The 70,049-nt window shown below is 56.5% G+C and overlaps 2 protein-coding genes across 2 annotated transcripts; both read left to right on the forward strand.

Annotated features, from left to right (window-relative positions):
* The first annotated feature begins 39,746 nt into the window (after positions 1-39,746).
* Positions 39,747-42,285, forward strand: LOC126950654 (uncharacterized). Its single transcript, XM_050784512.1, has 2 exons — positions 39,747-40,373; positions 41,603-42,285. Exons 1-2 carry the CDS (start codon positions 40,157-40,159, stop codon positions 41,989-41,991), a joined length of 606 nt encoding a protein of 201 aa, XP_050640469.1. The 5' UTR covers positions 39,747-40,156; the 3' UTR covers positions 41,992-42,285.
* An 886-nt stretch (positions 42,286-43,171) lies between these two features.
* On the forward strand, positions 43,172-45,080 carry LOC126950639 (putative uncharacterized protein encoded by LINC00322). Its single transcript, XM_050784472.1, is given in 4 exon segments — positions 43,172-43,977; positions 43,979-44,106; positions 44,109-44,146; positions 44,148-45,080. Coding segments are annotated over 4 exon segments (903 nt in total). The 5' UTR covers positions 43,172-43,693; the 3' UTR covers positions 44,601-45,080.
* Positions 45,081-70,049: the final 24,969 nt, after the last annotated feature.

Genomic DNA, 70,049 nt, shown 5'->3' on the forward strand with positions numbered 1-70,049 from the left:
TCTCTATGTGGGGGGCTGAAGGCTCGTGACCTAGAGAGGCATGGCTCTGGGGTTCCAGCTGCCTCTGGCTCCTCTCCCTCTGACCTGGACAGGGCCTAATCCCTCTGACCTCGGCGCCTCTGTGGGAGGTGGTGATGCCTGTGCCGGGAGCTATGAGGGCCGTGTGGGCACAGTGTGCAGGTTTGCCAGGCTGGTCCCCGAAGCACAGGACTGTGCTAGTCCCTGAAGACACTCAGGGCAGCCTCCATTCCTCACCTCAGCTGGGCATCGGGGCTGGGAGGCTGCCGCCTACACAGGACTCGTTTTTGTTGTTGTTGTTGTTGTTGTTGTTGAGACAGAGTCTCGCTTTGTCGCCCAGGCTGGAGTGCAGTGGCCGGATCTCAGCTCACTGCAAGCTCCGCCTCCCGGGTTTACGCCATTCTCCTGCCTCAGCCTCCCGAGTAGCTGGGACTACAGGCGTCCACCACCTTGCCCGGCTAGTTTTTGTATTTTTTAGTAGAGACGGGGTTTCACCGTGTTAGCCAGGATGGTCTCGATCTCCTGACCTTGTGATCCACCCGTCTCGGCCTCCCAAAGTGCTGGGATTACAGGCTTGAGCCACCGAGCCCGGCCTACACAGGACTCTTTACTAGATGCAAGCGCAGTCTCCAGGCCACTGGCACGGCTGAACCCAGTACGAATCAATGCTGAGGATTGTGCATGGGGCTGAGGCAGGCCCTAAGGTGGACGGTCGGTGGGTGGCCCTCCCCAGGGGTCCCCGGCCTGCCTAAAAGGGTGACCCTAAAGACAGAGGGTGCGTGGGGCCTGGGCTCTTGGGGTCTCACCTCTTGGCAGGTGTCCTCTCCCCTTTTGAGCTTCTCCACCGCGGTGTGACACAGCTCAGAAGCCCTCAGCAGAAGCCAGAGCCACACCCTTGAACTTAGCCTGCAGCCCTGTGGGCGCAATAAACCTCTTTTCTTTATTACTTGCCCAGTCTCAGGTATTTCTTTATAGCCACATGAACCAGACTAAGACGCAACCCAATGCACGTCACGTGCCCTGCATGGGGCTTAGGACGCTGGGCCCAGTCAGAAGCGCAGGACAGCCCACAATGGCTGCAGCATTCCCCAAACTCAGCTGCACCGCCCCCGAGCAGGCTGGATTCTCTGTGACAGAGACCACAAAGGGTGCCTCGGGGGCAGTGGGAACACTCACCAGGAGTCAGTGGACACTCAGATGACGTCCCTGTGTGGTGGCTTTATAACCTGATCTCCAGGTGGTCAGTCCTGGCTTCTGGGCCGGCCTCGGCTCCAATTCACTCCTCCCATTCACATGTTATTGCGAGAATCATGAGCTCTAGGCTCAGGGATGGAGCGGGAGGCCCAGCACCCCTGAACATGTGGATGGCCAGGCTGTGTGCTGAGGCCAGGGGTCAGATGCATGACTGTGGAGGTGCCACCATAGACTGTGGAGGGGCCCTTGCTGCATGGGAGGGTCACTGTGAGCCACCGCTCCTCACCAGCCACCATGGGCACATGACCTGGCTGAAACCCTGGCCACCTCTAGCCACCTCTGCCCCAGGCATCCGGAAGGTGCCTGTGTGTCCCATGAGGGAACAGACGGACAGAGCAGAAAGAAGGGAGCTGGCTGTGCACTCCCAGCAAAACCCAAATGCCCAGGTCCATCTCTGCTTCTCTCCCACAGACAGTCAGTGGGTCCTGAGCCTGGGTGGGGCAGGGGCAGGGGTCTCGCTAGTGGGGTGTGCTGGACCAGGGGCTCTAAGGTCTGGTGCAGAGCCCTGTGGGCGCAGGCCTGAGAACAAAGCCCCAGGGTCCTGGCATCTCACGGACATCGGTCCTTGGATATCTCACAGGAACTCCAGATTCTCGATGAAACCCCCTCCTCCCCCAACCACTCCCGTCCCCAGCAAACACGACCATTTGTCAAGGCTCTTAAACCAAATTGGAGCGAGTCTGGAGCTTGTCCCAGGCTGATGAGTGTCCGGGCCAAGGCTTCAACTCTCGACCACATGGGAGAGTTGACGTGAAACCCAGGTTTCCAGTTCTGTTTGGAAAAGTTGGAAATCCAGAAACATTGACTTTCACATTACTCTTATGCGGCCCCATTTAATTTTTTTTTGGGCTGAAGACGGTGAGTGAGGAGGAGGAGGGGGCCCAGCGCAGAGCAGAGCCGCCTCCTGCACGGCCTCCATTCCTGTGGTTCACGTTGCTGGTGCGCAGGTGACCTGGGCGCTGGCCCGAGAGCCTGCCAGGTTTCTCAGTAAAGCGAGAGGCAAATTCCAGTCCTGATCCTGACCCAAACGTGCGTCATGGCTAAAGACGTGCGCAAGCCCTGGCAGCTCTGCGGCTCCGGGCAGCACCACACCCGGCCGGCGACTGGACCTGCCATTGGCTCATCCCACGGTGCGGCTCTGGGGCTGCTCTTCCGAGCCGTCAGGGGTCCCTTCTTTTTGACTTCACCTGGCTCTGAGGTTTGGCTTCCACCTTTCAGAGGATGAAATTCAGCAGAGGTATTGCCACCTTCCTACCCAGGCTCAGGTGGACAAGGTGAAACGGGGAAGCAGGAGCCGAAGCCCCCCAGGGAGGCCCATACACACTCATTCACCAGAGGCTGCCGCACCCTGGGGGTGAGCCCCACTGTCCTTCACCAGAGGCTGCCGCACCCTGGGGGTGAGCCCCACTGTCCTTCACCAGAGGCTGCCACACCCTGGGGGTGAGCCCCACTGTCCTTCACCAGAGGCTGCCACACCCTGGGGGTGAGCCCCACTGCTGTCCTCTGAGGGGTCCCTGCCAGACTCACCCCCAGGGCTCACCATGCTTCTCTGTCCTGGTTCCCTCCCTCAACCCCGGTCCCCAGAATGCTCTCTTCCTCCCCCTGTGCCCTGAATGGTCCCCCAACCTCTCTCCCCATCTCCCACCCTGGCTAGGCCTGGGTCTCTCTCATCTCCCGAGGTCTGACCAGGGGTCAGAGAGACGGGCCGTGGAGCTGCTGGCCCTGGTGTGGTTCCCTGGTGGGCCACACTGACCTCATTGCCTGGTGGTGGGGACAGGCAGAGGTGCAAGAACAGCTCCCCAAGCCCGGAGACCCGGACGTCCAGCCGGTGCCATCGATACTCAGGTGCAGGGGCAGAGTGAGTACACAGAAACCTCTTCCCCTGCTTCCACACCCAGGAGAGTTCCCTTATTTTCCAATTCACAGACGCCAGCTATCTTCGCAGTTCCTGAATCACTAAGTGGATTGTAATGGCCTTTGTGTTTTATTCATTATGGTTCTTACGTGTAGTGAGCCTCACACGCCCCCTCTCAAGAAGCTGTTTGAGGAACGCTGATGTTTTAATGGTTTGGGGGGTTATTCATACACTTGGCACCTCTGTTGCCATCCCAAGCAGGGCGGGCCACAGCCTCCTTAGGAGACGAGGGTTGAATGCACATTCCCTTGTGTGTTCTGTGGCTATCTGGGGGACACCCACTGTGCTCCAGGCACCTCCTGAAGTTTTGGTGATCCCATGTGAGCAAGCCACATGCAGGAGTGGTCCATGCAGCACTCACTGACCAGCTGGGTGACAGCTACATCAAGCAAAGATGCAAGCTGGCGTCCAGTCATTGTGGGAGTGTTCAGAAGGACCCCCATCCCATATCTGTGCAGGCATCCCTGGTACCAGTGTGCATCCATTCCCAGAGGGTTGGCCGGGGCTGCCGTCACCCACTCAGATCATCCCCCAGTGGAGTGTTTTCCTGGATCACCAGTTCCCGGTTTGGAGGCGTAACCCAAAGAATATCTGAAACAGGTATCAATCAATGTAGAGGTTTATTTTGCTAAGGTTAAGGACCATGGCCTGTGACAGTCTCAGGAGGTCCTGAGAACTTGTGCCCAAGGTGGCTGGGTTGCAGCTTCCTTTCATACATTTTAGGGATACAGAAGTTGCAGGCAAAGATATGAATCAATACATGTAAGGTATACATTGGTGTGATTCAGAAAGTGAGGGGCTTCCAGGTCATAGGTGGATTCAAAGATTTCCTGATTGGCAACTGGTTGAAAGAGCTGAGCTTTGCCTAAAATGTTTGAGGTCAGCAGAAAGAAATGCTTGAGTTAAGACAAGGGGATCATGGAAGCCAAGGTTTCTGTTACGTAGATGAAGCCTCCAGGTAGCACGTTTCAGAGAGACTAGATGGTGAATGTCTCTTATGGGAAGTTAAAATGTGTCAGATGCTCTGTAAAAGACCTATTAAGGGCAGGGAATTCTCTACAGAATGCAAATTTCCCCCCTAAGAGACAGCTTTGCAGGGCCATTTCAAAATATGTCAGAGAAATATATTTTGGGGGTAAATACTTTTCTTTCTTTCCAGGCCTGCTATCCGTCATGTGATGCTCACTAGATGGGGCATTCCAAACGGAGGTTGGAATTTGGTGTCTTACTGCTACAGATAGTTTTTCTGCCAGTCTTATGATCTCTGTTTTCATGTGAATGCTGGTCAGCTGTGCCTAAACTCCAGAGGGAGGAGAGTATTATGAGGCATGGCCAACCCTACCTCTTCCCATCCTGGCCTGAACTAATTTATCAGGTTCCTTTGGGATCCCCTTGGCCAAGAGTAGGGGAGCCATTCAGGCAGTCGGCGGGCTTAGAATTCTATTTTTGGTTTACAGGGAGTACTGTACTAATCTCAAAGGTGATTTCTGGAAGGATAGCTTCTGTGTGCAAATGAATCTGGGGGTTCACCGTGCACATGTGCGTATTAAAGGTTCTGAGAAGTCCTGCAGTGAAACACACACACCTCTGCTCACCTTCGTGTAACCTGGCATTTCTCAAACTTACTTAACCACAGACTTGTTGTTTAATGTTGTGTTTATTGGCACCTACAGGGTAAGTGTGTATGTAGTTGCACCCAGGACGCCCTTTCTGGAGAGGCAGAAACCCCCAGGCCATGTGGCCGAGGAGTGGCTGCCTGTATGAGGACAGATTGCTGCTGAGGCCCCAGGGGAGGGACCACTGAGTGAGGTTCTCAGATCTGACATGCCGTCCCTGCAGATGGCCCCTCAGCGACATGGTGGCCTTCTCATCACTGCTCCGCCAACGGAGGGGAACGGCCTGATGAATCATGCATGATTCATTAATCTTAATTAAAATGCAAATGTATTGCCAACCTCCTCTGATAATTAAAGCCCATTGTGGGAATATGCTTAAAGCTTCTAGGCTGACGTTTCTTTTGCTGAAGCGAATTGGATGGCTCGTTTAGCTCCGAAACGAGGTGCTGAAAGGGGTGCTGCTGGGGGATGTGCAGTGTGGACAGACAGGTGAGATCCGCAGAGAACAGGCTCCCTGCCTCTCAGTCTCCTCTCTCTTTCTCATGCACGTGCACACGCGTGTGCCCTGGGCTCACTCTTCAGCCATACACTGAGCTGTATTTTCCTCAGTGCTACCAGACCCGCAGGCTCCCAATTTGGCAAGGGAGGAAAAACTAATTATGGCTTCAGGTCCTGCAGGAAAGAGCCTGCAGGGGCTCTTCAGAAACCTGCGGGTGGGTCAGAAGCACGGCCAGGCCGCCTGCAAATGTCTTGCTGGAAAAATCTCTCTCTGAGCAACTGAGCCGGGTCCTGTGCACTGGAGGGGACACTGAGAGGCCACGCAGTGGGCAGTGGGCGGGCAGTGATGCTGGTGACCACCGGCACAGCGCCAGCCTCCCATGCCGGGGGAATCCCAGGGTTTTGGAAGAAGTCAAGTCGCGGTTTCATGCACGATCCCCACGCAGCTGTGCCAAGGCTGTACTGAGACCATCGGTGTCTGCCCTGTCAGAGGGGCTCGTGCTCTCAGAGATGGAGCCGAAAGTAAACTTTGCCCACCAAGGAAACCTGGTATTCCAACTGTCGTGGAGCTGCTGTGACACCGACTGCTGGCTGCCCCGTGAGATCCCATCCCCGCAGGTTTCATCCAAGACCCCCATTCCAGCCAACACAGAGCATTTTAAAAGAAAACCCCGTGTTTTCCTGTGTCTTGGCCAACAGGGCTGCATTCAAGAAAGTACGACAGCCTTTCCTGACAGCCTCCTCCCTGCCCAGATCCTGCAGCCCCTGCCTCTCCCCTGCGCTCCCGCCGTCCTCCCGCCGCCCTCCCGCCCAGGTCTGTGTTTTCTGCCAGGGTGTCCGGCTCTTCCCTTCTGCTCTCAGCTCTCATCTGCCCCTCATCTTGCCTCACAGGGCTCCAGCTCTGGGCTGACAGTGATGGGAACAGGGATGTGTGCCGATGACTCATCTCGTCCCTCGCATGTGTGTGTGGCCAGCGCTTGCCTCGCCGTGCTGCCTCCATCCACATCAAGTGGCACAAATGGAAACGGGTCACCACTGTCCTCGGGATGAGCCTGGTGTCATGGCTGAGTGGTTCTGTCACTGTCTTTTCGTGATTTGCCATAGAAGTGAGTCTTTCCAGAATCATTCTCTTTATGGACTTGATTGAAATGGGTCAGATTAGCCATGCTCCTGAAATTCTGCCATCAGCCCACACACATGCACACACACATGCACACACGCATGCACACACACACATGCACAAACGCACAAATGCACACGTCTGCACACACATATGCAGACACACACACACATGCATGCACATGCACACACATGCACACACATGCATGCATACATGCACACACACGCGCACACACACATGCACACACATGCACAGACACACCACACGCATGCAAACACATGCATGCACACACACGCACAGAGACACATGCAGCACACACTCGCATACACATACATGGTCACACCACTGACCATACTGGTCTGATTAACATTTTATTTTGAAACAATTGCATATTCACCCGAGGTTGCAAAAAAACAAACAATCCAGAGATTCCATGTACCTTTCACTCAGTTTCCCAGGGAACATCTGTGTGACTGCAGCTCAGAATCAAGGCCATGCTGTTTCCTAAACGCCCTGGTGACTGCTGGGCTCACGTGGTGGAGGGGTACCCCGGCCCGCTCATGTAGCTTGCACGCTGTGTGTGTCTCTGAAGCTGGGGTTCCCTGGGCCATGGGGATGCCCCCACTCTGGGGCTGTAACTGTGGGACACTCTCAACAGTTCCTTCTTCATCGGGTTCAAATGCAATCCTTGCATCCCAGTGTCTCATCTCTGCTTCTCTTGTTCCCGTCGTCACTGCCAGCATGCACCTCCTTACGAGGCCTGGGCGGGACCCCATCTCCCTGATAAATGCAGCCACCATGCCTGTCGTTGCCTTTGTAAATGTGCTCCTCTTTCTGGGCACACTGGAAGTGCTCAAGCACCAGTGATGCTGAGCGTTTCTGAGCAGCCACTGAGGTGCTCCTGGCCAACCTCCCCCCAGTCATCCCCGGGCACTCCTCTCCTCGGCCCTCCTCCTGGTCACCACCTAGACACTCCCCTCCCTGTCCCTCCTCCCCATCATCCTCCAGCACTCCTCCCCCCGCCCTCCTCCCAGTCATCCCCTAGAAACTCCTCTCTGTGTCCCTAAGGGATTGCTGGGGGGTCACCCAGTTTGGGGTGGGATGCAGGGTGGTGGTGTGAGGGGCAGGAGAGGCTGGGGATGAGAGTGGGTTCCCTGCAGGGTGGTGAGAGGATCCCCACCTGGGGCCAGGTCCCTGTAGCCTTGCAGCTCCAGGGGCAGCTGGCAGGGGGCAGCTGGCAGGGGCCACCTTGAAGGGATGAGGCCCTGATCCTGTTCCCGTCCTCAGCCTGGAAGACCTTGACCCTCCTGCTCCAGTGCCAGGTGGAGACGTCCCTTCCTGTGGCTCCCCTGGGCTCCGAGGCCCCAGCCTCCGGGGCTGGCTCAGCACTCAGACACAGCCCTGGAGGGCAGCAAGGAACCCCCTCAGGGTGTTCTGCACAGTTTGTGACAGGGGACAGTGGCCGAGGGAGCCGGGGAGAGCCGTGCCCAGCTGTGCTTCCGGCCCTGAAATTGGTGCCAGTTCCCCACGGCTGCTGCAACAGATGGCCACAAACGGGGTCATTTACAACAGCAGGAACGTGTCCCGGCTCCGGCTGGAGGCCAGATGTCTGCAATCACGGTGCAGCGTGTCGAGCCGTGCTCCCTGGACACCTGCAGGGAGGAATCTGTTCCTTGCCTCTTCTGGCTTCTCTGTTGCCTGCAGCCCTTAGCACCCCTGGCATGCAGAGGCATCACTCCAGCCTCCGCCTCCACCTTCTCAGGCCTTCTTTCCTGGGCCTTCACCGCAGCTTCCCTCTGTGCATCTCCACGTCTTTCCTCCGCTTACCAGGCACCAGTCGCACCGAATCAGGGCCCACCTCTCTCTGGGGTGACCTCATCCTAACTCACATCTTAATACACCCGCAGTGACTCCGCTTCCAGAGAAGGTCACATTCACGGATGTGGGGTGAGGCCTTCGACAGATCATTTTGGGGACACAATTCAACCCACTCCATTTGCCCTTTGTGTCCTCTGATGGGCTGAGAAATGTGCCCAGCTGGTGCCAGGCCCAGGGCCTGGAATCCCCAGGAGGCAACCCCGGGCCGCACCCTGGTTCTGCCTGTTGTGGGATCGTTCCTTCAGGGACCTGGGGATCTGTGCCTGGTTTCTGCGTGGGGTGCCTGGCTGGGTCCTGGCTCTCACAGTCACGGAAAGTCAGCACAGGCACCTTCGTGGCCCTGCTGTGCCCATTTCCCAGCGAGGACACTCAAGGCATGCAGGTGGAGACAAGGCTTCGGCCCTTGGCAGGATGGTGGCATGGCTTCGAGGGGCTGCAGAGGCGCAAGTCCAGCCTCCATGTTGTGCTCAGCGGGCAGAAAGCCAGGCTGACCCCAGACCCCACTCCTCTGACCTGACGCGTGCCCGCCACTGGCGAGCCGACCACAGAAATGTGGCTTCTAGATACAGTTTGGGAAAATGTTCTTGCGAACAAATCATGCAATCACTGATATTTGTGAAGATTTAGAAATTAGAATAAATTTGTGTTATTTTATTAATGAACATAAATTTGAATATTTGGGGAAAGATGCATTTTCAAGGACTTTTCAGGCTTATGCTTTTTAAAAATAGACTTTTTTTTTTTTTTTTTTTTTTTTTTTTTGAGACGGAGTCTCGCTGTGTCGCCCAGGCTGGAGTGCAGTGGCGCGATCTCGGCTCACTGCAAGCTCCGCCTCCAGGGTTCACGCCATTCTCCTGCCTCAGCCTCCCGAGTAGCTGGGACTACAGGCGCCCGCCGCCATGCCCGGCTAATTTTTTTTTTGCATTTTTAGTAGAGACGGGGTTTCACCGTGTTAGCCAGGATGGTCTCGATCTCCTGACCTCGTGATCCACCTGCCTCGGCCTCCCAAAGTGCTGGGATTACAGGCGTGAGACACTGCGCCCGGCCAAAAATAGACTTTTTTTTAGAGCAGTTTATGTTTGCAGCCAAATTGAGCGGAAGGTACAGAGATTTCCCATACACTTCCTGCCCCGCAAATACACAGCCTCCCCCACTATCCACGCCCCCACCACACTGGTACAGACTTTACAGCGGATGATCCCTCGTTGACATAAGGCTTCAGAGTCAGTGTTGGGCGTTCTAGGGGTTTGGAGAGAAGTATGACGACCTGGACCCTCTGTGATGGCGTCACGCAGAGCGGCGCTGCCCTGAAACCCTCCGTGCTCTGCCCGTTCCTCCTCCCCCAGCCCTTGGCAAACACCGATCTGTCCTCTGTCTCCACAGTTTAGGCGGATGTTTTTTTAACGAAGCGGTTGATCTGAAAGCAAATGAAAAAAGCTGAGAATAGAAAAAACAAAAAACAAAGGCAAGGGTCTGTGGGATGGCCCTGGGGGAGTGGGCCGGGGTCTGTGAGGACATCTTCTCCGTGGGGTCTCTCCAGGCTGTGCAACCCTGGGCCACCCCTCCTGACCCAAAGAGCCCTAGGGATGGTGTCTGTCTGTGGCCCCACAAACCCCAGGGCAGCATCTTACTCAGGGGAAACGGGACTGGTCTTCCTTGAGCTTCCCAATGCTGGAGCCCAGCTGGCCTCCGTGCTGGCAACCGTGGATGCTGACGAGCTGCGGCCATGGAGGCCCGGAGGGGCCGTGGTCTCAGCATTCCTCTCTCTGCATCAGTTACCTCTCGGCTAATTGCCTAGGAGCCCCCCGACCCCCACAGTGCAGCAGTCTGTCCACCCCAAGGACAGGTCAGACCCGGGGCCAGCCTGACCCTCAGTGTCTTCCTCTGGGCACGTTACCCTCTACCCTCTTCCACTCTTCTTCCTCCTTCTCCTGGGACCTCACACCTGGTCTCTGCTTGGTCTTCAGGTCCGGAGGTTGGGCTGGCGGGGAAGCCAGGCCTGGGAAGTCCTAGGTGCTTGGGAATGATTCAGGAACAGGAAAGGCCTTTATGGGGTTCCTGTGGTCCCACTCCGGTGACTTTTCAGGGGGCTTCCTCAGACTGTAAGAGCTGAGGGTGGTGTTGGCACCAGCCTGAACCCAGCCACCTGATGTCCTTGAAAGTCCACTTGCTGTCCCACGGGTGACTCTGTCCCTGATTTGCTGAATAGAGGACACGAGCGTTTCCTCTCGATCAGGTGGGGCCCAGCTGGGCTCTCCTGGCCAGCAGCCAGGAGCAGGAGACTTTGCTGCTGGTCAGGAGTTCTGGGTGCCAGAGCCGCAGGCTGATGCCGCCTGGTGGTCAGTGAACTCTGGGCTCCTGAGGCCAATGTGAGGGGCTCTGCCCCAGCGCAGCCATCCTTGGCCTGAGGCTCTGCAGCGTGGCCCTGCCTCTCCAGGCTTCATCGGCACTGGGCACCTTCTCGAGCCACACTAATAGGAAACTCACCGCAGGACCCACACGTTGGCCCTGAGAACAATGGCTTGTGCCACCGTAAAAGGTTGTCATGGACAAAAAATAAGAAGAATGTGTGACAAAGGCTGCGGGAGGCCCTCAAAGCCCAAAGTAAGTAGGAAATGAGACGCCAGGCCCTTTACGGAAACAGGAGTGGCCGGGCAGCCCGCAGCTCTCCCTGCCTGCCTGGCTTCGTTCTGCCGTGGGCTTATCTCAGCAGTGGCCCGATGCACAGAGCTCCAGGCACCTCTGTCCCAGCAGAGGGTGCTGCCCACTCCCAAGGTTCTGGAAAGGTCCTGAGGCCCCACCACAGCCTGACCTGGGCCAGAGGGTCAGGGCCCCTGATGGATGCTGTCTCTGTACCTCTGAGTATCAGGGACCAGGTTGCACGCCCTAGAGCCCACCAGCACTGGGGGGCGTGGGACTGCCAAAAGAAGGTTGGGGTGCTGTGCCCATACGAGGGGGAATGGAAGCTTGGAGAACTGAGGTCAGCTGTCCTCCAGGGTAGCATAACCCCCCAGGCCGGTATGGGGCTCGAACACGGCCATGGAGCCGTCCACGCCTAGACGGGGCAGGTGCACGTGTGCTTCATCTCTTTCTGCTGTAAAAGTGCCCCTTTGAGTCAGTTTCTAGCTGGTTACACGGTAGTATCAGACACAGGACCTCGCGTCCCACCTCCCCCAGGGTTTCCTGCTCCAGCGGCATGTTGGCTGTGCCTCTTCCTTCTGGAACCAGGGAGGAGGTGCAGCCCCTGCCTGTGAGGCAAGGTCCTCGTGGCTGTTGGAGCAGACCTGGCGGAGCCCAGCGGTGGCTCTGAGGCTTCCGCGGGGGCAGGGCTATGCCACTGTGCCCCATTTCATCTGCCAAAGCCTCCATGCGGTCCCCACTGACCATCAGCAGGGCTGGAAAGTCCATCCTCTTACTGGGGGGAGACCAAGAGCCCTGGCCACCGCAGCCAGATTGCGCACAATCCCGTTTTCCCTTAAGAGCAATCAGCCTGTTGAAACTAGAGATGGAATTAGCACCTTAGAGCTAAGGGGTGACACAGAAGTGGGGAAGGGTGAACCTTGAGAGTGTGTTCTCAGCGATGGGTTTGTCTCTCCCAGGCAGGGAGCTCTGCCTGCAGCTCAGCCTGGCTGAACGGGTGCTGGGCCTGTCCCTTCCCAGGGCCCAGCAGCTGAGCTGGAGGATGAAGCCCGGGTGGACGCTCCACACCATGGACTCCAGGGAGCGTTCCTGACCTGGGGGAGGCAGGTGGGCTTCCCTTTAACCAGGATGCAGATGACCCCCTTGGGCCACCTACACGTCGCACCCTCGGGAGCAGGGCCGTTCCTCCCCTGCCTTCCTCTCCCGCAGGTTGCCGGGGGGGGCCTGGTGGAGGGAGCCAGGCTCCCTGTGCCTCTCTCTGCCCCAGCTGCAGGAGGGGTGCCCGGTCGCACCTTCGGAGGATCGTCTGTAACCAGCACCAGGCCCACCCTGCCCTCCGGACAGGACACACGGCCAGGTTGGCGAATCTGGAGGGGCTTTCTCAGGCACAGGCACTGTGAGAGCCGAGGTCCCCCACGGCCTGCAGAGGACTTTTCCCTGAGGCCATGTGTACTCGCAGCAGTCCAGCTGCCGGGCCGGAGAGCCTGACCCCAAGTGCACATGGTCGACACTGTTGCATCCACTGGAAATTTCAAAGTAAAATCAGGACACATAGGGGCAGGGAAGTGGGCTTGAGGGCTTCGCAGGGAGACCCCGCGCCACCTCCCATTTGCTATGCTAGTTTCTTGAATGAGTGGCCCTCATTCATCAGAGACACCGATCTGCCCACAAACTTCTGGCCAGGGTCTGAGAACTGAGAGAAACCAGCCCCAAAACCACAGGCCAAGAAGCCTGGAACCCAGAGAGTGATTCCAGGAAATCATGGCAGGCACACGCCGAGGTCACTTAGGCTGACCACGGTGAAGGTCGACGGCGTCCATCACAAATCGGTTTGCCCAGGACAGGCCCAGTGATGGCTGTGGTCCCGGCGTGTGTATTAACAACCTTCCCGTTTCTTCTCAAGGGGCTCAGATGGGTGGATAAATTATAGGGTCACCCTTGTCATGTTGGATTATGAACAGAATCTCAAGAGCTGCCTCCCTTCAAAAAACCCACCGTGCAAAAACCCATCTTCTTAGTCAAGCAAATTAGGAAGAGATTATTCATTTTCCAAAAGACTTTTCTTTTGGCCAGGAAAGAACACCCTTAGTTTGCCAGAAAATCCTGCCAGCCGCCTCCCTGAGCGCATGGACCGTGAGATTCCGTTTTGTAAAGTCGAGACGGCGGCTCAGGAGCACATGCAGTACGTGGAGTGCAGAAGGCCTGGGTGCTCCGGAAGCTTCCAGAGACAGCATGGGGCGGCTGACGCGCGGGGAGACACAGACGTGGAGGACGCCGCGGCCGCCTCGCCCCCGGGGCTCCTGGAGCTCGGCTGGCTGAGGAGCCGAGCAGATGGTGGTGGTGCAGCTGAGCGTTTCCTGCCGGGGCGGGAGGAGGTGGGGTGGCCGCCGGCACGGCCTGTGACTGTGAGTGTGGCTCACGGAGCAGCTGATGTGGGGGGTGGGGGGCGCGGATTATGCTATGTGTGACGGCAGAGCGGGGATAACATGTCGAGAGCTGTGACCTGGGATGTAAGGAAAGGTCGTGAGAAAATACGCAGGAAGAGATTCCCCGTGGACATGTTTCCCTTGGAAAGTGGATGGAACCTTCCGAGCCATGATTCCGCCTGAATTAAGCAGTGGTGGGCACTGGTATGGCAGGTGGCTTCTGCTGCCTTGGATTTGCACCTCTAAGGGGTCACAGGGGCCACTCCCCCAGCAAGACAAGGTGTGATCATGAACAGGCCCTTGAGGGGCCAGAAGAAGGAATGGCTCCAGTGATGAAGGCTGAATGTCAGCTCTCTCCCCATCGTTCTCCCGGCCCAGGAGAGGGCTACTCCGCAGGGCTGGGTTTAAAAACCTTCCGTGCAACTGGCAAAGGCATCCACAGTGGCTTCTGCTGCTGTGGTACATTCCACCCTCCCCTCGTCCCCACCCCATCCTATTCTCGGCTACAAGTTATTTATATGTACAGTGTCATCTGAACGTGCATGGGCCGATCCCAGGACATCACACACGAAGAGGCTGAGGTGAACCCAAGCCGCCCGGCCGGCCTGTGGCTCAGTGTCTGTTCCAGAAGTCCCGGCCCCAGGCAGCTCTCCAGAACAGGGCCACTGGAACTCAGGAGGGTCAGGACCACAAACACAGTTGTTGTCACCCCAACAACTGTGACCGAAAACACCCTACAGGGCTTGAGAACTAAAACATAAGGAGGGATCTGGGCAGCCGAGCTGCCTCCTAAAGAAGCCACATTGTAGAGAAAACTGCTTGCTCCATCTGTGTGAGACGGAGGCAGCCAGTGTGTCCTGCCAGCAGACACGGGTCTGTCCATCACCGGCCGCCACGCTGCCTCTGTCCTTCACTCCCATTTAAGGGAAAACGATATCGCTTCATGTTTCTGCCCTGGACACTGGAAATCAGTGGTGAGAACAGTACTCTTGCTATAAAATGCTCAGGTTCTAGAGTGCTCCCATCTTTCCTTCCACTCCATGTGGAGTTTATCCAAAGGACAAAGGCCTGTCATTGGCACTGACATCCATGATGCCCGCTCACCAAGGAGTGGGAAACAGAAGCCTGTCCTCAGAGGACCGTGACTGGGAGCCCGCAGCTGCTGGTGGGTGGGGCCGGCCCGCAGCTCCTCCTGGAGGCCTCCAGCTTCTCGCGGTTGCGTTTCTTTGACATGTGGAGGGAGGATCGTTTGGACACCTGCCTGGGAAGTTTCAAAGGAGATGGCCTCTGGGCAGGGGTTTTAAACCAAAGGGCACCACACAGATCCAGATGTGAACTGTGGCTGTTGTTTGCAATTGACGCAGAGATGCAGAGGATGGAACACGAGTGCGAGCCACGCTGCGCTATGGCCTTGGCCCAGCCAAGACCCCCAGTCCATGGGGGTACGGGACCCCCACTACACAGGGCCCTGGGAACCACCTTTGCCGCGGTCCACCGTTGGGCCCACCATGCACCGTCCACACCTGGCTGTACGTGGATACTGAGAGCAGGGGATGACGGTGGGCCTGGCGTGCTCGAGTCCTACAGTGGGAAGGGTCGGAGGGAGGTGGGAGTCACCCAGGGGTCCCCACATGGACTTGTACAGGCCTGGCTCAATCTGCACGGCAACTGGGCAGGCAGAGCGAGCCCCCACTTTATGGGTGAGCAAACCAAGGCACGGAGAGGTGAACGCCTGTGGCATCAATGCCGCTAAGACAGAAGCGAGGCGGGAAAGCCTGTATTCGAGGGGGTGGCCCTGTCCCCGGCTCCCAGGTGCCTTCCACTCATCTGCCTGAGACTCCTGGGGATGTGGGCCTTGGGTTTCAGGAGGGGCCTGCTCCTCCTGTGGGAGCCACGGACACGTGTCCTGCTTCTCCTGTGGGAGCCACGGACACGTGTGTGCCCACGTGCCCCGAGCTCACACACACACCATGGCGCGTGGGCAGGGAAGCAGCACTCCCGGCTATCCGGTGAGCATCTTTTCTTTCCTTCTGCTCTAAGTAGGCACCCAAGGAATACACGCGTTCACTCAGAGCCTGATTCACGTGACTGGGATAAACCCGCAGGGAAAGGTTCTCACACAGTGGCCGCCATGAGGATCCATTACAGGGGCCCAGGGTGGTCTCTGCTCAGAATGGGGTTGGGGTGAATGGACCCCTGGCAGCAGCCGGTGACAGGGATGGGGGGGGTGGGGGTTTAGCCGGGCAGGTGACTCCCTTTTCGGGAGCCTGGGGCTCGGGACGTGTGGACAGCACATGGTGAAGGCAGAGGCCGTGTGCCGTGTGCCTCGGAGCCGGTACCTGTTCCAGGTTAGGAACTAGAAAATTCTCTGCAGGGGCTTCCGCCCGCTCCCTCTTGGAAATCCTGTTTTCATTTCCCCCGTGACACCAGCCTCCCCAAGCTCTGCGGAAGGCTGGCTGTCCTCGCACAGCCTCCCCCGCCGCTCTGGGTGCTGGCTGAGCTTTTCTGCAGACCCCAGGTTCTGCTCTCTGGTCTGTGCCCAGCGTGATGGCCACCACCCGCTCAGAACTCCATTTTGTCGAAAAAGTGCCAAGGCCCGTCTCTTGCTTTAAAATATCATGCTGTTGTCTCTGAATCTGCTGTGATTCTGGAGGCTGCCTGATTTTTAAAAAATATAAAAAATAAAAACCATGCTGCAATGTAAAGGCCAGGACACGCCTCTTGTGCCGAATTCAGGTCTTGAAAGCTAGCAAGTTTTGAGTTACAGTACTTGCACCCCAAAATGGTTGCTTATCGTGTGTGTGTGTGTGTGTGTGGTGTGTTTACACGGTGAACAACCTGATACCTTTGGCTGAAATGGGCTTCGTGTGAGCGTCCGGCCAGGAGGCTGCTGGGCTCCAATGTCTCCCAGCCCTGACTCCTGGGTGTTGACCTGCCTCAAATTTGCATATTCATTGACTGAAATCTATTTTATTTCCTCAGGAAGAGTCTATCCTTTTTGCAAATGCCAGCCACAGAGGTTTATTTTTCTCCCTGAGAGAAGGAAGAGTGAAGGCTGAGACTGAGACGGAAGGACAGAAGGAGGAGATTTAGAAGCCAGTGAGCCCGGAGCCACGAGACGTGCTCCGAGGACTTGGCACCTCGGGAAAGTCAGGCACGGGTAGGGGTAGGTCTTGGCTTCGCCGTAACATTGCCATAAGATCGGGTGCCGTCTCCACTCGCAGGCTGGCCTGTCCTCTGCAGCCAAGAGCTTGGGCACCATCTCCATTCACAGGCCGGCCTGTCCTCTGCAGCCTGAGGTCCCCATGGCGCCAACATCCAGATGCTGAGATAATTCTGCCAGGGTGTTGGCTGATCGGTGATTGGTGGTTGGCTATTCCATGAGTTCCGCATTGATCTTGCTGGCTGAGCGTCCAATGCGGAGGGGCAGGTGCTGTTAGGGTCTCCACTCCCATCCCTCTCCCCAGGACTCATCACCCACCGCAACCGTAAGCTGCTAGGGGCTCACAGCTGTGAGTCTGGGAGGGGTGCCACCGGGCATGCAACTCAGGGTCCCAGCCCCAGGACCCGGCCGCCACTCCCCTCCCGCCCACATCTCGGCTTAGCTGTCTTCCCTGGATGCCAGCCCCTTCCCCTGGTCTTAGCTGGCTTGGGCCACTCAACTGAAACAGCACACCCTGAGGCCTTCAACAGCAGACCCGATTTCTCACCATCTGGAGGCTGGAGGTCCAGGATCCAGGCCCCCAGGGCTGCTTTCTCCCCGACTCCCCCACCCTCCCTCCATGACGTGCAGACTCCACCCTCTTGCTGCCCTGTCTCAGGACTGTCCCTCTGGGCAAGCAGGCCCCTGGCATCCCCATGTGCCCTCTCCTCCTGTTCTTATAAGGACACCAGTCATACTGGATCCGGGCCCACCCTAATGACCTCATTTACCTTAATCACCTTGAAAGACCTTGTCTCAACAGCAGCCACATTCTGGGTCCTGAGGGTTAGGCCTTTAACATGGGAATTTGAGGGATGCAATTCACCCCACAAAACCTGGACCATTCCCCCAGTAAATCACTCTCACAAGAGCTCTCCCCTCAGCCTTTGCTTCTGGGGGACCACCCCTGACATGGATCCATCCAGCTTCCTGCTTCTCAAAGAACAGAGGGGAGAGCCCCAGTGAGAAGTGAACAGGTGGCCTTGGGGACCTGCGGATAAGTTGCTGGCACTGCCAGGGAACAGGCTGGGCCGAAAGCCAGGAGGAGGGCGGTGAGGCCCGGGGCTGGACCTCATTTTTCTGAGTATTATAAAATCTGACTTTGCTCAGAAACTGCCCCATGTGTCTTTTTGTTAATTGAAGTGCAAAATTTTCTCCAAGTAATAATTGGAGTCGTTTAACAACACAAATAATGTGCACCTTAATTTGGTCGATAGGCACAATTGCTAATTCCTGGAGACTCAGAGGAGCAAAGTGATCACAAATTCCAAGAGTGGAAACAAATCCTTTCTGCAAATTTTACTCTGGCTTCTTCCTTGCTGGCCTGGAAGCTGCCCCGAGGGTCCTGGAACCTTCAGCTGCTTGCGGGGTCAGCCAGTGTCGTGGGGAGCCAGGTCTTGCGGTGGCTTCCAGCCCCAAAGCTGACTCCGCGTGGGACAACAAACGGTTTAATTAACCTCTCAGCTTTTTCCATCTGTGAAGCAGAGTTTGGGATGCTTGCCACCAGACCGGGAGGCCACGAAGATGGATGCATCTGTTTTTAGAAACCTCTCTGCCAGCGATGAAAGACAGCAAAGCTATAATACCCTGTTAGGCAAGCAAGGAGAGAACTCATACATTCAGGAGATGATCTCCTTGTGCAGAGAGGCCGTCGGAATCAATGTATGGTGGAGCCCTGAGGACCCCAAAGCTGTGTAGAGCCTGCAGCCCCCGCCCCACGTCCCAAAGCCATGTGGCCTGGGGAGCTCTTGTCCTGCCCTTTTTGGACACCCCCCTTCTTTGAGGGCATTTTTCTTCTCAAAGGTGTTGGGGTGGGAGTAGGTGGGGGTCTAGCGTTGCTAATTTCCTTGTAAGTGCATTTTATTATTACTATTATTATTATTCTTTTGAGACAGAATCTTGCTCTGATGAGCGAGAATCAAAATTGTTATTTTGAGACAAGGTTTCACCATGTTGGTCAGGCTGGTCTCGAACTCCTGACCTCAGGTGATTCACCCACCCCAGCCTCCCAAAGTGCTGGGATTACAGGCATGAGCCACTGTGCCCAGCCAACTGCATTATTTTTAAAAGGGGTAAATCATCCAGTGAAACCCCGTCTCTATTAAAACAGAAAAATTAGCCGGGCCTGGTGGTGCACACCTGTAGTCCCAGCTACTCCAGAGTCTGAGGCAGGAGAATCGCTTGAACCTGGGAGACAGAGGTTGCAGTGAGCAGAGATTGCGCCACTGCACTCCAGCCTCGGTGACAGAGCGAGATTCCATCTCAAAATAATAAAAATAATAGTCTGTCTCTGTGTGTTTAATTACTAGTGACTAGTTACTGTTGTAACTCATTTATCTGGGGACAGGCTCCTATCTAGTGTCCCACCACGATGTTATTTGGACCAGGAAAGACATAGATAACCGATGAAAGCTGGAAGCCAAATCTTCGTGCTGAAGATTCACTGCGGGAAAGCACCGAGCCTAGGAGTTTGTTAAGGGCCTGGGCTCCCACAGGAAGGCACTGCTGACTGATAGCCAGAAGATTCTAGACTCCCAGGCCACCGGTTTCTTGAAGTAGCATTGACTCTGGGACGCTCTTTGAAGTGTGTGCCCAGAGACTTGGGGGGTCTGAGCAGGAGCCAGGCCACCTGTGTTCAGAGTCAGCAAAGCGGGTTTCTCTGCCCGTAAATCAGTCGTGCAGGTCTCTGTGTGACTGCGTCAGGGTGCTCCTAGGAAGAGGGGAGAGGGGCTATGGGCCTCGAGCTGACGGGATGGGCAGGAAGCCTCACCTGCCGAGGACAGCAAGTCAGAACCAGCAGGGGAGCCCTCCCGGGTAGAGGCTTTCAAGCCCTGGCACCACCAACGTTTCAACTAAGAGATATTGAACCAGGTTCCGGTAGACAACCCGCTGTCAGGGTGCACAGACTGTGGAAACCAATGAGAAGTCCTCTTCCTGTACAACACGGTGGTCCAGTGCATGGCTGCAGACCTCACCCGAGAGCCCACAGCCGGGCCAGCAGTTACAGGCGGCAGCCAGTCTCTCGTCTCCCCAAGGCACCAGCAGCTCTGTCCTTCCACAGAGCCCCTGCTGACGACCATTGATGGTGTGGTCACATCAGCCTCCAGCCTGCTGCAGGGCCTGTCCCTGGTGGGGGCTGTGGGCTGTGACATTAGTGGTTCCATCGAGGGGCTACCTGGCCTCCCCTGGCTGGCTGGGAGTGAGGTGACATAAATACACCGAGCAGGTAGCTCTGCAGACCACCGGCTCACCAGCGTCCCTCGTGGCCAGTGTGGCTTTAAAGTGTGTGCCAGAGGTGACTCTCCAGGCAATCTTGCTGGACTGTTATTGGGCACATCCGCTCCCGGGAGTGCCCATTCATTATGGCCAAATAAGTAGGCATAGGTGCCAGCCCCAGACGAGGTCTCTTGGGGCCTCCAGGGGTGGGACAGCCACCCTCTCCAGTGGCCTCAGGGCCCCCGGTGCTCGGAAGCCTGGCTCCTCTGGCTTGAGCTCAGGTCTGCAGTGAGCAGGGAGTCTTCCTACTGCTGCTGCATGCTGCCGGGGCCAGCTGTGTCCCCCGAGGGGGCTGCCTGCCCACCACAGCCTGCCTCGAGTGCCAGGGTCTTCTGTGAAATAATCATGTTACTCAAGTTCAATCCTTGAATAAATAGCACATTTTTGCATGTATTTTATAGCGTGGCATATGCTGCAAAGTTCTAAAGGCCCCACGGGGTATCTATTCTGTGAAGCCTTCCTTCTACCCAGTCCCCACCCGCCCATCAAGACAAGCAGCATGGCCAACCGTGGTGTGCATCCTTCTGTGCGTTAATGAGCAGATAGGCGCAAGCACTGTCTACGCCTGTGTGCAGAGGTGGGGCTCACTGCTCCTGCTCTTGTGCACTTCCGCTTTTTTCAGCAAATGCCGTGCGTCAGAGCTCCTTCTCCACCGCCACACAGCCCCAGCCTTTCCCGCGGCTGAGTAGCAGCCCATTGGAAGTTTCATAACTATGCATGGAAATCTAGATTGAGTTCAGGCATTTGCAGTTAAAAACAACGCTATCACACAGTGCTCTGCAATGTGCCAGTATGAGTGCATGTGTGTCTGCGATGAGGAGGGGTGGTCTCAGGGGTGCAGCTGCAGGGCTGCACCAGTGTGTGTGTGTGAATATGTCAGTATGTGTGCGTGTGCATCTGTGGTGGGGAGGGGGTAGTCTCAGGGGTGCAGCTGCAAATTGCATTTGCATCAGAACTTGCAATTGCATTTGCATCTGTGCTTGTATTTGTGTTTGTATTTGCATTGGGGCTTTCACCTGTATTTGCAGTAGGACGGGGTGGTCATACTCAGGTGGATCTGCGTGGGACGTGTTATAGAAGTAAATCTGGCCTATACCTGGCCTGGGGGTGCTCTTTCATTCTTGACTTCACTAAAGGGCAGTAGGTCTGACAGTCAGGGTCCTGTGAGGAAAACCAGCTGGTCTAGATGTTCCAACAGAAGAGCTTTAATTCCAGGAATTAGCTACCGAGGTGCCAGAAGAGCAGAAAGGAGAAGCAGGCTTGGGGAAGGCCAGGGCAGGAGCGTGCTCCCGGCGATGGGAGCTGCTCTTGCCCACGGAGCCTGTGCTGCCGAGCTGTTAGAGCTGCAGCTGGCTCTGGATGTGCTGGTGAGGGGCCACTTCCAGCAGGGTAGGGACACCTGCCCTGACCCCAGGAGGTGCCTCCAGCAGGGCGAGGACACCAGCCCTGATCCCTGGGGCCACCTCCAGCAGGGTGGGGACACCTGCCCTGACCAGAGGGGCTGCCCCCAGCAGGGTGAGGACACCTGCCCTGACCCGAGGGGCCACCTGCAGCAAGGTGAGGACACCTGCCCTCACCCTAGTGGCCACTGGAAGCAAGAAGCGTTGCCCCCTCCTCCTGCGGCAGAGCTGGCCGAGGCACCCGTAGGCACGGGAGTTCTGGAAGTGAGTGTGCAGCTTCCAAGCCCTTAGAAACAAAGTATGGGGCCAAGAGCAGAGGTGCAAGCAATGTGCAGGGAGTGAGCCCCCTGCCTGCCCTGCTGTGGCCTCAACGTGAGGCCAGGCTGTCCTCTTGGCGCTGACCCAGCATCGCTGGGGGCCCCTGAGGCTGCCAGAGCTGTGCTGGCCCGAGGCCTCCACCTCTGTCTGTTGAAACTCTGCTACTCCCAGTACCACTCTCGTCCCACATCCTCTGTGCTGGGGGCCCTTCCTGGTGCTGGGGTGCTCATTCAATACTCAGTTCATGCAACCAGGTGAACAGGAGCTGCAGTCCTGGACTCCTATCCAGGACGCATCCCTGAGGACCAAGGGACCCTCATCTGCTGTGACTGGAAGCCCCTCAGGCCGGCTCTCCAACAGCTGCCTGGCGCCTGCAGCAGGTGTCACAGAGGGGACTTGGGAGGGAGGGCTGCTTGCGTCATGTCATCCTGGGCTGTCGGGAACAGCCTAGAGCTCCTCTCTGGGGGGAAAAGGGGGACCGGGCCCCTCTGTGACATGAACCGTGCAGGGCTAGCCCCGAGGGGGCCTTTGCAGGAATGGGGAGTGGAGCTGCCTTCCATCCCCCACGGAGAAAATCGAGACCATGCTGGCAGCCATCCAGCTGGTCAGGCTCGACCCCCTGGGGTGTCCCGTGGCTGTTGCACAAAGCACCACAAACAGGGGTCCAGACAACAGATACTCTCTTGCGGTGCTGGAGGCTGGACGCCCAAAATGAAGGTGTTGGCAGGGCTGGTTCCTTCTGGGGCTAGGGGACAGCGTCTGTCCTGGCATCTCTCCATGCCTCTGGGACCCTTGGCATTCCCTGGCTGGTGGGAGCATCATCCCGCTCCCTGTCTGCCTCTTCACACACGTTCTGCAGCGCCTGTCTGTGCCTAAATCTCCCCTTCTCAGAAGGACAGTGGTCATTGGCTTAGGGGCCCAGCCTGCTCCAGCATGGCCTCCTTTTAATGAATTCCATCTGCAAAAAGCCTATTTCCAAATAAGTCACATTCTGAGGTACTGGGGGTCAGGACTTCGGCATACACATGGGGTAGTGGAATGGAGACAGACGTAATTCTACCCACAACAATCCCCTCATAAGCAAAGAACTTCTCCAAACGGAAATAAAGAAGCCTCAGCGGCCTGTTACATTAAACTGGAGACTAGGCCCCAAGAGGCCCAAGCAGACGGTGCCAGGCAGGCCTCGCAAGTGACCTCACCCTTACTTGAGTTGCAGAGGTAAGCAAAACTGAGCTATTTATTGTAAATGCCTACATGAAAGAGAAACAGAACTTAAGTTCCACCAATCAGAAGCAGCCAACAAACTTACGTAACCAGGGACTTTCCAATGGGATGGACCCAATAAAGAAACTGCATACCTGCAGCCAATCAGGTTCTTTCTCTGCTTCACCTCTGGCAACTGCTGTACCTGTGACCAATCAGATAACCTCTCTGGTGTGTGTTAGGCAACTGCATACCTGCAGCCAATCAGATACCTTCTCTGTCTGCCTGCGGCCAATCAGATATTTCTCTGCTTTACAAGCGGCAACTGCGTGCCTGTGGCCAATCGGATACCCTCTCTGGTGTGCGTTAGACAACTGCGTACCTGCGACCAATCAGATACTTTCTCTGCTTCACCTCTGCACGTGTCCTAGCAGAGCTGCCCCCGTGTTCCCTTGGTGGCGCTCCCCATCCACTCTGCTGTGGGGCTCCCCGATTCATGAATGGTGGTTTGCTCAAGTCAACTCTCTAAAAAGTGTACTATGCCTCAGTTTACCTTTTTAAAACAGACCTCAACTTGAAAGGCAGGCCGAGAACAGGAGTAGGGAGCTCTCAAGGATGTAAACATAAGGGGCCGCTAAACGCCGGGAAGAAGGTTCGACCTCATCAATCGGCAAAAGAATTTACGTCCAGACACTACGGCTTCCCTGCTGAACTGGAGAAATTTTATTTAACTGGTCATCCTCAGTGCGGCGTAAATGCAGGTAGACTTTTAGAGGATGTTGTCAACGTGGATCTGCAACCTGAAAACGTTCCTTCAATCCTGGGCTTCTATTTCTGATCCTCGAACATAAGGAAAGATCCCAAGCTATGGGAAAATATTGATGCAGAAAAAGATTCATCTCAGGGTAATTAAAAAATGCACAGAAGCAAATCCAATATAGCAAAAGGAGAGATTTGGGCATATCCATAAGAGAGAATGTCGTACAATCATTACAAATTACATTGAAAAGGGATACTAAAGGTACTGGAGACCCCCATGGTTACAGTGTACACCCCCTACACACACACACACACGTTGGATTAAAATCGTACCTGGGAGTGAGTTTATAGAGGTATGACTGAGTGTCAATGCGAACAGGCCATGTCCCAGAAAGGAAACTTTTATATTTACAAGAAGAGGGGGCCTGCCACACCTCGCAGGGCCAGGAAATGCCAGTTAGGTTGGGGAGGAGCAGGCACCAGCCTTTCTTGGCGTTTCCTTGGGAAAGCCAGGACAGGTGGGTAGACAGCTCAGGACTGGCTGGCCTGAACAATTCTGGTGGACTTTGGGGCGTAGGGGCTGTCCCTGCTTGCCTGGCTCTGGGGTCACCTAGGGCAAGGAAAATGCTGGCTTGGTGTACCAGTGAGATGAAGCGGGTGGTTGGAGTATAGACAGGACTGGCTGCTCTAGGCCAAGCCCTATGTTGGCTCTGAGATCAGCCCGCTCTGGGAGGGACAGTCTGCAAGAGTCTCTGAAAGCCAGAGCATCAAGAATACAGAAAACAAGAAAATTATAGTGAATGCAATTGGCCCTGTGACGAATGGATGCCAAAAAGACAAACGCAGAATCTCAGAAAACCCAGCTAGAACACACATGCGCGCGCACACACACGCACACACACACATTATTTAACTATGCTTTTGAAATGCACAGAAACAGTCAACACTGGAAGGAAATATTCCAAAATGTTGATGGTGTTCTCTTTGTGTTGTGAATATATGGTGGGTTTTTCTCCTTCTGTTTCTTGTAATGCTCTTAATTTTCAAATTCTCTGTCAATGAATATGTATTATTTTTATAGTCAGGAAAAAAGGATTTAAACTATTTACCAGCTGCCTGGACAGGAGGCCTCAGCCGGGGGTGCCCTGAACCCAGTCGGCCCCGTTCCCTCACCTACCGGGCTGGGGGACTGTACTGCTGCACGTCACTGGGGCACCGTGTCTCCTTCTGCTGGGCTCTCGAAGAGCTGGGAGGGAGGTGTGTCGGAGAAGCATGTGTGGTGATGCCAGCAGTGAGACGGGGCCCAGGGCATGTTGGTGACTATCAGCCATTCCATAGATGGTGTCTTGGGCTCTGTGGAGCCTGTCCCGAGGACAGCAGGCTCAGCGTGACGGGCCAGGAGTCCTCTGCACCCCTCTCAGCTGCCACCTAAGCCCGGGCAGGGGGAACCGGCCAGGACTCAACACTGTCCTCACCAAGGGGGCGGGACCCAAGTGGCAGGCACACTGTTGGGATGGTGGGGCTTTGGGGCCTCAGCCTTCACCTGCACACCCACCACCTCACAGATCTCCCAGACTTCCACCCCAGTGGGGGACCAGGGTCCTGATCTGCCCGGGACTTCCTTGGTTTCAGCACTAAAAGCCCCACACCCCACTAGTCCAGGCCAAATGGGGAGGGTTAGGTGACCTCAGAGCCCTGAGCCATGCAGGATCCCCCACATCCCCACGTCTCGACCCCCTCTCACCCTAGATCTGGTCTGAGTGGGAGTCAATCCTGCAAGACCAGTGGTCTGTGACAGTCACGGTTCCCTGGGATCCACAGCTCCCAGCTACCTGGGGGTGGGACAGGTGTCAGAGGGCTTAACTGCACCCCTGCGCTAGGGGCTGTCCTCCCCAAAGGTCCTAGGGGACCTAGGGCCCGCCCCTCCTGACAGATGCTGGGCCACCTGTGATGGGGGCGGAGGGACTTCACCGTTAGCTCCGTCTGGAAAGGGTGTGTGAGAGAGCCGAGGGGTGGGAGAGAAGATGGGGTGTGGGGTGGGAAAGAGTGAGTTTGGGGAGGAAGAGAATTACCTTGGGATTTTATCCTGAGGTGACCCAGATAGTTCCTCCTCCGGAACATACCTTGGTTCAGTCGTGGCCTTCAAGATGGCAGCCAGATTGCCAGAGAACTCATACCTTTTATTAACATTTTCTTTCAACCGCAGTCATTACGTAGGAAGCATTGGTTAGAAATTATGGGCCGCGCGTGGTGGCTCACGCCTGTAATCCCAGCACTTTGGGAGGCCGAGGTGGGTGGATCACGAGGTCAGGAGATCGAGACCATCCTGGCTGACACTGTGAAACCATGTCTCTACTAAAAATACAAAAAATTAGCCGGGTGTGGTGGCGGGCGCCACTACTCAGCTACTCAGGAGGCTGAGGCAGGAGAATGGCGTGAACCCGGGAGGCGGAGCTTGCAGTGAGCCGAGATCACACCGCTGCCCTCCAGCCTGGGGGACAGAGCGAGACTCCATCTCAAAAAAAAAAAGAAAGAAATTATGGCAAAATACCCTTTTGCTCATCGATTGGCTCCACTGCACATACGCACAATCTACACACACGTTCGTGTGTCATCAGAACCATGACTCGAGACAATTTAAATGCAGAATTGAGAAAAACAAACATGCCCAACCGCATTCTGAAACCAGCCCTTTCCAGCCTCCTTCCCAGGGACCCAGAAAGACAGCTCCCTGACAGTCAGAAGACAGAAGCTGGAGTCTCAGCTGCTCCATGGAGCACCCTGGGACTTAAGGTGTCACTTGCCTCGGTTTCCCCAGAAAGGGTGAGAGAAGGCGGGGGGCCTCTTACTTTCCTTCCTTTGTACACAATGGCTGTCTCCATGAAGGCCACCAGGGCCATGGAAGTGAGCGGCAGGACTAGCTCCTAGAGGGCAGAGCCAACCCTTCTGTGGGAGCCCCTTCCCAAGGGTGGCGCGGTGGGCGGAGGCTGCCCCTTCAGCCTCCTAAGCTGAGGTCAGACAAGGCCTCCAGGGGGTTGTGCTGGCTGCCCTCCCCCTGGGTGCTGGCTGCCTCCTCCTCCAGCTTCAGCCCCGGCATCCTTTAAAAAGCCAGCGCCACCTTAGAGCCGGGTGATTGAATCCAAGACACTGGCCTTTTATTCATGTCTCTGCCAACTGCTGTTTCAGGCTCTTGTCAGACACACTGATGGCTTCCAGCAGGACACGGGTAGATTTCTGACTATGAAATGATTGTATTTCCACAGCAGCCGCAGGCAAAACGGGAAGGGTTCAACTGGCTTCCTGTCCTGGAACATCTGGGGATTTTTATTACACGTCACTGTCTGTGACAACCTCTGGGCCTTTGGAATATTCCGGCACGACTGCCGGCTCCTTGGGCTCATCTTGACTCAGCCACAAGATCCTGGGCAAGGCCGTGGTGCCCTGGACAGGGCGATCAAGAGCGGATCGGGACAGGGTTCACAGCGGCAAGGGGAGGGCTTCTCGCAGGGAAACGCAGTCTGCATCGCCATGACCATGTCTCGGGGCTGCCCAGGGCAGGTCCAAGGTGGGTCCAAGCGGGCTGGTGGGTTTCTGGGTGTGTCATTTGCTCTCCCCGGTGTGTGTGCGGGCACCGCCCTTGGAAACCCTGGGCCCTGCTTCCTCGCTGCAGCTGGAACCCTGTCCTGTAGGGTCCTGAGCTCGGAGGGGCTGTTTCACTCTGAGCCTGGCTGGGTCCTCCGGGGTCTCTTCTGGGCGACAAGGGCAAACTCGTGGAGCTGCAGGATTTTGAGAGTTGCAGGAAACAAGACCTGAACTCAAAATAACTTTAAGACACAAAGGAAGTTTGTGGAGAGTCCCTGGAGGAGCTGGCCTCGGGGACTTCAGCGACCCAGTCCCCTCCTACTGTCCACCCTGTTTCCCTCTTTCTCTCCTCTGATGGATGGGACTCCTTCTGGGCGTGGCCTGGCCATACAGCACCCCACAGCCTGCATGGTGGCCCAGCCGGGACACCTCCAGCCCCAGGGGCAAGAGGCCCCCCACTGATGCTGCGGAGGCAGGAAGGGGCGGGATACAGCCGGCGGCAACCATACCCAGCGTCCACCGCACCCCCAAGACCCCCAGGTGGGGCCCCGAGGTGGGGACAGGAGTTCCAGCCCAGGCCCTGATGCCCAGTGCCACATGCGCCCGGCGAGCCCCTTCAGCGTCGTGGGTCTGTCCTTCAGCCACAGGATGGGAACATGAGGCAGCTGCAGGGCAGCACCTGCAGCCGTGGCCAAATTCAGCCTGCCCGTGTCTGACCACAGGCTAGGAATGATTCTAACATTTATAAATGATTGGGGGAAAAGAGAAGGCTTTGTGACACGTGAAAGTTAAACAGAATTCCCATTTCCGGGTCCGTAAACACAGTGTAATTGGCACAAGCCACACCCACTCTTCCACTTCTGTGGATGCTTCTGGACTTTGAGGGCAGAGACCACGAGGCCCCTTCCAGAGACGGGGTGCTGACCAGAGGCCCCTCCCAGAGACAGGGTGCCGACCGGAGGCCCCTCCGAGAGACGGGTGTTTATCACTCCGCCGGCTCGGGCTGACTAGGAATTCAGCCTCCGTCAAAAACTCCAGAATCCTTCGTTGTGGTTTTTAGGCCCTACATTTTTTTCTAATATGCAAGAAAACCAATCTATGACTGTTCAAAAGTAGATGCTAAAATCACATTCCGCTGCAAGCATCCTAAGGCCCGGCCTGATTTGAGGCCTCTTCCCACTGGGTGTCCTGGGGTCCCTGGGTCCTGATGTCCCTTCCCTGCCTGGGCTGTGACGGTCACCAGGCTAGCCGGGCCAGAGCCAGGCTGGGGGCCGGCACTGTGGACGGGGAAGGAAGCTGCCAGGCACATCTGCCCTCCCTCGGTCGGCCCTGAACAGCGAGGTGTTCCATCACATGCTCTGGAAGAAAGGAATTCAAAAAGGTCCAGGCTCTTCGTGCGCTCCTCAGAGGAACAGACGGGCCACTGGCTTGTTTCCTGGGAGTTTGTGCATGGGTCACGATGGGGCATCTGTTTCTCAGGCCCACGGTCTGACCAGTCAATTGTGCTTTGGGGCAGTGGGGGAACCATCTGGAAGGTGCAGGTGCCTGCTTTTTGTAGGGTTGGGGGTTCACCTCTGCCTTTGCAAGTGGGCCTGGTGGGAAAGGCAGGCCCTGGGGTCTGAGCCACATGGCCTGGGGTTGAGGTAACCACAGGGTTCCTTGGTGGCTGTGGGGGGTGAGGGCTGAGGGCCTCTCAGTACCAACTGGAAGGTCAGGCCCAGCCACCTAAAGCTGCTGGTGGGCTCCAGGGCCTGTGGACTCTACTTTACATCCAAAACAGACAGATGGGGGCGACACCAGAGCTCCCCAAGGGGTACGGAGACCTGGGTGGTGTCTGACCCCCTCATTGTGGTCTGGGAGCTGCCGGATCATGGGATGCGAAGATCGTATCTCAGAAACATTCCTCTGGGACTGCTATCTTGGCCCAAGCTGCAGAGTCCAGCGTGGTCATTCCTGGCAGAGCGGTCAGTCAGCAGCGGGCCAGGAAGCAAAGGCTCACAGACCTCACTCCTCAGCCTGCTGCAGGCAGGCGGTGGTCACACTCCTGACCAGAGACTTGGGATTCCTGGATGGTGCGTGCCGTGGGGGCACCGGCACAGAAGAGGCCCTCCAGGGGCAGTGGCTGCCCCTCCCCAAGCAGCCAGGCCAGGTATTGGGTAGGCCTAGAACCTCTTCTGGGCCTCCCACTGCACCATCTCCCAGCCCTGCTCAGTGGGCCCCAAGCCGGGGAATGGCGGCCGTCCATGGCTGACTAGAAGCCTCCGAGTGCAGCAGAGGCTGTGTGGGCTTCCCTTGAGGCAGGCCTGCTGTCCACAGACGCTCACTGCAATCTGCCCCTTGGGAGCCCTCTGGAATGAGGGGATGCAGGGGGAGGCCCGGTGGGAAGCTGCCTGGTCTTTGGGGCAGGTGAAAGAAGTGTCTTCTGTAGGAGGAGGGGGTGGTGGAGCCTCAGCAGGTCCTTGAGAAGGGCCTCCCCGACAGCCAGAGATCCAGAGGAGGAAGAAGCGTGGGTTTAAACAGGGTCACGCCAGGGTCGGGGCCGGGGGGCTGATTCATGAAGGAAGGAGTGGGGCAGGAAAGAGCAGAGGAACCCGCAGGGAGGGCCTCCATCCAGGAGCACAGGGAGGACAGGCCCCCGCTCAGCTGCACGTGACTCGGCCTGGGCGCTTTCTTACAGCTCCTGGACCTCGCCTGTTCTCATGGGTCACGTGGTGGATACGGGATTGACCGCGACCCTCCACCCCGCCCAACTCAAGCTGATGAGTTCCCTAATCTTTTGCTCCTGTTGGCAGAAAATAAGCCAGTAACACCCTCCCCCCAGAGAGGCCCAGGGAACCTCTGCATCAGGTCCAGAGGCCCCTGGAAAGATGTGATTAAAATGAAGGAAGCCAGAGCTTGTCCTCGCTGAGCTCCAGTTGGGCACACGCTTTTCATACCCTCTCGGCGACGGGTAACTGGGGCTCTGCAGGCCAATGTCTCAGACCCAGATGAGATGATGCAGTCTGGGCGGCCAGGCACGCTTCCTTCTCCCCCAGCCCTGGAGCAGACGCTAACCCACGTCTGTGGGAGTTCTCACACCCCAAACCCGGCTCCCAGCCAGAGTGTGGTCTGGAGCGGGGTCCAGATCAGAGACAACTTCCAGGAGCTGCTTGAGCTGGGAATGAAGAGCCTCTTCGGAGGGGGCTGGGGCACAGGGACGCGCCCACGGAGTGAGGAGCGTCTCCGGAGGGGGCTGGGGCACAGGGACGCGCCCACCCAGGTCGAAGAGGCTCCCGGACAGCTCCATACGTATCTACAGGAAGCAGTCAGAGAGTGCGGGCACCTGGCTTCCCTGCACTTTGAACGGACGGCTTGAGACTTGCATGGAGGCCCTTGTGATGTCGTCAGGGAGGCGGACGGTCACGCTGGCCCTCGCTGCAGTGTGGGTTTCTGGGGTGTCTTCTCTGCAGGGAGAGATGCCTGTGGGAAGGGGCTACTCCCCTGCCCTGGGAAGTTCTGACACCCAGCAGACGTGGAGACATGAGAGAGCGTGGCCCCAGCTGTTTATTCAGTTGTTCCTTGGTTTTCTCGTATATTCATGTGACTCCTGTAGCAAGGGTCCACCATGCACCATGCTCACAAGCAGCCTTTCCAGTCCATAATGCAGCCCCCGAGATGAGGCAAGAGAGGCCCCGGGAGACCAGGGCCGTCGGTGGGCGATGACCTGGCTTTGGTGTGCAGCATTTGCCAGTTCCCATGGTGCAAACACTCCCAGCATGGCCGATTCCAAGCTCCCCATGTGAGGTCACGAGACACCGTCGGGACGAGACACCCTAGTCCATAAACTGGGGCTCCCAACCACCAGCCACAGCTTTGCTGCAGCCCAGGGAGTTCAGCGGTGGTGCAAGGAAGCTGCGTTCCCCTAGTTTGCAAGTGAGAATATTGAGACCTCGAGAGGCGGACAGGCTGCGCAAGGCCACATGTATAGTGAGAAGCAGAACGGACCCAGATGCAGACCTTCCTGTGCAACTGAAGGTCCCTGCCTCTCTCTGCCCTCTGCTGCTCTGGCAAGGTTGGATGGGGGCTGGGGTCCTGGAGACTGGCTCACTCCCAGCAGAAGTTCCAGCCTGCTGCCCGGGGGGCGGGACCTGGGGACTGCTGTGCAACACCAAGTGGCTGGGAGCAGCCCGCTCTTCCTCCCAGCCTCGGTCTCAGGGCCCTGGGCTCCTGCCAGCCTCCCTCTCTCCAAACTCGGCTTCCTTCCTGGGTGCCCTGGGCTTGGAGAACATTCAGGCAGGTTGGGGCAGAGCCCGCAGGGTCGGCGTGCACCCCCAGAAGCCCCCACCCAGGCTTTCTTCTCACATTCCTCGTTTGGAAACAGCGATGTTTGCTTTTGAAGGGCACCGGGGTGTACGCTGCACTTAAAGGAGGACCGCTGAGTATTTTCTTAACAGAAGAGCAAATATTTATGTCTTAGGAACTAAAGGGCAGTTTGGCGTGTGTGGGATATTGACTCTCAACTGGGGGTGGGCAGGGAAACAAACCCTTGGCTGTCTTTGGCCTCACTCAGCCCAAACGAGCGGAGACGTCTCCCTCAGTCTAGGGGCCACCTGGGCCTCTATCCACCTGCAGAGAGAAAAGGAGGGCCGAGTCGGCTGTGCCGGCGACGACTCCTCACCTTGGGGTGACTGAGCAACCCTCGACCAACCCCTCCTGACCACCACCTTCCGCAGCGGGGGCGGTGGGTCCTTCCTTCTCTCTGGCTTTTGCTGTGCCTGAGGGCAGAAACCCTTGCGTGGTCCCCCCTCCAGACCTGTCCACACTTGCAGGTGACGGCCACCAGCCCGGCCACGTGGGGAGCATGACTGCCAGCCTGCTGTGCGTCGGTAAATGCAGCCTGGGTCAAAGGGTCAGGTTATTAAAGGTAAACACTCACACCCTCCAAGGCTAGTGCAGCGGGGAGGCAGCGGGAGGAGCTGCGGGGGAGCCCACGGAGAGAATGGAGCCTCCTAAGGACCCCCAGCACCCACTTCCTGGGGGGTGAGCTGCAGCCGGAGCCCCTGGGTTCGCCCAAGCCCAGGATCTGCCTTTGGGGCCCTCTGACACCAGCCCTGCCCAGGAGTGCTCTGCCCAGGAGTGCCAGCCCAGCCCTGCTGTGGGAGCACGTGGGGCTCTCTGGGGAGCAGGCTGGCCCTGACCCCAGCAGGAGATGCAGTTCAGGGACCTCCCCAGATTGGGGGGTCCTGCCGAGGTGCACCTGCCTGTCTGCTGGTGGCTTGGCTTCCTAACCCCATGGTAATCCTGCTGCACGCTTCTGGAAGTTTCCACCAGCAATCCCGTGAGCTCTGGGTCTGCACTTCAGCTATCTGCATGGAAAAGGACACCTGCTTTGTAAGTAACCCGCGTGTCTGTGGCCCCAGTTCAGAAGCAGGGTTGTCCCTGAAGCTGCCGGTGGCCCTGGGTTGCTGGGAGCAGAGGGTCAGCACAGTACAGCAGTGTTCCCGCCCAGGGCAAAGCCAGGACAAGGCCTTATAGGCCAGGAGAGGGGAGGGCGGTGGCTCCCTGCTAGGCCACCAGACGGAAGGTAAACAGCGCTGGGGGCTGGTCGCTCCTGTCTCCAGGCAAGAATGCACAGGCCGCGCCCCAGGCAGGTGTGTTCCCCACGGAGGGTTCTGCCCTCTGAAGGCCACCCACACAGGTGGTCTCTTCAGTGGCTGAGAGGTCACAGGCTGCTGCGTTCCCCATCCTTACACAGCTCTGACCGCCTGGTGAACTTGGGCTGTGCACACAGAGGGGTGTCTCCACACAGCAGAGCGTCATGTCCACCGTGTCCCGTGACTGTCTGCCTCACGTATCGGAGAAAGGTGGCTGGAGCCAGTTCTCACCTCGGGCTGCCTGTCGGGGGCAAAGGTGCCCTGGAGGGGCCTCACATCATTGTCCTCAACCCGTCTTGTCCCGCCCACCTGGACGCACCCTGACCCTGAACAGCTGCCCCATTGTCAGCCCCCAGGTGGCCATTCTTAGCCCCTGGACACCTGCTCTTTCATGCCCACTGAGTACAGGGCAGAGGGTCTCAGCCCCAGATGCACAGTGTGTGTGTGTCGTGGAGGGGGACAGAGAAACGGTCAAAATCCTGAGACACACTCTCTGCTGTTATGCGTGTGAACGTGTGCTTGCATTGCACACACACATATGTGCTGTGTACGTGTGTGCACACGTTTTGCACACGTGTATTGTGTGTACATGTCCTGTACATGTGCTTGATGTGTGTGTGTGCATATGTATGTGCAAGCGAGTGTGTTGTGTGGGTGTGCATGGGAATGTATGTGTAAGCCCATGTGTATGTGTGTGTATGTGTGTGTGTGCGTGTGTGCATGCGTGTATGCGTGTGCGTGCATGTGTGCATGTGTGTGCGCATGTGCATGTGTGTGCATGCGTGTGTGCACATGTGCATGTGTAAGTGTGTGCATGTGTGAATGTGTGCATGTGTGTGTGCACGTGTGCATGTGTGTGTGCATGTGTGTGCATGTGTGTGCGCGTGTGTGTGCATGTGTGTGCACGTGTGCGTGTGTGCGTGTGTGTGCATGTGTGTGCGTGTGTGTGCACGTGTGCGCACGTGTGCGTGTGTGTGTGCACGTGTGCATGTGTGTGTGCACGTGTGCGTGTGCCTATTTAAGGGTGCACAAGTTGCTCCGGCAGGCTGGCAGCGTGTGTCCGTGGAGCGGTGGGAGGCGCTCGCCAGGGCAGCCGAGATCTCCATGGTGGCTCCAGTCTGGTGGGGCCTAAAGGGCTCGCCAGGCCTCCCGTTATGCAGCCTGGCTCCCACGTGGCTCTCAGAGGGCTCATTCCTTGGAGGAGCTGTTAAGAAGCCCAGGTATAAAGGGACCCGGAGGAAATAGGACACGGCCCACATGCCGCTCACCCCCATGCAGAGGCCACCCTGCATGACCCCATGTGTCACCTTCACACCCCTGGGCAGGCATGGCGCCTGCCTCACAGCCTGTGGGCACCCTGGCCTGAATTCCTGCCATGCTTCAAGTGCCACCTGGACCAAACAGCCAGTGACCAGAGTCAAGGGGCCACCATCCACCGGGGAACAGGGAGACGAGCAGGAGCTGGCCTGGCAGGCGGAATCTGTGGCTTCATGGGGCCACTGTCCCCACCAGGAGCTTCAGAGTATCTGCCTCTCCCTGACCTCACAGGAGCCCCACAAGCCATGCTGGCTGCCCCCTGAAGAGCAGCTGACGACCTCGAATGGCAGGCCTCACACCAGAGCCCCCCCTTCCCCGCCGGGCAGCCTAGGGCTGCCAGCTGGGACGGCGGCAGCTGCCCGGGGAGCTGGGAGCTTTTGATGTGCGTCAGTGCTGAGCTGTCCAGGAGGGGCTCACGCCGGGTGCTCAGCAGCCACCGGGAGTCACAGTGACATCACAGCTCTGGGGGTGCAGTCAGGGTCCTGCAGGAAGACAGGGGAGGCTGCACGCAGCCCAGTGCTGTGCCCACACCCATGTCTCCCCAGGAGCTGGGTTTTTAAAAGTAGTTTCCACGATACAAGCACCAGGTCAGTCCCCCGAGAGGAGGTGGAAGCCAGAACTGTCTCCCACGACGGGCTGCCCTGACGCCCCCCAGCAGTGGACCAGCCACCGCGTGGCCACCAAAGGACTCCAGCTCCAGCTAATTGAGGGGCTTGGCAGGAGCTCTGGTCACAGCTGGAAACCTGCAATTTCACTGAGATGAAAGGGTCCTCAAAGGATCCTCCTGAGAAACGCGGCGGCCAGGAGGGGCGGGAAGAATGCTCACTTCTGGGGTCCCTACAGGGCGCTCCAGGGAGCCCCAGGCGTGAGTGCAGCACTTACCTGGGAAAGAGCCAGGTTTGAGTCCCGCTATGTAACCCCACGTGTGTCCCCTCTCGCCCTCCCTTCGTCACTGACCCCGCCCACCCAGGAACAGAAGACGTGAGTCATCTCCGACATTCCACGCTTTATCCTTGCAAAGGCCTCCCACGAAGGCAGCTCCCCACACCCCGCCAACCTACCCTGAGTCAGTCAACAGCCCAGGCACCGTCCAGGTGCCCCCGCCAGCAGGTTGCCCCCAACTCCTGGCAGCAACTGCCCCCGACAGCCTGACCTGCCTCCCTCAGCTCACCTCTGCAGACGCCCTCTGCTCCTCAGCTCAGACACCCCACCTCGGCTGACGGCTGAGCTCCAAGACGGCCCCTCTCCCCAGGCTGGAGGGGTCATGCCTGGGCCACAGCTCCCAGTCTGGGGAGGGGACTCTGCTGGTGATCAGGGCTGGCTTTAAACATTGAGGACAGACTCACTTGTGTTTAAAGACCCTGGGCAGAGCCTGCTCACTGGATCCCGTTCCCAGCCACAAGGAGAGCTGGGTGCCCCTGAGGTTCCTTGCTGGGGCTCTGTCCAGTCCCAGGCCAGGTGGGACCAACAGCTCCACTGACCCGTAGCCCCCTTGGGGTGCGAGGTTGGGAGCCCTGCCTAGAGGCAGATGCTCATGCCTTGGTCATCTTTGGAGGACACCTGTCCCTCCTCAGGGCTCCCAACCTGTCCCTTTTCCTCAGCCCCTGCAGCCCACCCATACCTGGTGATGTCCCGGGACAGAGGTGCCGCCCTGATGGAGGAGGCCGTCCTACCAGGTGCGATCGTGCTGTCTCCCTAAGCCAGTCTGGCTCTTCACGGACCTTGTTCCAGGTGGAGAATTCCGGGCTCAGGGAGGCTGTGGCCACTCCTGGTCACACACTCATGGGGGCAGAACTGAGATTCCCGTGGGGCTTGTTGTTCAGTCCATGTCTCCCTGCCCCTGTGGTAACAGACGGCCAGACACTCAGTGGCTGGAACATGCGGATCCATCCTCAGGCTTCCGGAGGTCGATGTCCCGACCCAGCTCTCACTGATGGAGATGAGAGTATGGGCCGCGCAGCCTTCCTCCTGCGGGCTCAGGGAGAAGCCCCTTCCCTGCCTTTTCCTGCTTCCCAAGGCCACCTGCATTCCCTGGCTCATGGCCTCTTCCTCAGTTTCAAGCCAGCCGTCGGGGGCGGGGCCCTCGTACTGCGTCTGATGCTGGGTGTCCGCCCTCCCCTGCCCTCTGTGCTCACACTGGGCCAGCTGGGGAATCCAGGTGCCTCTCCACTGCCAGCCGGGTAGGGACCTGCCCCAGCTCCCCTCTGCCATGTAAGGTGAGACAGTTTCACAGGTCCCAGGATTAGGGCGTGGTCATCTTTGGGGCCACTACGCTGCGGGTCATGCTCAACTGAGCTCTGGGGATGCACATGCGTGTCCATCCTGATGGGCCAGGAGGGGTAGGCAGAGCCACAGGCTGGAGACGCCTGGTTCCTAGAGCACTATCCTCATAGACAGAGGCTGACAGGAGGCTGCACGACCCGTGAGCGCCAGTGTTGATAGGGCAGTGGAGGAGGACACACTGGGATTGTTCACATAAAAATATGAGATTCCAAAAAACGGGGGCTTTGTCAGGGGCACCTGGGACACCTCCCAGATCGTTGGGGGTAGTTCACAGTCCCAAGATGAGAGTGTGCTCCAGGAAAGGGTGACCTGCCCCCAGATGGTTCTCACAGCCGTGGCCAGCAGGGGCTGGGGGTGGCAGCTGCCCGTGTTACTGCAGAGAAGAACAGGAGAGAAAGAGGAAGGAGGCCACGGGAGAGACCCGCGGAGGCCGCAGGAAGGAAGAGTGACAGAGGCTGCTGGCACGCCAAGGATCCAGACCTGGAAGGAAACAGGGTCACACAGACCCTGGAAGGAGCTGGGGTCCCAGGGGAGGGAAAGTGGAGTCTCAGCCCCGGTTGGGCTCCACCCACCCCAGAAACTCAGGCTTCCTTTCCAGCCACACCTGTGCAGTGAAGCCAGTTTCCTCCTGCCCGGGACAGCGCCCCCCACCAGAGCCTACGGCCGCGGCTGGGGTTTGTCCGGGCACCCCTGAGGCTCAGGAGTGGTGGACTTTCCGGAAGGAGCTGGCAGAGAAATGACAGAGTCCCACCCGCCTGCTTCTGCAGACACTCCCGGGGACAAGCAGCCACTCTGGGCTCCAGTCCTGGAGTCAAGGGAACAGGAGAGGCCAGCCCAGGATGCAATGAGGTGCCTCCTTGTCCCCTGGCTCTGGGGGTTGCTTTCTTTGGAGGTCATGACCAATGGACAGCAGGGACTGGCACCACTCACGCCTATCCCATCAGAGGCTTCTGAGCTGGGAAACCAGGGAGCTCCTTTGGTGAAAACAGACGGGATGGGAGCAGGGGAAGGACAGGATGGGAATCAGGAGGGGATAGAGGGAGGGAGGCGGGCAATGTACAGGAGAGAGGTGCCAGCCTGGAAGTTCCCCACCTGCCCTGGCGTGGCATGGCACAGCATGGCGTGGTGGGTCCTCGTGACCAGGGGCTTTCTTTGCCCTCTCTCCAAGGCTCTCGGACACCAGAGCTCAGCCAGGTCATCACAGCCTGGGGCAGTCAGGACAGGTTCTGGGGCCTGCAGCAGCTCACCCCTCCAGCATAGCACCTGGCCAGTCTGATTCCCAGGATCTTTCCTGCCTTCTCACCACTCCTGGGTTCTGGAGCTTGCCCGGGCCCCGTCGGTGTGAGGCCTGGCTCTCCTGAAGAGCCCTGAGACAGGCCCTGGCCCTGAGCTCAGCCTGGACGCTGCGGGCACGGGTGATGCCAGACGCTTTGCCGTGGTGCTGGCCTTGCACAGGTGCTGCTGGGATTCCCTGGCTGTGTGTGCCATCCTGGCATGCTGCAAGACAGGCATCTCTCAGAGTCTGGGCAGGAAACAGATGGCCCACTCATTGGGGGTGTTTGAAGAGATTTGTTCATGAAAAGAGCATTTTCAGAGATGTTGGCAGGTTGAGGGAAAAACACCAAGGGGCCTGTGGTAGTGGAAGGTGTGACCACCCCCAGGACCAAAGAAGCAAAGGAAAGAGAGTTGCTGCCAGAGCTGGGGTCAGAGCCCCGGGGAGGGACCACCTGGCAGGAGGGTGTGCTCCTGGAGGGATGTGGTCAGAAGGCCCCTCCTGTCCTGTCTGTCCTTCCTGAATCTGATGTCCTGCTACCATCTTCGATTGGCTGAAGCCCCAAACAGAAGCCCAAAGGTGAAGGAGCCTAGTGGGAGAAGTCACCTGCCTAGCAGGCAGCTTTCTGAAGTGCAGTACCGGTGGCAAGAAGAGGGATGGAGAGAGGATGTGGGGCAACCAGAAATATCCAGTCCTTACCTCTGAGAGTAGTAGCTAGATGGTGGTGGTGATGGTGATGGTGATGGTGATGACAGTGACGGTGATGGTGGTGATGGTGATAGTGGTGATGGTGGTGATGGTGATGATGATGGTGGTGATGGTGGTAGTAGTGATGGTGATGGTGGTGATGACGGTGGTGGTGGTGATGGTGGTGCTGGTGATGGTGGTGGTGCTGGTGATGGTGGTGATGGTGATGGTGGTAATTGTGGTGATGGTGATGATGGTGGTGGTGATGGTGATGGTAGTGATGGTGGTGGTGATGGTGATGGTGGTGGTGATGGTGGTGATGGTGGTGGTGGTGATGGTAGTGGTGGTGGTGATGGTGATGGTGGTGGTGTTGGTGGTGGTGTTGGTGGTGTTGGTGGTGGTGACGGTGGTGGTGGTGGTGATGGTGGTGGTGGTGATGGTGGTGGTGGTGATGGTGGTGGTGGTGGTGATGGTGATGGTGGTGATGGTGGTGGTGATGGTGATGGTGGTGATGGTGGTGATGATGATTATGGTGGTGGTGATGGTGGTGGTAGTGATGGTGGTGGTGGTGGTGGTGGTGATGATGATGGTGGTGGTGATGGTGGTGGTGGTGCTGCTGGTGATGGTGGTGGTGATGGTGGTGGTGATGGTGGTGATGGTGGTGGTGGTGATGGTGATGGTGGTGGTGATGGTGATGGTGGTGATGGTGATGGTGGTGATGGTGGTGATGATGGTGGTGGTGATGGTGGTGGTGGTGATGGTGGTGGTAGTGGTGGTGGTGATGATGGTGGTGGTGATGCTGGTGGTGGTGATGCTGGTGATGGTGGTGGTGATGGTGGTGAAGGTGGTGATGGTGGTGGTGGTGATGGTGATGGTGCTGGTGGTGATGATGGTGATGGTGATGGTGGTGGTGGTGGTGATGGTGGTGATTGTAGTGATAGTGATGGTGATGGTGGTGATGGTGGTGATGATGGTGGTGGTGATTGTAGTGATGGTGATGGTGGTGATTGTAGTGATGGTGATGGTGATGGTGGTGGTGGTGATTGTAGTGATGGTGGTGATGATGGTGATGGTGGTGATTGCAGTGGTGGTGATGATGATGATAGTGGTGATGGTGGTGATTGTAGTGATGGTGATGGCGGTGATTGTAGTGATGGTGATGGTGATGGTGGTGGTGGTGATTATAGTGATGATGATGGTGATGCTGGTGATTGTAGTGATGGTGATGGTGGTGGTGGTGGTGGTGGTGGTGATGATGGTGACGGTGGTGATTGTCGTGATGGTGATGGTGATGGTGGTGATTGTAGTGATGGTGATGGTGGTGGTGGTGATTGTAGTGATGGTGATGGTGGTGATTGTAGTGATGGTGATGGTGGTGGTGGTGATTGTAGTGATGGTGATGGTGATGGTGGTGATTGTAGTGATGGTGATGGTGGTGGTGGTGATTGTAGTGATGGTGGTGATGATGGTGATGGTGATGATTGCAGTGGTGGTGATGATGATGATAGTGGTGATGGTGGTGGTGGCAGTGGTGGTGTTGGTAATGTTCCCACTGCTGGAAATAAAGCTGGCCATTTTCTAGAGAAAGCTCATGACATTTGCTATCTGCTTTCCAACCACCTGCAGAAATCATCCTCTGTGCTCCCCATTCCCATCCTGATGAGGCTGCCTGCATGATCAGGGTGCACTGGACCCCAGGAAGTCAGCACAGGCCAGGATGAGTCCTCAGCTCACTGCCCAGCCATGGCCCACACTTCTGTCACTGCATCCTGGTCTTTCCCCAAACTGTTGACCACAGGCCACACACCCTGTGACCAGCTCTGTGCCCACTGCTAACCCATTGGCATTTGGGTTCCTTATGTGCCAAGGCCTTGATAAGCACTCACAGGAAGTTGTCTCTGGTGGAGCTGCCCTCCCAGACCCCCTCCTGCCCTCTCCTACCCCAGCCGTGGTTCACCTGAGGATGTTCACTTCCTCTTCTTGCCCCTCAGACCCTCTCAGACCTCCCTCCCCTCCCCTAGAGGCACAACCTGGCCTAAGGAGTAGCTTCTCTGCCCACAGCCAGGAGGTAGAAGGTGAGTCTCTCTTGACATATCTGGTGTCCCCGGGGTCGGGGGATGCTTGCCTGCTGCCGATGGAGCACCCACAACTGCCCAGCCTGCACACACGCACTCACTGTTCCCTTCCTCTGAGGAGTGCGGCCCCAGAGGGCTCTGTGTGAGGTCACTCGATCACTCTTGAGACAGCGTCTCAGTCTGTTGCCCAGGCTAAAGGCAATCTCGGCTCACTGCAACCTCTGCCTCCTGGGTTCAAGTGATTCTCCTGCCTCAGCCTCCCAAGTAGCTAGAATTAGAGGCGCCTGCCACCATGCCCCACTAAGTTTTGTATTTTTAGTAGAGATGGGGTTTCACCATGTTGGCCAGGCTGGTTTTGAACTCCTGACCTCAAGTGATCCACCTGCCTCGGCCTCCCAAAGTGCTGGGATTACAGGCATGAGTCACTGCACCCGGCCTACACCAGACTTAAGTACACACACACACACACACACACAAATATACATGCAGGCTGCACACTCCACATACACACGTACACACACACATACACACACAAAAAAACATACACACACGTGTGAACTCTCATGCACAAACATATAAAATATGCACTCACACAACACAGAGCACATGTACATAACATACAAACACACACATATGCTGAACCACACACAGATACACACGCATGCACACAATGCTCATGCATATACACACAGCACACACAAATCACACATGCATGCACCATGCTCACAAGCACATACAAACAACACACGTACGCATACTCTCAAACGCACAAACATCCATACACACAGACACAACCCCCGGCGTTTTTGCATCACGCTGAGGGTGGGGTGCCAGTGTCCATGCCAGAAACTGGGGGATAGGAGCCTTCTCATCTAATTTCTTCCTGATTTCAGGACCTGGGCCACAGGAGCAGCCTCACCATCAGACTGAGGCCCCCTGTGGTGGTCCGGGTTCCTGGGGGGTGGCGGGGCTTCTGCTTACAGAGAGAGGGACGTGCAGGCTTACCCGTGACCAGCGTGTCTCCAGTCTCGGGAGACCGAGGAGGATTTTGAATCCTTGGGAGGACTCAAAATCAGCCCCGGAGTCCTGAGGGACATTTCCCTACAGGGTGGGGACGGTGGGGGGAGATGCCAGATAAACATTTGCAAGGCTTTTCCTGGGTCTCAGGAATTAAAAAGAGATTTGTCATGGCAGTGAGGACTCTCCGTGACTCCTGGGTGTCTTTGCAGCCCCGCTCGCCCCTGGCCTCCGGACTGTGTCCCCAACTGCTTCCTTCAAGCGGACGTCCAGCAAACGTCTCACGGGAGACACATCCCTCCTGCCTGAGCGCACAGCCGCTCCCGCCTCCCATCCCTGCACACGGCCATCCCCCTCTCGGGGGGTGACAGATCCATCCTTCCAGTTGCTCAGAGTGAGCCACATTCTCCTGGTTTCCAGGAACCCCACGGGCTCTGTCATCAGAGAGCATCCGGATTCTGCCCACTTCCCCGCCTCTCTGGCCTGGATGACTGCACGAGACTCCTACGGTTTCCCATCCACCCCCGCCGCCGTCTGTGCTCCACGCAGCAGTCGAGGGAGCTCCACGCTGCTGGGCTCACAGCCTCCGGCGACTGTCTGAGCAAGGGCTGCCAGCAGCCAGGTGGAACTGCAACCCCGGCTCCCAGCTGCCCTGTCAAAGCTCTCAGGCCGCCCACATACTATGAGATGCACTTCTTCCCCTCCCTTTGCTCCCCGACTAGGGCATCTACTCTGCGTAGGTGCAGGCTTTGTCTGTTTTGCTCAATGGTGAGGAGGAGAACGAGGAGGTGGAGGAGGACGAGGAGGCGCAGGATGACGCAGTGCCCAGCCCCGGCGGCTCAGAGGAGGTGCTTAGTAAATATTTGTTGAGAGAATGAATGCATGGAATGCATTTCTATTTCCAGCCCCAGCCAGGCTCCTGGAAGTGCAGAAACAGGAGCAGACTTGCAAAGGAGGATAAAGCCCGGACGTGGAGGGCTCGAGGTGGGCTTGGACTGCTGGAGGTGCTAAGAAACAGTTTCCTTCCTCCTCAGATCTCTCCGCAGCCTGCGACAGGCCAGGTTTCCCAAGCAACTCATCTGGCTGGGTTAAGAGGGGCCAGAGAGGGTCTGGGGTGGGGGAGGGAAGGCTGAGGCCCCAGCTTGTCCCTGCAGCTGCTCGGGTTCCAAATGCCTGGAAGCCTGGACTCGTTCCCACCCAGCCGAGGCAGGCTGCAGAGAGCTGACTCCTTTAAGCCGGCCCCGGCGTTTACCCCAGAGCCACAGGTTCTGCCCCGGCTGCCCTGAGGCTGGCCTCATGGGGGTGGCGCCCCCCACCCCCGCAGCGTGCCCCTCCCCTCCACGCAAGCGAGCCCAGCCTGGCCCCCTCACAGTCACGTGTCCCTCGCGGAGGCCACTCCACGAGTCACAAGGCAGAGTTTCCATTGGCGTCAAACGTACGTGGATGCTGGATCTGGGATGGACAGGAGCCAAGAGGGGAAAAGCCAGTTTTAGAAAATTCACATGCCTGGGGGTTACAGAGGGCAGACCCCCGAGGGCACCACATCCCCATGGCAGGGGTGGGAATGGCCCTTGGGGCATAGACCCAGTACGTGTGCACACTCTCCCTCTCTGTCCATCACTCCCACACACACATGCACACGCACACGCAAGCACACACATGCACACATGCACACACACGTACACACACTCCCCACTGACTGAGGAGGCCACACAAACCCAGGCCTGAGCCCCAGCCCACTGCCTGCAGGTTCAGACACTTGGGCACGTTTCTCAGCCATTTGGAGCCTCAGTTTTCCCATCTGGGAAATGGGGACAGTGATATCTCAGAGACACTGTAGCCATCACCGGAGGGGACCACAGACCACTCTCGGCGGGGGTGCCAGGCATCATGTTCGCATCTGGTGAGGAAGGGTCTAGCCTGACCCTTGGCTTCCTCCATCCCAGATGTCCCTTGAGGCATGTGGCCTGGGGTGGGGGATCTGGAGAGGAAGAGAGACAGGCCAGGATGCACGGTGACCCCAGGTGAGGCCCACAGATCCGGGTAGATGACCACCACTCCCACTGGAATCCTCAAGACTGGAGCAGCCAGGAAATTCTGTCCAAGCCGAGTCCCTGGGTTTTCGAGACCTTGCACTCCACCTCACAGGGGTCGTCTGGGTTTGTGGTCTCTGGCCAGGTGGGTGTGGGAGCCTCTCTCCTCCAGCTCAGTCTCACACTACACCAGAAAGGGAAGGGCAAGAGCACTCCCTCGACCCAGAAGACCCCCAGATCAAGAGACCACCCAGGCTACAATCAACTCCGATGGCGCTTTTAATCACCCCAGCAGGAATGGCGACTGTAAACAGACATTCAACGACTTCCAGAGACACACACACCTCCCGGGCAAAACTGTGTTTCCATAAACCTTGTAGAAATGACTCGGAGAGCTGGCTGAGTGAGGGCCGCCTGGACACCAGTGTGCAGGCACCGAGTCCTCAGCACCGCCACACTCAGCCGTCCTGCGAGCCCCAGACCCTGGAACACTCCAGCTGCCTCTCCACTTGTCTAGTGGGATGTTTCCTCCCAGTGCCCCCATTACCCCACACCCCCGTCTTCTTCTGGGCTCCCGGTGGCTCCCCCAACACTTGCTCTGCTGATGAGTGCATTCTCCCTAAGTCTGGCCTTGAATCCATCCTGGTTGCCTCGGTTTCCCCTGCTGGCCAGGCAGTCACCAGCTCCTCAGTGGGAATGCCACTCTTTGCCACCACCCGGCCTGGGCTCAGTGGGATGCCTGCACCTCCCCACGTTGCACTCCTCCAGCCCATTCTCTGGACACTCGGATGAGAACAAGGCTACTGGTCAGGGGTGTGAGGGCAGGGATCAGCCTCAGAGACCATCCCATCTCTGTGAGTGTCCTGCAGCTGCCAAGCAAAGTGCCACCAAAGGGGCAGCTGAGACCAACAGAAATGTATTCCCTCTTGGTTCTCAGGCCGGAAACCCGAGCTCAAGGCGTCAGGAGAGCCAGCCCTCCTCTGTCAGCTCCAGAAGAGAATCCGTTTCTCGCTTTCCCAGCTTCTGGTGTTGCTGGCAACCATTGGCATTCTTGACTTGTGGCTGCACTGCTCCCATCCCTGCCCCCGGAGTCACGTGGCCTTCTCCCTGGCCTTGCTGTGTGTCCCCTCCTCTTATAAGACTCCAGTTACTGGGTTTAGGGTCCACACAAATCTAGTAGGACCTCACCTTGACTTAATCACATCTGCAAAGGTCCTTCTTCCAAATAAGGTCACGTTCCCCATTTCTGGGTAGATGTAAGTTTAGGGGGGCCGCTATGTAGCCCAGTGCCATCCTCCTACAGACCCCAGGATGGCTGAGGAATCCAGTCTCAGCTGAGATGCATCAGGCTGCTTAGGATCAGAGCCTGGACCACACTGAGCACTCACATTCTCTCCTGATATTCTTTCAAGCATGCCAGTAACGTCTGTTCCTGGAAACCCCAGGTCAATCCCCACCACCAGTGTTCCTGCTGCCTGGAGAAGAAAATGCTCCAGACCCCTCCTTCCCAGCCTGCTGGGTTCCCTCCAACCCAGGCCCAGCCCCCTTCTCCAGGGATTGATAAGACGCCATTTCCAGATATATTGTTAAGTGGCAAAAGCAGGCAGCAGTACGCAGTGACCCGTCTTGTGCGTAATAAAGTGTAAAAATATGCATATGTGCGTGTTTATTTATAGATGCAAAAGAAAAGCACTGGAAAGATAAATCAGAAACTAATAAAAATGGTGACTTGACGTGTATGTGGAGTTAGAAATGGAAGCTGCCCTGAAGATAAGTTGTCTTTAGTGTTTGACCCAGAACTATGTGAACGTTTTCCATATTCAAAACAATTTGAATGTGTTAAAATTTAAGTTTAAAAGAGAACATCCTTAGAAAAGGAAAACAACGAAAGTGGAAATTTATATAGAGTTTGTGACATAACTGAAACAAACACAAAATTATTTCAAGTGGCTTTAGAGTACAGAATTTAGACTTTTTTTTTTAACTGGTGGCATGTATTTTAATGGCAAGGAAATCAAATGTATCGTTCAGTAGGTCTTAGTGTTAAGTTTGGCATTGTTATTTAAATTTTTTCCTCTTCTAGGATAAAGTCAGTAAGTAATTATATGAATGATGTAAGGAACCAAAATTATTATTACCGAAAGAGAAAAAAATACACAAATACAAAATCCAATAGGTTAAGAGTAGCACTGTCATCTTAAATTTGAATTGGAAATGTGAATGTAATCTCATAACTTATTTATTCATTCTGATTGACGATTGATTGATTGAGACAGGGTCTTACTCTGCTGCACAGGCTGGAGTGCAGTGGCATGATCTTGGCTCACTGCAGCCTTGACCTCCCGGGCTCAAGCCATCCTCCAGCCTCAGTGTCTTGAGTATTTGGGACCACAAGTATGCCAATACACCTGGCTAATTTTTGTGTTTTTTGTAGAGATGAGTTTCACCATGTTGCCCAGGCTGGTCTCAAAACTCCTGAGCTCCAGCAATCCACCCGCCTCAGCCTCTCAAAGTGCTGGGACTACAGGCGTGAGCCACTGAGCCCAGCTAATCTCATGAAAGTGCTGGGATTGGCCAGGTGCGGTGGCTCACACCTGCAATCCCAGCACTTTGGGAGGCCGAGGCGGGCGGATCACGAGGTCAGGAGATCAAGACCATCCCGGCTAACACAGTGAAACCATGTCTCTACTAAAAATACAAAATCTTAGCCGGCCATGGTGGCGGGTGCCTGTAGTCCCAGCTGCTCGGGAGGCTGAGGCAGGAGAATGGCATGAACCCGGGAGGCGGAGCTTGCAGTGAGCTGAGATCACGCCACTGCATTCCAGCCTGGGCAATGGAGTGAGACTCTGTCTCAAAAAAAAGAAAAAAAAGAAAAAAGAATTTCATCCGCACACCAGCAACAAAGCACTCACAGCAAAAGACCTGACACTGTTAATTTTTTATGGAAATAAGAGATATCATACAGTTCTCCTATTTTCTATGTTTGGAAATTGTCATCATAAACAGAGGTGTGCAAGGCTAGGGAATGAGGGGCCCTGTCCCCACCTGCGGCATCCCTGCTTTGTTTGCTGAAGCTCTCGTCCCCATCCCCGAGGTCTCACTCTGGTTATGGCCCCAGCCTTTTTCCTCCCCTCCTTCCTGCACCCTTGCCAGCTGCTTGGCGCCGGTGAAATGTGTTTATCAAAGCTCCTGGCCCAGCCTTGCTGACTCAGAGAACCTGATGAAGGAGGGGAGAGTTGAGGAAGAGAAGGTGCAGCCGGGGGTCACTGGGGCTGGAGGGCCTCAGAAGCCACTGGCAGGAGGAGTGCCCTGGCTCTGTGCTCTGGGAACGAAACTCAGCCTTCCTCTCGCTGCTTGCTTGTCCCTGGAGTCAGGGGCGTGTCTCCCACCACACGGAGGCAACGCCCACATGTGTCCCCAGTTGCACTGAGATACGCCCAAGGGTGGTACCCGCAAGGTGCACACACCGGTGACAGGTGACGTGCCCAACAGCAGCTAAGCTGGTACACTGGTGTGTGGGGGAGGGGTAACGCCAACTGGATTTTCCCCACTGACCTCGCCTGGACATCCCCCACACCGAGACTCAAATCGTCTCTCATTCCTGATGTCTCATCTGCTGACTGGCCGTGACGTCTAACTGGTCGTCCTTCTCTCTTTCCCAGTGTTTTCCTGCCAACAGGAATTGAGATCTAAAGGTCTGGTGAGGCTCAGCTTCACTGCGGAACCAGAAGAATGAGATTCAGGTGGGAGATCCCAGGCACTGGCTCCCCGGGCTGGCCTCCCCCAGGGCTGGCCTATCTCAGGGCCTGGTCAGGGCTGCAGCTGCCCCACCCCAAGGCTCACCCCTCCCTAGTGAGGGGATTTGGAGCCTGACCTTGTCTCACTGGTGGGAGGGGACAGAGCAACGTTTTAAAGCAACAGGGGACATGAGGCATCCATGCATTTCATTCGGATGTTTAGGAGATAACCTTGCAAGTGTGCAGATTCCCTTATGACAATATTCCCTGCAAGTGTCATAAATCTATAATAGCGAAGAGTCAAAAACAACCCACATTTCCTAAAGCAACCCTGAAATAAGGCCATGTCATGTCAGAAAGGAATATTTAATGACACAAAAATGCTCTGATACATTAAATTGGAAAGGGAAGCAGGTGTACAGGATGGCTCCAATTTGTATTATACTCTATTATGAAAAATAAGCTGGAAGAAAAGACACGAACGTTTGTCAGAACTGACATCTGCCGGACTGTGGAACGGAAGGCGACCGTCACCTGTGTTCCATAGGACTTTCCTGTATGACTGCACGACTAACAGCGCGTCTCCCTCACTCCGATGCTGTTCTCGGAATCCTGTCTAGAGCTATACAGGTGACTCGTGGGTATTACGATTGACACTTTGCAAAAGAGGAAACTGAAATTTAAATATGAAGGCAGCCCATCTGGGGAGCAGCTGAGTCAGGATCCCAGCCCGAGGCTCTGCAACAACAGCACCCCAGAGGCACCATGTGGCTTGGGGACCTCTGCACATGCAGCTTCCCCACCCTGAGGCTTCCAGTGGGATTTGTCTGGGTGTTGGGAGCTCTAACCATGAAACGGCTCCTCTATACCCAGCTCCATGGGTGAGGAGCGAGGTTTGTGCCCCTCGGGCCCTGACAGTGCCCAGGCCAGGGGGCCATTCCTGGGAGTGCCCAGCCAGCCCCGAGCCTCAGCAAGTCCAGCAGAGCCCATGGATGTTGGGGATCCCAGTCTTCCACTCTGCATGCCTGGGGTAAGCCTCGAGGTGGGGCAGCTGCAGCCCTGGCCGGGCCCTGAGAGGAGCCAGCCTGGGGAGCCAGTGCCTGGAATCTTCCACCTGACTCCCACTCTTCTGGTTAAGCACTGGCTTCTTCTGCTTAGGTCCCTGGAAATAAGAGACACTTTAGAGAGGGGATCACATGTTTGGTCTCCCTGAGCCCCGCTGGGTGCTTTCCATGCACCGTCTCCTTGTACCACCCACTTTACAGATAAGAGGACCTAGAGTGCGGACCTGGCCAGGGTTACATGGGGTGCAAGGACCAGGCAGGATCTGAACACAGGCCTGTCCGTGATGAAGTCCTGTGAGCACCAACCACAGTGGTGACCAGAAGGCAAAAGGAGCATTTGAAGCCAGGGATGTGCAGATGGAGGCCAGCACCCAGGAGAGTGGCCTGCATGTGGTGGCCTCAGCTTCCAGGAGGTCCTGTGGGCACAGGGCTCTGGGCTGACTCAGAGCTGGTGGATGCAGAGGTTAGCTCCCTCCCATGCATAGCCAGGCTCTGACCCAACTTTAGGCCCTGGGGACAAGAGGGGCTGGGAGAGCCCTGCCCACCCAGGGGGCAGGCAGTCACCCCAGCGTGGAGCCTGGTTCTGCCCTCGGGAGGTAGTTCCTTTGGTTGGACCAGAATGTCTGCTGCTGATCAGGAGAGGGCCAAGGGGTAGGGGGTGTCCCATGCGCACCCTGAGAATTGCACCAGGCTCAGGGAGCAACCTCAGCCCTCCTCGTGCAGAGCTGCAGCGGACAGTGCCAGCCCTTGCTGGCCCTCACACACGCAGGATGCCCCCAACACGGCTTGAGGCCTTGCAAGACATTGGGAACCAGGACATCTAAACCCTGTTGGCTTCCGCGGTGTCAGAGCCTCACCCCAACCAGAAGGCGCGTCGGGGACGTGGTCATGTGGTGTCTCCCTGAGCTAAGAGTGACTCGGGAGGCTGCAGTCAGACCAGGGTGACCTGGCCTGCCGAGTGACGGTGCTCAAAGAAGGACCCTTCAGCTCCTCCCTGCCAGGGGTGGGGCGGAGTCTCCCAGGGGTCCTCTCTGGGAGTAGGAGGCCTGAGGGGCAGGGGTGGGGTCCCAGCAGCCTCCCCCCCGGTGGCAAGGTGTGTATGGCTGCGGAAGCCCTGGTTCTGTTTCCTTGTCTCTGACATGGGGCTGATGGCAGTGCTTCCCCTCCTCGGGGAAGACGGAGGCACAGATGGGGAGAGGCGGCCCACGAGCCCTGGAGCACCAGAGCCGCCAGGAGCTGCAGGAGGCAGGAGGGACGCCCCTCAGCCTTCATGGAGAGTGTGCCTCCATCTTGGTCCTCTGGTGTCCAGAGCTGGGAGAGGAGACCTTTCTGTTGTTTTAAGCCACTCATTCTGGGGCACTTTGCTAGGGAAGCCCAGGAAACTCGGCAAGCATGGAGCTGGAGCCACCTGAATGACTCACAAGCAAGGACAAGAGGAGTGGACCCCGGGCATTCGGGGAAAGCTTTGAAAGATCCGCCTGCTCCCTCGGCACGCAGAAGAGGTCTTAGGGAGGGGCTGAGGGGTGTCTGCTCTGTAGGAGCAAGCTCGTGAACCTGGGGCTGGAACGGCAAGGCCCCAGCAAAGCCAGAGCCTGGGATGGGGAGCTGAGGGTGCAATCAGCTTGTCCCTGGGAAGGTGATGTAGGGATTCCCAGCCTCGCAACACATCCATCATCTGGGAGTTACCTGAACTATGTGGAAATGCAGATCTCCAGGCTCCCACAAGCGGCTTTGGGACAGAGCCCAGATGGGTGCATTTAGCAGCTCCCGCCTGACTCGGATGCAGGGCAGACCCATGGCACCTCCCGGTAGGTCAGCACGTCTGAGGTCACTGGGCTAGCGCAGTGCTCCCCTTTTCCCCGTGAGGTCAGTGCATCTGGGGTCACTGGGCCAGCGCAATGCTCCCCTTTTCCCCGTGAGGTCAGCGCGTCTGAGGTCACTGGGCCAGCGCAATGCTCCCCTTTTCCCCGTGAGGTCAGCGCGTCTGAGGTCACTGGGCTAGCGCAATGCTCCCCTTTTCCCCGTGAGGTCAGCGCGTCTGAGGTCACTGGGCTAGCGCAATGCTCCCCTTTTCCCCGTGAGGTCAGCGCGTCTGGGGTCACTGGGCCAGTGCAATACTCCCCTTTTCCCTGTGGCAAAGTGAATGTGGAGGCCGAGGTGGGAGCACGGCTGGCATCCACTGAGTGCCACCCTCCCAGCACAGGGCCAGAAGATGCACAGCAGGTGGCCTGGCTGTGCCATGCGGGCACCTGGGGACATGGGCAGGCCACAGCAGGGACCCGGGCACCTTGCAGGGACAGGCTGGGGATGCCTCCTCCACTCTTCCCAGCCCGTCCTCATAAAGCACCTGTGGGGCTCCTCCTGAGCCCTGGGAGACCCAGGCCCACATGGGCAGCAGTGTGGCTGGTATGTCATTGCAGCCAGGAAAATAACCTGGGAAATGACTGAAAATGCAGCCAGGACACATCCTGCGTGCCCGGCCCCTTCTCAGAAGGAGGGAGGAGGTTTGTCTCAGGCCGGCTCCCATGGGCAGCTGGAAGCCACCCAGCTCCACGGCCGACCTGCTGCCTGAATGACCGACATGTGGCCGTTCGGCTGCCAAGCTGGCTGGCTGCAAGTGCAAAGCTGGCTGAACAAAGCAGGCCATTACGAAGCAATACAGAAGGCATTTCCCCGCAACCAGGGCCAGCAGGCTGGCGCCAAAGGAGGCCGGCCATGCACTTCAGGCAGCACATTCATTCTCAAGGTCCTGCTCAGCAGGTTGCAGCCCGGGACGGCATGTCTAAGACCTCCATGGCAGGGAGCAGACAGGGCTGAGTCGGGGCGGCCGAGGGGTCACGGTCTGGAGAGGACTTAGACGCTCTGGACTGTTTCAGGCTCCGCTCTGCTTGGCAGAAGGCTCCAAGAGCCCTTCCCATGCGCAAGTCTCTCCCGTTTCCTCCACTAGCCCATCGCCAGCCATGCATTCATTCACTCACTCATCAAACCTACAATGAGCATTTACTATATGCCAGGCACTGTCCAAGGTACTGGGGACACAGCTGAGAATCAGCCACACTCCTGTCCCCCACTGGGACCCCTCTGCCCGGCCATGTCTCCAGGGCTCCCTACAGCCTGCACCCGCCATTTTGCTCCCTCCCCTCCCCACCTCTCTGGCAGTCAGACTCTTATTTCTGTCCTGCGGCCTTCCCAGCCTCCTGGCTCCCTCCCCATTTCCTCCCACACTGCTGATCTCCCGATGAAATCCTCCTGCCCGTCATCCTGTCTTGGCATCTGCCTCTCAGTGGCCCTGGGCTCACAGTCTGGCCACTGCAGCTGAGTTTCGCACTGGCTCAGGTGTGGCAACATGGAGATTGAAAGGCTCTGAACCAGGCACCAGGAGCCTGGTCCCCAGGCCAGCCCTCCGTAAACCAGCTTTGTGGCCTCGGACAACCCCAGGCCCATCCTGGGTCTTGCTGTCTGGAGAAAGGAGGAAGCCGGGCAGACAGTCTCCAAGAACTTTCAGCCTCCGCACCGCTTGGTTTCTGGCTGGGCCCAGGGCTCTGCCTGCAGCATGGGGCTGCGCGTGGAGCCTCGGTGATGGGTCCTCCCGCCACTCTCGGCTGTCATCACCGGCCCAGGTGCCCTTGCCACACAGCACCATTTCCAACGGTGAAGGCCTTCATGTGGCACCTGTCGGGGCAACGTGGCCGGCACAGGCTGGGCTGGGGGAGAAAGGGTGCTGGGCAGCTCTGTGCCCTGTGACTTTGTGGGTCTGCCGGGCTGTCCTTATCTTGAAGACACTGTATTTTTTGACTCCTATAAAGCAGTGGAGATAAGACTGGCTCTGAGATGTATTATGACCCCTTGAGTAGAGCCAGGGGGCAGAGCCGCCTCCCGCGTGGTTTCCATGAGCATTGATAAGAAATGCCGCCGTGAGTGGAAACAAGGTCTGTGGATGGGCTCATAGGCTGTGGTTCCAGGCCCATGCCCCTCTCCAGAGGGAGCAGACCAGGGGAGGGTGGTAGAAGCATCCAGTGAGGGTCGAGGTGCCCCACCGGCCTGAGCCCCTGCTTTGGAAGCACCCGGAAGACAGATCGTGGGGCCCTGTGGAGCCAACCTGGGGTTGCCACCAAGGGCTCGTTTCAAAAATGTCTCCAATCCAACAGCAAGGTTTCGGGGGTCCCTGAGCCTCAGCCAGGTTCAGTTGCCTGAGTCACACCTGCTGAGGCCACTGTGCAGGTGCAGGCCCCACCCACAGGCACCCCCTTTTGGCCCACCCAGCTCCATCTCCCACCCAGGGGCGTCGCCCTGCATGGCTCTCCCAGCGGCACATCTGAGCTCCACCCAAGGCCCCCTCAGGCTCCAGAAGAGGAGACAAACCCGGAAGCCCCCACACAGAGGCCGGATGTGGTCAGGGGAGGGTTGGGAAGGAGGGACAGGCCTCCCACTGGGCATTCCCCTGGCCTCATGGGCCCGAATCCACTGAAGCCTGGACCCACGCTGGAGCCACATGGCCAGTTCTGAGGGTGGTGCCTGGGATGGCTCTCAGGACGGTGAGGCCTGGTGGCCTCTGTGCTCCATGTAGAGAAACAGCTGAGAAGGACGCTCCTCTCTCAAGGCAGTGAGGGGAGGAGAGGAGACGGTGGACAATCTGTCTTACCCGGCCTGGGCCCCAGGCTCGGGGGCCCTCCGTGACTCACTATTCAGGCATCAGAAGGGCCCCTGGGAGGGATTTGTGATCATGTCCCCAGGCCTTGGAGGAGAAACCACAAGGGTACCCTGAAGCCAACTCCTGGCCTCCACCATGAAAAATGAGCTCAGAGAGCACAGCCAGCACAGTGCCAGGGCAGGGGGGCAAGGACCAGCTCAGCCTCTGGGAGGAAGGAGCCCAGGCAGTGGCCTCGGCTGGGATTGGGTACTGGGAGCTCCAGGACCCAGGGGCCCCCATCCTCAACAGAGGGATCAGAAATGCTGGGCAGCAGGGCTGTGGGAGCGCTGACCCTGAGGGGGTCACGGGGACAGTGAGAACAGGGAATTGTCATGTGACCCAGGGCTGAGTGGAGGAAGTGCCCCCACCTGGCCATGGTGACGCAGGAGCCATCGGTGTGGGCAGAAACCCGGGGTGGACAGTGGGCCGCGGTGCCTGGGCTCTCTTGGGGCCAGGTGACCAGCTCACAACTGAAACTGATGGTGAAACATTTCATCCGTCGGGGTGTATGAGTCAGCTCAGCCTACGTGACAAAGCACCACCACGCTGGGGGGCTCGAACCTCAGAAATCCCTGACCTCACAGCCCTGGAAGCCAGAAGTCTGATCCCTGACCTCACAGCCCTGGAAGCCAGAAGTCTGATCCCTGACCTCACAGCCCTGGAAGCCAGAAGTCTGCAATGTAGGGGTGGTCAGGGCCGGCTCCTCCTGGGGCTGTGAGGCAGCCTCTGGTCCTGGTCTCTGCCAGCTTCTGGTGGCCTGAGGTGTTCCTGGAGATGACCGTCTTCTCCCTGTGTCTTCAGTTTGTCCTCCCTGGACATGCCTCTCTATGTCCGAATCGCCCCTTTCAGTAAAGCCAGTCTTGTTGGGTCCAACCTGTGACCTCATCTTAACCTGATCTGCCAGGACTCTGTTTCCAATGAAGGTCCCACTCACAGGTATTGGGGATTGGAATTCAGCACCTTTTGTGGGGAATACCATTCAAGCCATCATCTAGGGGAGGGGGGAAGCTGCAGGCCCCTGTGGGCAGCGAGAGGTTAACCTTGTGCCTGCAGGATGGGCCCCACCCTCCCAGCCTTGGCCTCCCCACGGCCATGCACAAGCATGAACTTGCATCTGCTTTTACGAGCTGGAAATTTAACATCAAATCTTTTCTACCATTTCGCTTTCTACATTAGGACCTGCAAGGACAAGAACGTTGTTTTTTTCTTTCTGTTTTACACTGAACTGATTCAAGTGGACACATTGCTGGGGTCAGCAGCAGCAGTGAGGTCCTTTCCCCGGTCTTGAGAACACACATGACTTTACATCCAGCCCAGCAGCCCCCACATACCCCTAGGAAGGGCCCAGGGAACACCGTCCTTGGTTTCCTCTGGGGCAGAGTTTTCTGGAACCACACTGAGAGGACACTGAAAGCATTGAGAAGCTCGTGCTCCCCTGGACATATTTTATTGTTTTAATATGTAAATTGATTCCTTTAAAAAACAATCCACAAATCTCATGGTGGGCCTTTTTACGTGCATGAGCTCTAATTACTTGATTTTTTGGAAGCGCCTGAAAAATTATATTTCTAATTCCTCTAGGCCTGTCATGCAAGAGCCTTTTATACCTGCCGGGCTGTCCCTCCCGGGAATCAGACGCCGCGGTGCTGAGGAGGATGACGGCAGGAACCACTCCTCCCAGAAAAGGGCCTTGTAGCCCTGAGCATTTCCAGCTCAAACAGAAAGGATGCGTCCGCTAATGATGCCTGTCGCTATTTGCATCGTGGACGCGTTTCCAGGGTTTGCAGGCCCTGGAGAAGGAGGAAATGCTTCCCACCCCGTCACGCTCAAGATCATGTCGTCATCGTCCGAGCTGAGTCACATCGCCCGGAGCAGACAAGAGGCCTGGCCCCCACCCGCTCTGTGTGCGCAGAGAGACGCTCTCAGAGGGACGGGAAGCCGGAGCCTCTGAGCCCAGCCTGGAGCATGGCAAGCCACGCTGGCTGGAACCCCTGGGCGCACAGACTTGCTGAGAGTCCTGTCGCCCCGCTCCCCATTCCTGTAACCTCCCAAGGCTGGGCATCTGTCCTTTATGAAATGGGCCTTTGCCAAGCGCTGAACAGACCTTGATTCTAGAATGTCACTGAGCGTGTCTGGCTGCAGGGAAACGCGCTGCCTCCCCCTGGGGTTTGTTAGAAAGAGTTCTGAAGCCTTGCAGAGGGTGCGGGTGGAAAGTACCTGGGGTGGGGAAGCCAGGTTCAGAAAGCCTGAACCGAGAGCGCTCTGGGGAGGTTCCCAGCATCGGGCACACGGCGGGTTACCTGGAGGTCAGCAGCCACTGCAGGCGCTGCTTCCCCATCGCGAGGCTCTGCTCAGTACAGCCCAGCTTCAGCTTGGCCAGCGCATGCCCAGCTAACCCTCCTGGGACGTGCCTGGCAGCAGCCTAGACCCTAGGAACAAGAAAAAGAAAAGTAGTGACTCATGCACTTGGGGAGTTTCTGGTGTGGGCTTTGCAGGGATGGAATCTGAGCAGCTAATGATCAAATAGGAGGGCGGTTTACATGTCAGTGTTGTACCCAAGGTCCTTGGGGCAATAAGGGCTGTGGGCAAAATTCTGCTGACTACCCCCAGCCCTTCCATCCTTCTTCCTGAATAACAAGAACCCCAGCTTTTCACTGGACACACTGCATTCAGATAAAAGGCTGCATTCCTCATGCTATATCAGGACTAAGTGAGGTGTAGTCTGTTGGCTGGAATGCAGAGGTGATGACAGGCACTCCAGCAGCCACATTGGACCATGAGATGGCAGGATCGATATGAAGGACTGTGAAGAGGCATGAAGCAATGAAGGGACGTGGAGACAGTCTGAGTCCCCACTCTCATCAGATCATGTTGTAATATGAAATCCTTAATTTTGGCTGGATACAATTCCCATCTGCCTCATAGACAGATGTGACCATGTGCCTAAATTTTGGCACCCGAATTTTAAGCAGAAGTATTGTGTGCAACCTCCAGAAAGCATCCTTAATGGGCAGGACCACGCCCTCTGCTGTGCACTGAACTGTGTCCCCAGTAAATTCACATTGGAGCCCAAACTTCCCATGTGGTGTCTTTTGGAGATGGGGCCTCTGGGAGATAATTAGATTTAGATGAGGTCATGAGGGGGCCCTTGTGATGAGATTAGTGCCCTTTCAGAAGAGGAAGAGGCACCAGGGCTCTCTCTCTCTCTGCCATCTGAGGATACACAAGACAATGACCATCTGCAAGCCAGTTCGAGAACCCTCCCCAGAATACAACCTCGCCGGCCCAGATCTCAGACTTCTAGCCTCCAGAGCTGGAGAAAGAAATGCCTGTGGCTCGAGCCACCGCCTACGGTGTTCTGTTACAGCAGCTGGGGCCAATGACGTCCTTCCTTCATCCCCTCCTCTTTCCTGCTGGCTGAAGTGCCCAAGCAGCCACCTGGGTCCACAGAGAGCTGATGATAGAGCAGCGTAAGGAACCAGCTGTTGTTCTGGCTGGGCCAGATCGCCCTGCACGTTTGTCTCGGATTTGCAGTACATTCAGGGACAGAACCTACATCTAAACCTGAACATTCGAATGTCTTCTGCTTTGATTGCCAGTGAAAGAACATCTGAGTAATTATTGTGCCTAAAAATTCTCACCCACAAGCTGATATATATTTCCCTGTTCTCATCTTCCCAAATTAGGTGGGTGTTTCCTGAGGCCACCCTAACATATTATCACACCCACAGCTTAACACAACAGAAATTGGCTGGGTGCGGTGGCTCATGCCTGTAATCCCAGCACATCGGGAGGCCAAAGCGGGCGGATGGCTGCTCCTGGCATCCAGGAGTTTGAGACCAGCCTGGACAACATAGCAAGACCCCATCTCTACAAAAACTACACATACACACAAACTAACCGGGTGTGGTGGTGTGTGCTTGTGGTCGCAGGTACTCAGGAGGCTGAAGTGGGAGGATTGCTTGAGTCCGGGAGGTGGAGGCTGCAATGAGCTGTGATTGAACCACTGCACTCCAGCCTGCGCTACAGGGTGAGGTCCTGCTTCAAAACAAAACAAAACAAAACCAACAACATAAATTTATTCTCACACAGTTTTAGAGACCAGAAATCCAAGATGCCAGCAGGGCTGTGCTCCCTCTGAAGGCTCCAGTGGGGGATCCTTCCTGGGGGTATATGGGGGCTGCTGGGCTGGATGTAAAGTCATGTGTGTTCTCAAGACTGGGGAAAGGACCTCACTGGTGATGGATGCCCCAAGGCCATCAGGCCAGGGTTCCTGGAGGGGGTACCTTCACCACTGCTGGTGTTGCAGGAGCTCAGGGGAGGTGCACATTGGCAGGAAGGGCCATGTCTTCCACCAAGTGGGCACCTCCTCAGTGTGTAGAGAGAAGGGACTGTGGCTTTCTGGCTGTCTCCATAACTGCAAAGTCCTCAGAACCCTCCTCAGTCCCAGGGTCACACCAGCTTTGAAGCTCCACCCAATACGAGTCTCTGCAGCCACCATGTGGGACTCAGAATGGAACTGGTAAGTCCCAAGAAGATAACAGGGGAAGTTCAAAGGGGCTGGGACCACTGAGTCCAGAGAAGGGCAAGGAAAACCCAGATGGGCTCACCATGGGGTTAAGGTCCCGGCAGAACAGGCCCCAAGGCCACGCATGTGAGCACCCTCCCTGGGCAGCAGGTGAGCCGGGCCACTGCCTGGGTGCAGAGACACCTCCAATCTGGCCTCCAGGATAACTGTAGTTCTCCAACTCTGTGAGATGATCAACAAGAACGGACCCCCGCCTGTCTCTTGGGAGGGTTGTCTCGAAGAGGGACACGCTCCTCACAGAGAAGTCACAGGAGCCTCTGGATTCCTCCGGAAGAATTTTACCCTCTCTGCCCAGGATACCTTTACCACCAGCCCCGACACTCAGACCCTGGCTCGTGTGGCTCACATCTGGGGCTGGAAAATTCCTTCTGGTGGGGGCCGTCCTGTGGACTGCAGGATGCTGAATGGCACCCCTCCCCTGCTAAGTGTGGCAACCCAGACTGTGTGCAGATCTCACCGGATGTCCCAGGGTCTAGACCACTCCTGGTTGAGAACCACTGATACTGCGGGTCTGGCTGGGAAAATGTGTAAACTTCCCCAGGTTCCCCTCCACATCCCAGGCTGTGTGCTTAGGGACGCAGGTTCAAAGGCCGCACGCTTAGGGATGCGGGTTCACAGGCAGAGAACTTTGTGCAACACCAACTTCAGTGAATCAGGAGGAGGTGCTGGGGGGCAGGGGGGGCACTGGGGGTGGGAGGTGGGGCAGCAGGTTTTGTTCTCAGGACAAATGGAGAGCAGACCAAAGGGCCCAGGAAGGAGACGGCTACACCAGAAAACCCTGAGTTCACAGAAGGCACAGGAAGGAGACGGCTACACTGGAAAACCCTGAGTTGGCAGAAGCAATCTGGCTAACACAGAATATCTGCATAGGCCCGTTTGCCTATGACCGACCTAGCTTTGGATCACTCACATGCAAATCTGTGGGGCCCTGTGGGGAAGGGAGAAGCCTTTGCTGGGGACGCTGGGGGGTGGGGGAGTTGAGTGGGAGCCAGAAAAGCATAGCTGTTCCTGGACTCGCCTGGCTGTTCCTGTTACGGAGGGAGGAGGGCACCTGCCCCACCTTCTGGCTGCCTGTCTCCACACCTGCTACTGCCTGTGGCTTCCCCACCCGGCCAGCGCACCTGTGTGTGTGTTGATGGAGTGGGGCGGCCAACTAAAACAATAGATGAGTGAGTTACCATAAAGTGGAAAAGTGTTGGCATTAATAAAGAATTTTGTGTTGGTAGAAATAAGACATTTAATTTATATATATATATATATCAAGCTGCCCCTCAAGGGCTCTGGGCCTGTCCTTAGCATGGGAGGGTGTGGGTGTGGCCGGTCCTCCACTGGGAGACAGTTTATGCACAGACCTCCTCACTGCCATGGAATAGCTCTAAATACTTATTTTGATAAGAGGTCATTCCAGGCATGGTGTAAAATCTCAGAGGGCAGGCCATGATATCTTCCTTACCTCTGTTTCCGGCAGTGGTGGTTTAAATGGTGAGAAAAAACCCTTTGTCTGAGGAATGTGAGTGCTTGTCATTATCAGGCCCAGAGAGACCTTCAAATGAGACAGCGCTCGCACCCCACTCCCTGCTTTGAGCTGTGTGTTCATGTCTGGAAACTGCTTGCAGTTGCCATGAGTAGCTATGGATTAACCCAGTAATGCTGCACTGGCCCCTGTAACCCACACCCTATAGCTTAACATGGTACAGCTGATCACTCATCAATGCTATTTCTGTAAACTCACGAGAATTCCTGATAGAAAACGTGGTATCAGCTGCCTCCCTGACCCCCACTTTCCTTCCAAACCATATGAACTGCTGCCCATCGGCGTGTAGATCCAGGGCGACTGGCATCTGTGGCAATCCTCAAGCTTGGCCCAAAGAAACTCTCCACTTAGATTAATTCTGCCTCAGCTTCTTCCTTTTAGGGGGACAATAGTGAGCCCCTAAAAGATGTGTCCGCCCAGAATCTATAAATGTGACTGAATTTGGAGAAAAGATCTGTGCAGATGTCATTAAGGACCTCCCGGTGAGGTCATCCTGAATTGGAGCGGGCCCGGATCCAATGACAATGGTCTCAGAAGAGAAGAGACGGGGAGAAGACACACACAGGGAGGAGTCACGTGCAGATGCAGGCAGAGGCCACTGGAGCCACCAGGAGCTGGAAGAAGCAAAGGGTTCTCCCTGGGAGGCCTCAGAGGAAGGGCAGTGCGACTGCCACCATGACTTTGGACTTCTGGCCCCAGCACTGTGAGAGGACAGACAGGTTTTAAGCCAGGCGGTCTGTGGTGCTTGGTTATGGCAGCCCCGGGCGCTCACGCACCTTTCCAGAGGTGCTGCTGCCCAGGAAGCGTTCCGCACGCTACACCTGGTTTCCTGCCTTCAGCAGTAGTTTGTGCATTGCTGCACATAAAGCCACCTCCTGCTTTTTAATGGCTGCCTGTCACGAATCCCACTGTCTGGGTGTAGCATGATTTATTTCTCCAGGCTCTTATCCGGGCACGTTGGAGCAGTTTCCAGCTTTTGACTACTTGCAGGTAAAGCTGTGTCAGTAGCCTGGTGCAGATGTCATTCAGCATTTGTGTGCATGTATCTGCAGACCTGCTGGGTGTGTGCACTGTACGTTTCTATACCTGTTTCAAAGAAAGCATCGCACGTTGCTCACACCAGTAATCGGTTAGGATGCCTCTCTCCTACTCCTCACCGACGGAGGGTTCTCACATTTTGTCATTGGCAATCAGATAGATTAAAAACGGTCTTACATTCTAATTTTAACTTGCATTATTTCTTTTTTTTCCCATTAGTGCATGTATCTTTCCATACATTTAACAGCTTTCATATTTCCCTTTTGTGAACTGATTTTGTACTTTGCCCATTTTCTATCACTTGACTGGTCTTCATTGCATTGATTTCTAGAACTTCTTTATGTAGGAGCCAAATGAAGCTTTTCCTGTGCCTTGCATTGCAGATTCTGTCTCATTTCTCACCTGTCTTTGTTTATGGTGGTTGTTTTTCACCAGGCAAACATTTTTAACTTTATTATTATTTCTTTTTATCCATTTTTGTGACTTCTGAGTTTGTGTTCTATTTCAGAAGATCTTCCTCCTTCTAAAACTACTAAAGGAAATGGCTCTCTCCTTTCTTCTAGTATGTTTATGGTTTCTAATTTTATAAAAATATCTGCTGTAACTATAACATATGGAGGGCTTAGGGAGTAAAGTAGGAATGCGATTTTATTTTTTTTTTAGAAAACTAGTTGTAGTTTGGTTGTTGTTCAGTTGGGGTCTTCTGAACAACTGGAATTCATCACACCGATAGACAAAATCACCTTTCCTAACTACCTGGGTGTGTTTGGATCCATTTCTGGTTCTTCTGCCTAATTTCTTTGCTCTCTGACTAGTGGGTCCATGTCCCAATTACTGCAATTTTATAGGCTTTATGAATGCGAAGATCTATTTTAAGATATTTCCTAATATCAAACCATCTTCAAGTCTCCTAGGTCATGGCTTACAGTTTTTAGACAATTTAATTGACATTTTTATATTGCTATTCATTCATAAGATAGGCTTATGATTTTCTTTCTGTGCTTGTCTCCTTGGGTTTTGGTATCATTCTTATGGTAGCTTCATAAAGAGAACTTGGAAATTTTCTTTCCTTATTTATGCTTTGCATCCATTTAAATATTATCAGTTCCTTAACAGTGTGGTGGAATCGTCTGGGCCTGGAGCCATTTGTAGCTTTGTTGCTGTATCAGCATTACAGTCCTAGGCACCTACAGCTATGATCAGTGGTATAGCAGGTGGGTAGTGTAATAGGAGGGAACAAGACGACTGGGAGTGTGATGCCTGTAAAGAATCTAAAAATGATAGTAAAACCAACTATTATTACCACATCCTGCCAATTCTAAACAGTCAGCAAGAGAATACACACCCTTTTAAGAGGACCCACCACTGGCATATCATGGAAACATACCCTCCCTAGCAAAGTGGCATAACTCCTGAACCTCTGCTGGAGCACAGCGCCCGGTTTTGTGGCTGGGTTTGTACGCAATTACATTATATTCAAATCACACTAGTTTATTCCCCCAGAATGAGAAGATAGAGAATAAGCATTTTTCATCAAAATTAGTTCTGTGACATTATTATAAAAAATATGAAGGAAACTCCCAAAGAAATCCTAAACCTTCAAAAATTATTAAGTATGGCAGCTCCTCAAAACAATTAAACATCGAATTACCACGTGATCCAGCAATTTCTTCTCTGGGTATATACCCAAAAGAATTGAAAGCAGAGATGCAAAGAGATATTTGTACACTCGTGTTCACAGCAGGTTTATTCACAGCAGCCGACAGATGGAAGCCACTGGAGCACCCGTGGATGGAGGCGTGAGCAAGTGAAAGATGGTCTATGCAGGCCACATAGGATCTGGCCTCAGAAAGCAAGGACATCCTGACACGCGCCACAACATGGACGGACCTTGAGAACCTGATGCTGAGTGAAATAAGCCAGGCACACAGGGACAGACACCGGGTGATTCCACTTGTATGAGGTCCCTAGCGGCGTCCGGTTCGTAGAGACAGGAGGTGGAATGGTGAGTGCTGGGGACTGAGGAGGGGTGTGGGGAGGCAGCGTTCAAAGGGGACGGGCTTTCAGTCTGGGAGGATGGGAAGTTCTGGGGATGGGTGGTGGCGATGACTGACAACAATGTGGATATGCTTCATGCCACTGAATTGCACACCTAAAAGTGACTGAAATGGTAAATGTTATCTTATGCATATTTTACCACAGGAAAATAAATAAATAAATAAAACAAAAAGTTCTTTAACTTATTGAAAGTAAACAGAAAAATGTTAGAAAAACTTTAAACAGAAAAAAAAAAAAAAAAGGAGAGAAGAGATAAGTAAAGTAAAAGCGCCAGCTGCCTGGGTCTGCGACCTGGCCAAGCGTCTCACTCGGAGACGCTCCCTGCAGGCCCCCCTGTCCCTCCCACCCCTCGCCCTCCACGGGGACCCAGACGGAGGGGATCTGGAAACGCCTCTGGCTTTGCTCACCCGGCCTGTGTGGCCCCCAGTAATTCTGGGCAGGTCGTTCCTTCACCAGCACAGCACCAAGCTCACGCCCTCTTTCCCGACCTTTTCCACCAACACAATCTCATTAGATCCTTAATCCTGGTCTTACTTCATAAACGCATGAGTTTTATTCCAGGGGCTCCGGGGTTACTCTGCCCATGAGAAGCCCTGATAAACGGGGTGCTTTCTGTGTGGGGCATAGGGGTCACCTGCGGCAGGAGGCCTGGCTGCCCTGGGGGTGTCCTTCTGGGCTGGGGTGCGGTCCTTCCAGCACATCCTCCTCCTCTAGAGTCCCTGGGAGGGCCCAGGCTGTCCCCCACCCCCATAGGCCTGGCTCCCACTGGCAGGGAAGGCCTCATCTTATCCGCAGAGGGTGGGCCTGGATCAGCAGGAAGCCCACGGTCTCCTCGTGCCTGGCACCCTCTGGAATAAGAGACAAATTACTGGCGGAGGTTGCAAGCTGCTCAAAAAATTCACTCTAGAAAAGCAGGGGCTCCGTTCCCCAATCAAAGCCTCGGGGCGGATGTCCATGTTTCTAGAACGGTAAAGTCATTCTGCGGTGTTAGCCCATGGTGAGAGAGAGTCTAGAAAGTCTGATATGTGTGTTTCCTTTGTAGGATTTCCTTCCATCTGGAGGCGGAAGGGGTGATCAGCAGGCACTTATGGATGATCTCAGCGGTGACAGCTTCGTATTCCAGGGGCTTCCAGGGGGCTGGTGTTCCTCCGCACTCTGGCCTGTCCAACTCTGAGTCTCAAATTTGGGGCTGGCAGACAGGGTCACCATGGTGGGGGGCGCCTCATTTTTGCCATGGCTGGGTGGGCAAGAGATATCCACAGGGTTGGGGTGGACAGAGCAGCCATCCTGTGGGTCAAGTTAGACCCTAGGTCCCATTGGTCAGGGACACCCCCTACTTAGCCCCTTATCCCTTCTTCAACGAAGACATGAGCAACACGGGCTCCAGGCGGGGAATTCCCATGCCAGCTGTGTGGGCAGGACGCAGCTGCCAGTGTCGCTGTTGCCGGCGCCCTTCCCTGTTCTCACGCCGTTTGCATTCTTGGGTACAGCCTGTTCAGTTTCTGCTCCTGCCCCGCCCTGGCAGCCACGATACCCTCGGGCCCTGCACTTGGGAGAACCAGCTCCAAAGTGGGTGAGGCTCTGTCTGGGACAGCGAGTCCCAGGGATCCCCAGGGAAGCCACAGGCTTAGGAGAACGCCGGGAGCCGCTGGCCCCAGACACTTGGTTGGGCAGCCGGGCTCGGCAAACCTCTCTGTGGCCTCCTGTGTGGAGAGGAGGCGGGGAGCTGGTTAGCCCGAGGCCCAAGAGCCGGGTAGATGCATGACTCAAGGTCACCTTGGGTGTGACTCATGGCCCTGCACTCCCAACTGCCATCACACTTCCAATAATAACCGTACACATCACCAGGCCCTCCTGGGCCGGCGCTGCCCTTGCTTCCTGCGCACCTGCTCCTGTCGAAATTGACTGGCTTTGCACCCACTGTACAGACGAGAAGACCCTTTCCATCCTGGCCCGACTGGGAGCACGTGACAACTGTCTTTAATTCCCCATGAGTGTGTTCCCATGGAGGCACTGCCATGGGTGACAGTGGGCTGGCCTCACCCCCTTGACAAGCAGGGCATCATGGGGGAAGGGCAGGCACGCTGCACTAGGGGTCTTAGGACACTGCTGGAACTCCCTGGGACCTGGAGATTTTGCTGGAAGACCAAGCTGTCACCACTGCAGATTCAGCAGTCAACCCCATCCTTGGGGTGCCTGATACTGTCTTTGGGGGCTGCTGGGTGGGGTTGGTGGGGGTGGAGGGGCGCCTTGTCCTGCACGCCTCTGGACGATGGGGGATAGTTCTGAGAATCGGCTCACTTCTTCCCCATGCCTGTCCATCAGGCCACCCCAAACAAATGCTCCGGGAGACACAGCATGCTCACCCGGGACCTGATCCCAGACCCTTCCGCTGGGGGCTGGTTGGGGCTCCCTGGCTGGTGGGGTTCTCTTGGGAGGGCTCCCCTACACGGAGGACGGCACTCGCTCCATCCACGCTCATGCACACACCGTCAGCTGGTGGAGGAATGAAGGGTGCATGCGTGGCCCTCAGCCGTGCCTGCCTGGAGGTCCCTTTATGACTCCACCCCCCGGAGGAGGAAAAGGAAAGGAACTCTCCTCTTCTTTTTCTACTTTGAGAAAAGTCTTAATTCTCTTCCACTGAGCCTCAGGCCACAGAGGCCCACGAAGTCCCAATGGGCATTCGCACGGTGGGCTCTGGCCAGGTTTGCACTGCTGTACTTTGACAGTTTCCCTGCCCCACCCCATCCAGCTGCCCTATGGACTGGACGGGGACCTGGGCACTGCAGGTCCCCACTCCTGGCCTGGCAGTGGTGACTGGGAGGGGTCTTTCGGTGTCCATGTGAGTGGGGACTTCTTTCTCCCCTTGCTGTGCGTGGACTCACCCATCCCCTCTTCACTCGCTCACAAAGCGGCACATGCACACCCCTGCAGGACCCAGGGTGGCTGCAGCCCGGCGTCTCCTTGGCTCCCCAGCACCACGGCTGCAAATGTCCTTTGTCCTCAGAAAGATGCAGAGGGGGCAGGCCTGGCGATCTCCCAGACGGCCTGCATTTACTTTCCCAGGGCCTGCTGGTGAGAAACGGTTCCCACAAACCCCCATGGTCACTGGTCGGGGCGGTACCTCCACATCCTCATGGCCCCCCTTGCGTTTCGGCTGAGTCCTGCTCCTAAAGGGAGGGGCTGCCTTGCCGTCTGTTACAGGTCCCCTGCCTCCCCACAAGAAAAATATGTGGATGCCCTGACCCTGGCACCAGTGAACATGACCTTACTTGAAAGTCGGGTCTTTGCAGCTGGAAATAGTTAAATTAAGATGAGCTTACACTAGAATAGGATAAACCCTGACCCGATGTGACTGGTGTCCCCATGAGAAGACAGACACAGACACACGACGGAGAAGCCATGCGCAGCCGAAGGCGGAGATCAGAGGAGCGCTGCGGCTGCAAGCCCGGGGCTGAGGCGGGCAGGGGGCGAGCTGGGCTCCCCACCCCAGGACACGTGACACAGCAGAGAATGCCATGAAGTCCACTGCGGTGGGAGCTCCAGGTTCCTCCTGGCTGCTCTTTACTAATGAAAACCAAATGCCTCCCAGGGAGCCCGTGCCATGCACCTCCTGGCCCTTATCCAGGTGTCTCTTGGATGCTGGGGGGCCCAAGACAGTCATGTGCTCCTGAGGTCAGGACATGTGAGTACTGGACCCACACGTGGGATTCCACCCTCCACATGCTCTATACCCAGGGTAAGCAGTGGCTCTGTCAACAGCTGGGTAGCGGGAGCCCTACAATGGCAGGGGTGACCCAGGCGTGCCCAGTGCCACCTGCAGGCTCTCACCACAGGGCCCAGCGACCAGGGTGGACCTCCCCCTCACTGCTCCTTGGGAACCCCCATTTCACTCAGCAGCCCACAGGGGGAAGCAGGCAGCCACCCAGGGCCCCCAGGATCAGGGAAGCTCAGTGACAAGGCCCTGACCCTCACCAAACACACAAGCTCTCTGTCTGCCCCTTGGCACATAGGCCCCCAAAACATGTGTCCTTGATGTTTGCACAAATCACCAACTCCTGGACAAAAACAAATATAATTAGTGAAGGCATTAGGTTAATTCTGCCTCCAAACAAGCTAAGCAAGGGACACGCCTGAGCCGGGCAGGCATCCCAAGGACCCCCAGCCACACCGGACACAGAGGCTCTGCCTGTCCGGACCACCGGAGCTCTGCTGACCCCTCCTGTGGGCGACGGTGTGGCCGGTGATGCCCGGGGCTCTGTGGTCAGAACCATCACGTATTTTCAAAACAGACCCCACAGGACCTCTCCACAGCAGCGAAACGTGCTAATATTTATCTTCCCAAAATACTTCTTCAAATATGCATGGGAAAAGTTCTAAACCCAGAAATACGCTGCCAGTGCCCTTCAGAAACAGAGTGCCTTCTTCAAACCACCAGGAAGTCCCAGAGGAGACACTGGGGAAACTTTTGCGTGTCCTTTGTGAGTTCACACGTCCCGTGTGAGTTCACCGGGGTGGCCACCACAAAGGACCCCCAGCCGGAGGCTTCGGTAGCAGACGCGGATCTTCTCTTGTTCTGGAGGCTGAAGTCCGAGGTCTAGGCGTGGCAGGGTCAGTTCCTCTGAGCCCCTCCCCTTGGCTTTCAGGTGACCGTCTTCCCCCTGCGTCCTCATGGGCGCCCCTCTGTGCCCGTCTCTGTCCACATCTCCTCTCTTTATAAGGACACCAGCCATGCTGAGTTAGGGCCCAACCTCACGCCTCCTTTTAGCTCATCTCTTTAAAGACCCTATCCAAATAAGGTCACGTTCTGAGAGTTAGGGCTTACACAGGTCATGTTTGCAGCACACAGTTCATCCTGTATGTCCCTACGAGGTTCCACTGCACCCCAGCTTTGCACGTTCACCTGTGGAGTCTTCTCAATGCTTTTTCAGGTAGGAACCATCGAGGCAGGAGGCGGGACTTGACTCCGGACCAGATTGAGGACTGTTGAAACAGGAAGGAGTCGGGAACACCTCTCCATAAGGCATGCCCACCAGGGCCAGGTCAGCTTACCATTGCCACGGCAACACCCAGAAGTTACCACTCCTTTCCATGGCAATGATCTGGAAGTTTCTTTTTTCTAGAAATTTCTGAATAACTCACCCCTTAATTTGCATGTGGTTAAAAACGGGTATAAATATGACTGCAGGCCTATCCCTGAGCAGCTGCTCCCCAAGCTGCCTGGGGGGGCCCTGCTCTGCAGACACGATCACGGAGCTGTGACACAGTCACCTCAGTGAAGCTGTTTCCTTTCACCTCCCGCTCACTCTGGAATTCCTTCCTAGTGAACCCAAGAACCTTCCTGGGCCAAGCCAGCTTTGGGGCTCACTGTCCTGCATCGGTTCCAGAGGAAGAAACTGAGGCCGTGAGAGCTTTTCCAACACAAGGCAGAGCTGCCGCGCGTCCCCTGCTGAATAATCGTTGCCCGTGATAGGAGCCTCACCTTATCTTTGACACTCATCTGCAATGCTGTTCCAAACAGCCTGCCTGCCAGTGCCGAGTGGCTGAGAAGGGACACCGTGGCGCCAAGCATACGCCAGGCCTGTCCCGCCACATCAGACTCCAGCATGCAGCAGTCACTGCAGAGCATCAGACACGTGTCTCCACGCTTGTGCCCTTGGGCAGCTCCGGGGTCAAGAGGGAGGACAGAAACCTCGAGGGGAGCTTTGGAATTCTCCAGGCAAAATTATCTCCGTTTTGGGAGAGGATGGGGTCCACACTGGGGCCAATGGCAAAATTAGTAAGACACTAAGCTTCTCAGAGTTTGGTCAGCTCCCACACTGACTGACCCAGGAAGTCCCAGAGCAGCTCAGGGATAGCCATGACCACGTGAGTTACGGTCAGCAGCCCCTAAACGGCGTCCACACAACAGTGTTGCGGGAAATGAGAACGGGGTCAAGTACACACGCTGTATGTTTTAGGGTTGATACAGGTAGAGATGGGGACACACAAAACACTCCCGCAGGGCTGGCCCGAGGCCACGCTATCCTGAGCTCTCCAGGCCAGCCAGGCTTTGTCTGCATAGAGAAGCCTGGGGGTGGAGGCTGCTGAGTCAACAGGGGCTCTGGTAGATTGAGAAGTTTGGGCCAACTCCCCAGGTCCACCCCTCGAACAAACCACCTAATCAAGGGCTCTGCATCCAAAGCAGACCAGATGAGGGGACCCCCAAAGCAGAGCCAGGTGAGGGGACCTAGGGAGAGGCCCTCTCTGCCAACACAAACCCATCTTCCTTGAGTGGACGTGGAAGCCAGGCTGAGTCTAGAACCGGTCGGTGCTGGCACGGAACTGCTTCTTGGGGCGCCCCCTCGAAGGGGCTGTGCAGAGTCAAATCCCACTGCATTTTCCTGGCTCGCCCAGCGAGCCCCCTTTCCAAACAGGTGGAGGGAAAGCCAGGATTTGTCTCCTGAGTTAGCTGGAGGGACGCTGAGATACAGAGCAGCAGGAAGGCAAAGTGCGGCATCTTCCGCAATGGCCAGCATGGAGGGCCCACTCAGGCAGCCCCTCTCCTGGGCCTTGCCCCTCAGCCTCAGGGACAGGTGGGGTGTGCCCCTGCTGTAGCCTCAGGGAGGCTTCTCGAGCCCTGGGCCTTGTGCTTTGCTATGTGACTTGCTCAGGCCTGTGGGTGTGCAGTGGACTTGGTACAAGCAGTGCTGGGTTGTGTGGGTGCAGCCAGGTCGGCCCCTGGTGCCCTGTGTCACTGTGGCCATGTGTCCTGGCCAGCCCACGGGCCAACGGAGATGAGGACACAGGAGCAGAGCTGCAGCCCGCCTGCAGCCCAGAGCTGAGCTGGGAGCTGAGCCGGGAGCGTGCAGCAGCTGTAGCTGGTGAGCAGGAACCGTAGGCTGTTATTTCAGTGTTTCCATCGGGAGTGTGTGTTACACAGCACTGGCGTGACAACAGCTGACTGAGGGGCCTGTGTCTGCATCACCAAGTGTACCCCGCCTGCACCCCCACCACCCTCATGGACCCCTGTCGACCAGGTGGGCTGCAAGGTCCTGACAGGCCCAGCCACCATCTCCCTGTGATTCCCGCATTGACCACCTCAGGCAGGAGCCGCTTCCAGCCTCAGAAGAAGACTCCCAGGAAACCCCACACATTCCATGCTTTTCCCGTGCTTGGTTTCTACTTCCCTGGTGAGGAGGCCCCGTTCGCTTCTGAGGAACGAGTCCTCCCAGGAGGAGGATGAAGGCGGACTCGCCGTGGTCCGCACTGATTCACCTGCACATGCCCGAGACCTGTCTCAGCAGCTGTCACTCACTCCGCAGGTTTGAGAACAAGTCCAGCAGCCCCGAATCTGGTGGCTGAGGGGCACAGGGACAGGCTCTCCCGCGGAGCAGCTCCTCTTGCTCCAGGACCCTCAAGTCACCCCGGGCCCCAGGTTCCAAGGCAGGGTCGTGCGCTGTGCTGTGGGCAGGGGAAAGGCCCCTTGCGCCTCCCCCAGCTCCTGTTCAGCCTCTGGGGTTGTCAGGCTGAAAAAGCAGCCCTGTTCAGCTTGCCTGCTTTGACGCAGCTGGCTGCTGGCTTGTTTCAGACAACAAGTCCACGCAGGCCTTGCTGCCGCGCTCAGGCCCCCAGGCACACGCCCACACACGGCCAGGCGTGTGCACACTCAGGCAGTCACGTAGGACGAGCAGGCCTCGGAGCCCTCGTGCGAAGGCAGCCGGGCCTGGGAGAGCCAGGCAGCATCCCAAGGGGGCCCCTGGAACGCATCGTCTGCAGGGCAGAGACAGGGACACGGCAACCCGGCTTCCGGTGGGACTCATGCCGCTGACACCTCCCCTCTTGGGAACAGACGGGCCTCTGAACTGGAACATGGAATACAAGGGCGTTTTTTATCCTGAAACAACAGCTCTGTGGGCTAACTCAAGATGCCCTGGA

The sequence above is a fragment of the Macaca thibetana genome, chromosome 3 (genome assembly GCF_024542745.1).
Source record: "Macaca thibetana thibetana isolate TM-01 chromosome 3, ASM2454274v1, whole genome shotgun sequence".
NCBI classification, from domain to species: domain Eukaryota; kingdom Metazoa; phylum Chordata; class Mammalia; order Primates; family Cercopithecidae; genus Macaca; species Macaca thibetana.

What these genes read in the sequence shown, in the direction of transcription:
- LOC126950654 (XM_050784512.1), top strand. Translation starts at nt 40,157, where the DNA reads ATGTGCCAAGGCCTTGATAAGCACTCACAGGAAGTTGTCTCTGGTGGA. An exon ending in CCACAGCCAGGAGGTAGAAG is followed by an intron (nt 40,374 to 41,602) that starts GTGAGTCTCTCT and finishes GTGTCTTTGCAG; the next exon opens with CCCCGCTCGCCCCTGGCCTC.